The sequence below is a fragment of the Agelaius tricolor genome, unplaced genomic scaffold, assembly GCF_023055355.1.
Source record: "Agelaius tricolor isolate 1412-34295 unplaced genomic scaffold, bAgeTri1.0.p SCAF_2, whole genome shotgun sequence".
NCBI lineage: Eukaryota > Metazoa > Chordata > Aves > Passeriformes > Icteridae > Agelaius > Agelaius tricolor.
This window is the reverse complement of record NW_027269262.1, coordinates 44065506-44126453: the sequence shown is the minus strand read 5'-3', so window position 1 is coordinate 44126453 and position 60948 is coordinate 44065506. Positions and strand designations below refer to the sequence as shown.

Genomic DNA, 60948 nt, shown 5'->3' with positions numbered 1-60948 from the left:
CTATATCCATCAGAACTGTTCCTAGTGACAGATGTGTTCTGAAACAAAAAATGTGTATGTAGTAAAAAGTGAGCTTTTCTGTGCACAAGTTACTCAGCATTCAGGTTTTTGGCTGTTTCTTTCCAAGACACCAAACATTTCTTTTACATTTAGAGAGTCAACAGAACAGGAAACTAACATGTAGAGGAGGCAAAAAATCCTTAATTTTACAGTTAGACTTTTTTTTTATTTCAATCAATAGTTTAACAAGTGCTTAAACTTCCCCAGCAGTTTAATCTGGAACATAGTTGAGAAGAAAAATATCTTCTATAACTTTACAAAAATAAAAAGATTTTTTTTTTCTTTTAAAATCCTGCACTTTAGGCAAGCATGCTCCAACTCAAGCAAGACTGACATTATATCTTAAAATACAGACTTCTGTTCATAGAAATGACATTCTACCCCAGGACAGCAGGCACAAAAAGTAAATGGTATAGAAACAGAGCAAGAACACTTGTTTTGACTTTTCTGATCCCTTTTGTCCTATTTCTTGAATAGAGCCTCTTAAAACAATTTGCCTAAGAATTTCTTTAGGTTGCCATTTCTTCTGTCAGGTGGATCCTTGAGTAGGATATTACTGAGGGAAAAGCTTTCACCTGTCTTGGCAACATTGGCAACAGCTGAAGATACCAACATTATTGGATTAATTTTTTTTTTAAACCTTCTGCATTTCAGCAAGGGAGAAATCACCCAGCTTGCAGGTCCTCTACTGCTAAACCACTTGCAGCTTAACCTCTTCAGCAGCCAGGGCTGCCAGCACATGAGGTCAGGTTGGAGAAATAAAGTGAATGGAATATATTGTGTCACATATATATGTGGTGCTGTGCAGCAGTTAATTTAGTGAGTGATGAAACCAAAAGAGGGGGTAAGCTTAGCTCCTCGTTCTGTGCCTGCAAGCAAGGAGAAGCCTCACAGAAAATACAGACTAGCACATAAACTATGCACTCTGAACTTACATCTTTGTCCAACTTGACAAAGATGTTGGCTAAAAGAAAAATTAAAAATATACAGGCACGTGGAGGTAAGCTGGTGCAGCAAGTGCTAAGAACCCAGATCATAAAATTGTTTCTGTCAACGCTACAAATAAACTACAGAAGTCCGCAATCAGATTTCATGTAATGCATTGTGAAGACCTTTTAAAAATACTTCCTTTTTAAGTGTCTTTAAATAACAGGGGGAAAAAGAACATTTATTGTACAATTTGTACAGTGAGTTACATTTTCATGTAGTCTAACCATAAACCTTTTAAAACCTAGACCTTTGCAAGTCTGTGATTCAAAACAGTTGACACGTGAATGTGCTTTTGGAGGTTATAACCGGACAGATCTTTTTCTTGAAACTGTTGCAACATTTTTGACATTAGACAATTTACAGAGGAGCCACAAGGCACTAACAAACTGTAGATGACTGCTCTGATAAGTATAGAAAATCATGCTGTGGAACAGCTCCTTTGGTCTTTACTTTCATCCTGCATCACAAGCATGTGCAGATTTCAGCTGGGATCAAGTGTGTGTGGCACTTGCACAGGCAAGTGACATAGTCAGACAACTTCTAACCATGAGTATTTTTTCAGAGATAGGACCACATGGGAATGGTCAATGGTGGTAAAAGCAGCTTGTCTTGTGTGATCTAAGGAATGCCACACAGTACCCATCCTTTTAAATAAAAACTAGTGTGAATTCACTCCTGGTGCTAGATCTCAAATAGAAGTCAGAAATGCAGCAGGTACTTAGGGGACTTGTTTGTAACAGCTCAGAAGCCCAGTTAGAGATATGCTGGTGGCACTCTGCTGACTACAAAACTCAATCTAGAGAAAACCAAACTCCATGCTGGTTCATAACTACTCTGTCAGAGGTATCCTGTCCCCTTCTTGAACCTCTAGTTAAAACTGTGCCCCCCACCAGCAACTGATCCAGAGCTGGCTCTTCAAGTTTGACTGCATGGAGCAAAAAACACATCAAGAAATGCTGATCAGAACAGCTGTTCATCGGGCTCAATTCACCATGGTGAATTGAGCTGGCTTTCAGATCCTTCCAACAGGCTGAAGGAGGACCTGACATCAAATGGATGGATAAACACTTTGTCTGGTGATTACTGAGCCAACCAGAGCTCCATTCCTGACTCTTAAGTAACAGCTTCCTGTGAGTTTTCATTTGGGAAATGAGGGAAAAATATGAAAGATGTGGTCTGACTCAGCAGCGCATCTGTCCATGATACTGCTCCTTCCCTCTGTCTTCCTGCTGTCTCAAAACTAGGTGAACTGATTCTGTTCCAAGTCTGTGGAAATTCACATCCATGTTTTCAAGGAATGCTTTTGCTATAGTAGTCAGTATGAAGACTCACTATGTAAAGTTGAAAGACTTTCATTCAAAACATGCTTTCCCTAGGATACTGAAAATAATACATTAAAGGTTCTTTTTCTGACACAGTACTGGGCTGGGCAGCTACCAGCTGCTTATGCTGTGAAGAAACACTACAACTTTTTTCCTTATGTTTCCTACAGATGTTTCTGCTCTTCCTGTGAGCCAAAATGTGTACATCAGTAAGAGCCACGGACCAAACACAAGATTAAGCTACGTTCTCAGTTCATTCCCCATTAAAGCAGGGGAATGTGGTTCATCTATGAACTTCCAACCCCTTGCTGCCTTAAACATCTCCCCTACTGCTTCCAGAGTCTGCTCTGAGGTGCATCAGTGCACAAAAGGATATATTCACCACTGAGGGAAACCTGAGAGTTTCCAGGGCAGGCTCTAGTTGACAAGTGCTCTCTGAGGGCTGTGTCTATCCACCTTCCCAGCAGTGTCTCCCCATACCAATGCTGATTTGAGCTCTATGAAATCGTGGCATGTGTTGGGACACTTCAGCAAGGAGAAAAGGAAGGACGTGCTTGCATTAGTGCATCTCTTGCTCCTCCCTCTCTAAGACTGGCCCGGTGTTCCTCCATCTGAGGGTGTGTTTCCAGCTGCTTTCTTGTTTTACCAGGAACCACAGCGTGTTTGCTGCTGTAACCCTTTTCTCTGTTCTTACACAAGGTCAGATGACTAAAAAGATGCTGCTAAATAGGGCTGCAGAACACATTAGATCCCATTTGCTTTACTCTGCCCACCCAGCTGACCCAAGTACTGCACATGGAGTATGTAAGGCCTCAGGAATATGGGAAGAGAAGTCTTTCCTGCAGCCTTGTATTGGCAGCTTACCTGCACTCTGTGCATCTGACAGGAAAATTGCGGCTGCTGGCTGGCTTTGAGGGGGCTTTGTTGTAGCTACTCTCTAGATACAAAGGGAGGCCTCGAAGCAATTGCACAGCTAAGTTAATTGAATGAGAAAATACTAAACCACTGGTTATTTTTACAACTTAATGGTTGTAAAAATAGCTTAAATTACTTGGAGTATTTTTTTTAAATTAGGGGTATCAACCATTTAGCACTTTTTGAACAGAGGGCTGTTGATTTGCTGATTCTTTCTGTATTATGAGCTGTGAGATAATGGCAAGATAAATCTTTGTGGGTTTCCTCCTTATATACATATCTACATCAGAGCTGTGAAGTCAGAGGGAAGCTGCTATCACAGTACTGGCACAACACCGAGCCCTTCCCCAGAGCTAAATTCTGATGAGAAATCAGGCACTGGGGAGAAGAGTACCACAACAGTAAGATGGCAGAGATGACTGAAGCAGGATCATAGAGTTCATCCCAGCAGTTAAAAAAAAAAAAATAAAAGGAGACCCCTTCCCCCCCCCCAGAAGTCTGCAGTCCTAAAGTGCAATTACTTTTGTGCAGTCGTGTCAGGCCAGGGATCAGACTGGATGAAGTTCAAAGCACAAACATCAAACGAGTGCCATTCGGGATTCGAGGAGGAAGAGGGAAGTAAGGAAAAGAACAACAGTTCTCAGGCATTCAAGTGCATCAAGAAAATAAATGTCCTTTTCTGTCTGAAGAAAAACAACCCTCAGTCTGGTGGAATCCTGGCTCTGTAGTAATGAAAAATAAGTTTTCCTCGCTTCTAGCTGAGAATATCCCAGTATGACACAGTACAAATAAACAACAGAGCAAGAGCTGCGGTGCTGGGATATTTTTCCGGTGCCCTGCTGCTGTACAGCCTGATTTTACTTTCCTCGTGTGACTCTTCAGGTCTGGGTACTGATGAGACACACTGAATTAAAGGCATCTGGTAGGAAGTGGCTCTCTTCTCGGGTCGGTCGGGGCTGGAGCCATCGCTGGGTCTCTGGCCATTGTAGAGCAGGTACCTGCCCCAGGCATCCTGCTCCATCTTGAAGATTTCGTACTCGGTGTGAGGTAGGCGGATGCCGAGCGCAATGCAGCCGTTGGTGTGGGTGACGTCCTGCTGAACCCCAACCTGCCAGGATCCCTGTGCTCCACACTCGTTCCCGTTGAAGACATTGAGCAGCGAGGCTGTGGATATATCCATGGGAGTGACCTTCATGTGATTCACTGTGAGAGAGAAAGAGGGGAGCTGTTAGCAGGGGGACAAAAACAAAAGCAAAGCCAATGTGCAGATTGGGGCACACCTGTTAAATCAAAATTGTCTCCCCTTGTTCCTTCTTAAGTTAGTTTTTCACATTACAGGTGTGGCAGCAAATCTAGGAGCATCATTTTGTCTTTGTCTGTGCAAAAATTGCTTTTTGTAAAGAACAACCCCCCTCCAACTCAGTTGAAGAAAACCTGATGGCCACGTATCTCAGCCAGAGATTAAGCAGAGCTTTTCATAAATTCCAGACAATCCTTCACAGATAAAGCCTGGTTGGTTATACTAGGAGATAAGGAAAAGAGGAAACAATAAAACTTTTCTCATGTTTTATTACTGTCTGTATTAATTCGTAAGTGGCGCATTTATCACATATTTTTCATCATTTCTTAACATTTGCTAGCTACCCTGTAAACCTAATAAAATAATTAGTTCCCACTGGGAAATCTGTAAAACAATACAGTTGCACTATCATCCTACATTACCTGTCCTTTTTTGCATGATTTATAAAATATAGATGACCTACAGAAAGATGTTTTTTCTCATCTCTCAACATTGGCTGCAGCTTGCAGTATCAAATGTAGAACTGCTGCAGTTTCTTTAGTTCTAACCTGCTTGTATTTCAAAGGAGTTTAAGGCATATAAAGTTTCATTTTCTAGCCAAGTTAAAGAAGTTGAGAAAAGCCAAAATGAATGAGCCTGCAGAAGCTGAATAGAGATTTTTCCTGGTATGTGTTTGACATTGTATATCAAGAAAAAGGGATCTGAATGGATTGGTGCTGACCAAAACAGAAGCAAATAACCATCCCTCATGCCTCCCAACATACCAAAATCCCAAATTCTCTTGCAGATCATTTTATAGTAAGATTTGTTGTGAGCTTTTCCTGAGCTTTTATAAACAGCCATTTGACTCAATGGCTCTACAATTCACATTATTTACTCTAGCTGGAGTAAAAGGTAATTTATAGATATTGAACCTGAAAGTTTTACCTAAGCCAAATTAGTGACCTTGATCTGTAAGGTACATTGGCACAACATAAACCAGAAATGCAAACTGGATTTGATGCCAGGAGCTGAGCTGGGACATGCTGCACATGAAGCTCTAAAGAGCCAAAGTTCTGACAAGCAAGGGTATCTCCCACCTCCTACATAAAATCTCAGATAAATAAATTATTTCTTCTAGCTGGATGCCTTTCTAAATTAGACCCATGCACGATGCTTTACACTTCTAATGTGGTAACTGAAATAAGGAGAAGAGCCTACAGAGGACTTGAGACTACCAGAGGGTCCGCTGGGGATGGTGCCATGGTGGGATGTTGTGTTTTGGAGATGTTTGTGTGAGTGGCTCAGGCCCCTGAGCTCTTTTTAAGCAGGGTTCCATGGGGCTGTTTGCACAAGAAAGCTTCCCAGTGATGGGCGGCGTCACCACTGAGAGCTGCTTTCCAAAGTACCCGATGGGTTTCGGTTGGATACATTTTGTCTTTGCTCTGGCATCTTTAATCAGAGCTGTCTTTAGGGACACCCTTATTTGCTGGAGGGCCCCTTGGGAGCACATGAAAAGATGCATGCTGCTGCATTTGTCTTCCACAGAAAATTATTTATACCATTCCAGATCTGAAATGCCTTCTGAAGTTGCTTTTTTCTCTCTACAGAAGGAGCACTAGGACACAGATCTAACCACTTCTCTTAGAGGCTTGACATCTGGCCGCTGGCCTTCAAGATCACTAAGTAATGTGGACTCTTATTTTCTTGTCTGTATTTAAGGACCTCCTCCTCAAATGAGTATTGCTTTAGTGGTGTGAAATGCCATGCAGGTGTCTAGTTTGGCTGGGCATTGACACAATGTCTGCAAACTTCCCAAGAAATTATGAACTTCTAAATCCCAGAATGAAATCATCAGCAACCAAATCATTATGAGCAAACTGCTCTGGTCCATAACTACCTCCCTCCCCTCCCCATTGTATCAAGCTAGTCTACCTTTGAACACAAACTCCGTGCCACCCATGACTTTGGACGAGTGGACTCCGCGGCTGTAGCGTCCCTTGGCATAGATGGTGAAGGTGGGGTGCTTGCAGATGGGGTCAGAGTAGTGGTAGTAGTGGCCCTCCCAGGTGTTGTTGTTGTCGTGGAAGATGAAGTGCCGAGTGAGGAAGAGCACCTCCGGCCGCACCTCGCAGCGCTGGCTCACCCACTCTCCGTGCAGCCCGATGGTCAGGTCCGCCTTGGGGGGCAGGATGGGCGGGTGGTGCTCGTCCGAGCGGTAGATGATCCTGCAGGCGATGCACTTGTGGTCGTGGTTCTGAAACAAAGCAGAGAGGAACCCTCAGCAGGCATCACCTGGGATACAGGGCAATGCATCAGGCCAGCCACTTCATGCTGACGTGACACCAGCTCCACATTTTAAGGAATGCATTGATCTTGCTAGTGGTACTATTTGGTTTTGTATTTGTAAGACTGCACAGCAGAGGGACATGTAAAAAATGAATTCTCTTGTCTGCATTTATCTGAAATTAACATTTTAGTTCAGGATCTAGAAAAGGCTGACTTTATCCTTCAAATCATACAAGAAGCTGGCAGATGGTAATTTACTATGATAGGGATTTTGCAATGCTTGTGTCAGAAATCAATTCATTTGCTTAACTCTTATTTAACTGTCTTTAAGTTGTTAACTTTAAGTACTGTAGATAAACATGAGTGTTATAAGGACTTCTTTCTTTTTGGATGGCACCTTGGGAGAGTAGTAACCAGTGCTTTTTAAACTCTTTCAGCTTTGCTGAGCCCTAACACAAGTTTGGGAAGTGTGTGATGTGGCTGGTTGCTGCTGGACATGGTGAAATCTTTATGGCCCTCTCCAGCTGGAACAGGGTCCATTGGTACGTGCTAAGCTCCAGGGTGGCTCGCCACTGTGGGCCATGCAGCAGCCTCAAGCAGCCAAGTACCCCTGGCCCCAAATGTGAGTACCTGGGGTGTCCCAGGAGGGGCCTGCAGGCTCCAAGTCTGTGGCAGGACTGGAGAAATTTCAGGCTGAGGCTTCCACCTTCTGAGCAACACCATTTATAGTTACTTTGCATAGACCATTATTCTAGAACAGCAGCCATTTCATTGATTTCACCATTGCTGAAAAGACTTTGGATGACTATCTGGTCTGGGATGGGGCAAATATAAACCCTGTTTAATATGTGTAAAAGACATATATTGTGGGTGTTGTAAGTTGATTCTCTGAAGCTACCTACAGTCATTTTATTGGAGGAACTCAGGGCACTAATGAATATTGTGTGAATGTCACCTTTAAAGTGAGCCAGAGTTGAAGGCAGTGAATGGAGAGATGCTGACTTCATAGCAGCTTATGTGAACTTTAAAGTAAGAGCAGTGAATATGAGCATTTATGTTACAGAGGGTGCTCAGAGAGGCCTCAGAAAAGAGGACTGGAAAGGTGAACATAAAAGAAATATTTCTGTAAATCTTCCAGATGGCTGCATGTTGAGCTTTAGCTCTTAACACACCTCAGGAAAACACCTCACAGCTTGAATGTGGTGGATGTGAGTAACCTGCCAGTGCACCTCCCTCTCTCCAAGAAGGATCGAGGAGAGTCCTTGAGAGATGAAAGTACAGGACCTGTGTTGGTTGATCTGAACCACTGCTGGCCAACAGCCCTGCTCTGAGGAGGAAGGAGGTTGGACTTGGTGACCTCCTGAGGGTCTTTCCACCCCTAAACACATGGTCTTCTGGAGACCACATGTGCTGACATGCTCTTAAAGTGGATATAGTCCTTTCCCACTGTGGAGCTTGTTACCAAATTTTAAGATATGTTTTTTTCACCTAAATTCTGCAAGCAGGTTGAGGTCTGTCAGTACCTTAGTGAAATACAAAGAACATTTAATTGAGCAATTTAACTGCAACTGGTGAAGTTAGTGCAGATATATCCACAAAAAGTATCTTTCAATTGTAATAGGAATAATATTTTTTTTTTCTGGAGATGAAGATGCCAGTGCCTTTTAACCACACATTTCTGTCCTGCCATGGGGCAGACTGGCTGCACTGTTCCCTGACACATTAAGGGCCCTGATGACAGTAACTTTATGGCTGTGATCGTCCCACTCACATAAAGTGAAGCCAGAAAGCAGGAAAAAGACAGTGCTATAAAACTAAAAATAACTTATATAAGTTGAATCTATCAATAGTAGGAGAGAATTTCTGCTACAGTCCCTTCTCTTCTGAAGTGAATTTGAAAGCTTCTGTCATCTCCCAGAGGAGACCCTGGCAGAGCAGGATATTGGTTTGGTTTACATTCACATTTTCCTCCCAGGAGTTGATCCTCCAAAACCAGTTTGTGAGTCAAGGCAATTTAACCTGGGAACCAGTGATTCCTGTTGCCCTTGTTCAAAATCTGAAGAAAACCAAACAACAACTCAGCCTGTTTTCTTTTTTGGTCCCCACTGGCCACGATTACACTGTAAGCAGAGGTGACTCCTTTGGCAAACCCTAGGGAGGTCCCTGTTAACTCTCTGCTACTTGTCTGTAGTTCACCCAGCTCTTTGACCACTGTGGTCCTGAACTACTGCAGCTCTATGCAGCCCTTCTAATTGTGAATACTTTGCCCCAGCTGTGAGGGTCTGGCCAGCTGGGCTGCTAAGGAATGTCCCACCTGATGGCCTTGTAGTCACTGACTGTGCCCAAATGAAGGGGCTGAGGTAACCAGAAACTTTTTGCATCGGACCGTGATTGCAGTAGGGAGAGGTTGGGGTGGTGAGGGAGGAAGCAGAAACATCCCTTTCACAGATGTGAGACACCAGCTGGCTCCAGCCCCTTGCTGGATGTACTCTGAATCCATTGCTTTCTTGAGACCAGCATTTGAATCTAAGCCCACATAAGCCTTTTTTGCTGTCATACTATCTTTCACAATGTTATAAACTTCTTAGTGGAAGAATATGCCATCTATAAACTCCCTCAGTATAATTTTTTGCCCAAGTAATGGGCAAGGGAAAAAGCTAGTTCTGTTATGAGGCAATTTGGCTTAATTATGGAGTAATTTATGTTTAACAATTGACTGTATATTTTGCTCTTGCTTTTTTGGGTCAGCTGCTCTTGGCTCTTAATTACACTATCTGAGGCTTTGCAAATCACTCCCTTTCCATGTGTTTCAGGGAAAGATTATTTTCTAAAAACAGGCATTCAAAGAAAACAGGGAACAGAGACAAAGGACGTTTGAGTCCAAACAGGATTAAGAACTCTCTAGTAAAAAGCTCATTGGGGCATGACATAAACTAAAAAGCAATAAAACGAGCAGGGGACAGGATGAACATTGGTTCTATGTTTTGATTATCTTAGGTGCACCGTGCAGTATTTTTAATACTGGGGCCTTGCTAGAAGGACCGGGCCCTATAATAGCCGGGAGATTCCTTCCCATGATGGGTGACACCTTGCAGCTCTGCAGTGCCAAAGCCATAGTGACAACATTCCTCATCCTTCCAGGTGTTTCTTTAAAGCCAATTTCTGAACTAATCCACAAAGCCATGTGTGCCAAAACAAGTCTGAATCTCTGGCTGAAAACTCAGTTCTTGTAGCTGGGGAGAAAATAGCTTAGGATCTAAAAATTCCCACCAACATTTTTTCTTATCGCTCTCCTGCTGTCTCAGCTGAAGTGGTAATAAGGACAGAGAGCTCTGGAAGCCAAGCAAGGGGGATTCCAATTAAAAAAAGCAAACGAAGATGAGGTTCCTTCATCTTTTTCCCAATTGCTATGGATAGTCAGAAACATAAACACTCCCAGCACAATTTAATTTTCTCTTAAGTTCTGTGGAATTCTATGGCTGCCTAAGACTAATTATCTGACATTGGCTATGCCACATAGTGTGTGACTGGGTCTGTCATGTTGTACCCAGCATATCCTTTTTGCAGGGAGACATGAGATGAGAGATGAGGCACTGGATTTCCTCAGGCACGGGCTCAGGCTTGAACTGTGTGTACAGTACAGAGCTAACCAGAATCCTGGGATGTTGTAGGGCCAACAGCCACAAAAGCTGGGGTAAGAAACCCCTGCCACGCGAATGAACGTATTACCATGAGGGGAAGTGCTGAAAAACAGGGGAAAGAAAAGCCACACTCAGCTATGGCCTTGCACGCCTCCTGAATACCACGTGTCACAGGCAGGACTTGGTGGGTCTGGAATGAATCATGCCTGGTCAGGATGCTTTAAACCTCACCACCCAAGGAAACACAGTACCAGGTGTTAGTGTTAGTAACTAGTGCTCCCAGGATGAGTATAAATGGAAATTCTTGGGAGAACATCAACTCAAGGAAATGCTTCCAGCTCAACAAAAAAAGCTGGATGGCTTTGCTTCACACTGCCAAGGAGCCAAGTCCACAGGAAGGACACATTTATGAATTGCTCAGGATAGTATCAGGCTCTCTCCTCCACCACTGTAGATAACTGCAGACCAAGACAACACTTTAAAAAACGACCGCAAATTCTCTCCAGTACAAAAGTGATAATTTGCAGGCTTTGCATGACCTCATATGAAGCTGAGTTGACTAATGTGCATTAGCCTGGCTCTGGGGAGTTGACAAGCACGGCTGACACAGTTATAACTCAGCCTGCCAAATGGAATGAAGAAAAACGAAGATTTAAAACTTTAATTAAAAATCTTGAGGCAAGTAAAATGCTGGAGAGAGCGGTAACTCCTTTGCAGAGTTGTCAGATAGATATTTCTTTTGGTAGGGAACAGAGGTGCTGCAAGCAGGAAGGAGGGTGGAGATATGCTCAGATTTATCTGCAAATGCGTACCATGTATTCTAAGATATTGAGGAATGGTTTTTATTAACTGCTCTTATGAAGGGAAAGATAGTGAAGGAATCTCAAGGCACTACCATTACACAAGTGGCTGATCTATGATGTTGATTCTGTTGCACAACCCTGCATAAAACTGAAATAAACAACACCAATATGAAATGCAAAAGTCTTCTGGTTGTTCTTTTCTGGTATAAATGACTTTAGTGTGGGCAAAAGACAAGAACAAAGAAAAAACCAGACTTCTCAGATGAATGTGCTTGCATGTCATCTGTCCCATTAAAGTGATACTAAATTATGGTGACATGAATGTTTTATGAAGTATTAACAAAAAAAATTCCTGGAAAACCCGAAGGGACAGCTTGAATGTCCATTTTCAAGAATAAAGTATTCCCAAATAAAGCTGCCTTATGTGTTTATTATGCCCTTAAAAAGCATCCTATCTAGCCCTCTAAACCATGCAAACATTACCACTGAGTCTTCCCTGCCATTTTACAAAAGATGCAGCCACTGTGCTTAGATGCCAAATGAATGTGTCTGTAGTTTACATACATATGCTGAGTTGACCTGGAGGCCTGGGCTAGGCTAAATAGTAAATTTTGATCCCTGGTGCTGCATTTGATTGTGACAGGCTTTTACTGCAGCTGCAGAGCAGACAGTGCTCAGCGCAGATGTGGCACCTTCAAAGGCGCAGGGCCACAGCCGACAGCGGTGCCGAGCATGGCAAGGGCCACCCTCAGCTAAAAGCTGCTTGCTTCCTCATCTCTCAGCACCACACACGCTGTTGTTGTTCATAAACCTGGAATTAATCCACTTGAGCATTCTTCTGAATATTCCTACCTTGCTTCCCCTCATAATTTTCCTAACCAAGAGCCCTTTTCAAGTAAAAATGGACAAAAGGCACCCTTCAAGTGTTGCCTTAATCTAGAAGTCTAGTGGCACTACTCAGACAAACAAAGGAGTTTTGTCTGCCAAAATTGTACTTTTTGGTTGAGTTTTGCGTATTTCTCTGAGGCACTTCACATGCTTAACATCTATTTATTAACTTATGATTGCATTTCCCTGGGAGCTTCACAAGTACATAGCATTCCCCTAGAGATGAAGTCATTGTGTTTCAAAGAGATGAAGACTCCAATTTTTGAAAAGCATAGAAAACCTTGCACACTTTGCTTTTTCCTGGCTAAAGGAAAGCCCAAGTACCAGTCTTTCTCCATACATTGAATTTGTATCAGCTGCAAATTCCAGGTGCTGCTGGAAGTCAGGTCCCAGAGGTAAATAAAGTTGTAATAGGAATTGATTCATTAGTCACATTTTAAAGGGAAAACATCTTACAAAAAGAGAGTGCCCAGCAACTGATTGAGCATGACAAAGAGTGAAGGTTATCCTAGAGCGCTTTTTAGGTTTCTTGTGATGTTCCAGGCCATGTCAGCCTTATTCCTAAGTAATGATCTAATCAGAATGACCGGTCATCACAGCCCTGCTCTGATATTTCCAGTTACTCTGTCACATGATAAAATAGCACAAGGAGTTCTTTGTTTACAAAGCAATATTGCTGAGGCAATTACATGTGAAATAAGTCTCCCAGTACTGCTATTATACACATTTTCTGTAGTTTAGAGCAGACATTTCTGAAGATATTTTCTGTCCTGCACAGAGAATGAATACTGCATTCAAGCCTTCCTTCATGCTACAAGTCCCTGTATACTTTTGTGATATTACAACTAACCAGGCAGGTTGATGTTGGTCCTTGATGTTGTCCCAATTGTGTCACAGACATCTTTTATGAAAAATCTTTTCCTTAGGATTTTTCCTCCTGAGAAGCTGAGAAGCCTCAGGAACAAAATGTAAACAATGATTATCTGCTGCTGTGGAATGCAACAGGGGCATCTGGGATTGGCCCATGTTAGTTGTTTCTAATTAATGGCCAATCACAGTGAGCTGGCTCAGACAGAGAGTCCGAGACACAAGCCTTTGTTATCATTCTTTCTTTTTCTATTCTTAGCTAGCCTCCTGATGAAATCCTTTCTTCTATTCTTTCAGTATAGTTTTAATATAATATATATAATAAAATAATAAATCAAGCCTTCTGAAACATAGAGTCAAATCCTCGTCTCTTCCCTCATCCTAAGACCCCTGTGAACACAGTCACACAATTGGGAACATTTTGTGTAACACATGTGATGATGGCCAAGCAGTTCCCCCATCCTGCCCTTCCCAGCCATGTGCTCTCTCACACTGGCTGAAGAAGCTCCATGTGTGCTAGCCTGAATCACTCGATAAACTTGCAATGTCAAGAGACATCAAAGATCTTCATCTCCATTCATCAGCCAGTCCTAACTAGTATCCTGAGCCGGGTCAGAAAACAGCCAAGATAAATCTATATAGTGACCTATTCATCATCTGCACTCAAGAACTTCCACATATTTTATAGGAGGAATTTGTTTAAGGTATGTTCTTATCTAAGAGAATTCGTAAAGCCTTAAGAGATGACATATTATATGTTTTTATAAGCTCCCTGATTCTATAGAAACACTTGAGATACAGTAATCTGTGAATTTATTCAGATTTGCAGCTCAGCATAAAGCTGTCTGGCTTTTGGACAGCCCTTTTGATTTACCATCCCGTGGTGAAATCGCTGCAGGAATTTGGAAAAGGTCCAATTCTATTTGTTTAAAGTCCTGATCATGTGGCTTTGGCATTCCTAACATATCCAGCAATCATTTGTTTTTAATTACCGTTCATTTCAACCACATAAGTAATGAATGTGGCTACCACATCCAACTTACAGGCTGTGTAAACTCTTGGGCTGGGTGGAACTTTCTTCTATATAGAGGCTTAACTATAAATTTAACTCAAAATGTGAATCCTCTTAACTTATTTTAGGCAGGCCTTTATGAGTCTAAAATATAAATAAATAAAAAGGAAATGAAAAAAGCCTTAAATGAAAGATTCCACACAATACACCTATTTCACTTCAGAAGCAATTTCCTGGCCTCCCCAACCTCTTGGTATGACTGTAGAAACCTTAAAAAAACAAGTTGATTTAATGTTTCTATTTATTCATGGTGTCCAGTTTCCAGAGGAGTCTGTGACTTGTAGTTTTAAACTCAATTTAGCATTTAAACTCATTTTCAGCTGGGTCCCAGTGGAGCAACAATTAAAAAAGGAAACGAGTTCAAAAAGGAAGGGTTATAACCTTTCAATGGTATGTTTGCCTGGACTTCCAGAAAAAAAAGGGGAAAAAGCACTTCTGTTACTATTCTTCCTGCGTTTGGCAAACAGTAGGTCAGAGTGCCTGTTGAGAACCTGTTGGTATAGGGATCTTCATGCTTAGGTGCAAACCAACAAACCCACATCCTGGAATCTTTCATGGCAGCTGAAGCAAAGGTTCATTTTTTATGGTATTGCTATTTATATCCTGCTGAAAGCCTAGTACCAGCAGGCCCGGCTCCTCTTAGCTAACCTGTCTCAAGAAACACACCTTTCTTATGCAGAATTTGGTCCCTTAAATTTGAACATTGTATTTTAGAGACACTATATTTTAGAGTGAAAAAGGGATGCTACGATAGCAGAACACACAGGCAGGAAAATCATTACCTACAATTACAGCAGGCCTGGACAACAATCTTAATTTTCTAAAGCTTTCTGAAAGTACATCTGACTGCTCTGACTGTAATGAAATTACTACAAGGTGGAAGTGTAGGCATTTGCTGTCTTATATATCAACCCAGAATAAGACACTTAAATTAGACCAGAAAAAATACTCAGCTACAGTGATTTAAATAAAGATTTTGTCTCTGTTTCAAGAGGTTGGAAAAAGATCTACAATGTTTTCTAGAACAGATACAATATAGCTGGTGTCTGGTAATTTCTATCTACAAGTACCTGCCAGGAAGAGATCTAGCAAAGAACCCTCACACCCATATCAGTAAAGTGAAAGTTGATGTGGATAATTAAAGAAAACCAAAATTTTGCAGAAGATTGTGATGTGGTACATCTTCTGGTGCTGAAACTCTCTATTTTGGGAAGGTAAGTTTAAAAAGAAAACTCAAATTTGTCCTTGGTAACTTGAAGACAGCATAATGACGATAGAAATTACCACAGTTTTCATAAAGGTTTTCATAAAGCAAAACAGTTGACTGTGGATTAAAATGATCCCTAAGCCAGCTACAAAGCAATTAAAGGCAGATCACACAATGCTGTATTTCCTGCTATTGCTGATAAGCTGTAACTGATTTTTGAACCATTTGTGGTGAGATGATTAAAAATGGTGGCAACCCACTAGCTGGAAGTGATGCTGTGGCAATGCCCAGCTGGAGCACACCGGTGGCAGTAGCACCTGGCAATGTGGTTCCAATTGCTGCCTGCCTTTGAAATGTCACCAGGAAAGATCTATAACAGCCTTCCTGCTACAGGCCATCAGTGTCTGTGCTTCCTGTTTGAGTTTTATTTAGCGCACCATGGGTTGATAAATTCCTGATGAAGCTGAGGGCACTTTGGGGCCCCTTTGAAAACTGAATTATCAAATGGAATTAGAGCCCCATTCAAAATTCACCTGTTTTTCATTTCATTAATGTGTGCGCCTATGTCTGGATCCATGGCCTGTGCAGTCTTTCAGGTTTTTTTCCCTTCATGCTGCCCCTTCCATGTGTTTACCTTCCAATTTCCTTGTCTCCTCTTCAGGTTATGGATCACCCAACTTCCATATGCTGATATTCATATTTGATTTCCTCTCTCCCTGGTCCACCCCACAGCCATAGAAGTATCCACTGATGCCTGTTCCTCTTCTGCTGTCTCAGTTCTATATGAAACCTTCCTTTCAGCTGCTAACCTACAACCATGGCCCCAGCCAACCACTCCCACTTCTGGCTACAAGTCTCTGATTCCATCTTCAGAGTGGCCTTTACTGAGTTTACTTCATGAGATCACTTTTTTTGCATATTTGCAGTCACATAAACCACCGCAAAGTTACTGTTCTCACAAAGTAAGTTCTGTTATCTTCTGTTAATTATGGCTGTAATCAACCCCCTGTATTAGAAGCACATGTAGATTTTAGGTTACATCAGAAGAACTGAGCGATTTGGGCTTCATCAGCAATGCCTTAAAAAGAGGATATATGCAAACCCCCAGACACGTACCTTGGCATTTTGAAGAGGAGGCTGGTAACTAGAGGGCCGATAGAACCTCCTCTGAGTAGCATCAGTGTGAATGTCTCCGAGGAATAGCTCCTCCACAAGGTGGTCTACATTGAGGTGCAGGTACTGCTTCTCCACACGGATCAGCTGGAGCTCGTGCATGGCAAAATTCAGAGCTTTGGTGCATTCACAGCCATTCTCTTCTCTCAGCAAATCATAGCTCACATCCTGCTCCCAGGGACTATCTCCTGGGATAAATCCAGGACACGTCTGGTTCACCAACTCACTTAATTTTTTGGCTACTGCTTCGTTGTGGCATATGATCTGCACGCTGCGGAGCTGATAGTCGGCCTCGGTGCCGCCGCGGATGATCCAGGATGCCTGCCGGAGGCGAATTTTGCCTCGTATGACTAAGGTGTAGATGGGGTTGGTGCAGCGATTGCCTCCGTAGTAGAACTGATAGGCCTTGAAGGTGTTGTTGTGGTAGAACCTGTAAGACCTTGTGATGAACTCTGGGCCCGCTCTAACTTCGCAGCTGTGGGAGGAAAGAAAGTGTGGAAACAAAAATTTTAGCAAGGTGGCACATCATGGGCAACATGACCCACCTGGGCCCACAGAGACACCTGGGTGCTTAGATCCCTCCAGCAGGAATAGGAGTAAATAGGAACTAGGCATCTGTGGCCTGCCAATTATCCAACAATTGCCCCTGCTGCTATTAATACACTGCTTCATGGTGATCATATCGAAAGGCTTTATCTTGTAGGCTTAAATACTTTGAATTGTGTTTTGCTTTTGCCTTTTGTCTAGGGACCACCATGTGACTCAATTCTTTGTTGAAAATAGTAGCAGCTTATTAACATCTATTGCTCTCATTTGCACGGTAGATTTAGCAGAATGACAGATAACATCAGAAAGTGAAATGTCATATGTCCAGGGAACAGCAAAAAGAACTGGCTTATAAGCTGCTCTGGAAGTTTCTCTGTGTAACTCCACGATCTCTGGTCTGCTATGGATATGCAGGATCATATCCTGAGTTTTCCACTCAAAAATTCAACAGGGGTGGAAGTTAGTGCAAACTTCTGATTGTTAATGCAAAACTTCCCCCCCACCCCTTATTTTTTCTGGAAGTGTAAATGGCAGTTAAATTCCACTTCCTCTAGGAAGCCCTTCTGTGCCTTCAAACTTGTTCCCCTTGTCACCTCTACACTGCTTAATATAAACAGAACTGTAGAATTGTTAAGGTTGGAAAAGACCTTTGAGTCCAGCCATTGAGTCCAGCCATTAACTCAGCACCACAATGTTCACCACCAAGCCACACCCCAAGGGCCACATCCACACATCTTTTGAACACTTTTAAACACTTCCAGAAATGTTAACTTCCAGAGATGTTAACTCCACCACTTCCCTGGGCAATGCCTGACCACTCTTACAGTGAAGAAATTTTTCTTAATATCTAATCTAAACCTCCCCTGGTGTAACTTGGGACCATTTCCTCTCATCCTGAAATACACTCCTTTCTGTTAAAAAAACCCCCAGTCTTTCCTACTACAAGTCACTTCCAATGAGCTTGTGAATATTGCCTGCTGAGACACAGAAAGCAAAACAGCTCTCTGAAACACAAGTCACCAGGTATAAAGAGCAACAGAACTAGTGAAATACAGCTTCTTAATTTCTTTTGCTAATAAAAGTTGTGCTAGACCCATGCTCTGAAAACAAGGACCCATTCAATGGATCTAATGCATGGAGACAAATATAGTACAATGTTATGTTTGAATGAGCATCCATTTTGGCAGCTTGGTAGGCTCCTTCCTATTCAGAGAGATTTAAAGATCTTTCACAGCATGCTGTTTAAAATCCAGACAATAAATTGATTCATCAAGACAGCTTTATGGCATGCTATTTTAATGTTCATAATGCTGCTCCTTCTCCTTTTATGCATAAACATATAGAGAGCATCTGGAATTTAGAGCATCACCATATTAAAGAAAATATTTCTGTTGAAAGTGGGAATATTCATCCCTCCCTCTCTGCTTTTTTACCATCTTCTCTTCCCCATCCCAAGCATCTTGTTTTATTTTTCCTTACCCAGTAGAGACCCAGTGGCCCTCAATATTGGGAGGCATCTGTACGGTGATGCGGGCTCCATTGTGAAGGTGTTTCAGCATATGATGGCACTGTGACTCCTTGAAAGCCCTCCAGGCACTCTTCTCCAAGGACCGAGGGTAGGTCCTGCTGTCTGGGTGCAGAAGAGCAGAACCTTCTCCCAGCCCTGTGACAGAAAGTGTAAATTACATCATGAGACCCTGCTGAGTGGGGCTTCCATGTGATAAAGGACACTGTGACCATCTTGAGTTGAATGACACTTATTCATATTGTTATGTGTCTGGGCAAATACTGTTTACATTTATTTTCTCATATGAAAACAAACAAAAAAAATAATGGGAAGCTCTTCCTTTCTGTCACACTACTCATAATCCATTAAATAAATTTATGAAATAAACTGAGGAAAAGAGCTTGAACTGAAGTGCTGTGTTTCCACACCCAGGAGATGTGGCTCTGAAACTGATCTTTATAGACACCTCTGTAATCTCTGGTCAGGACAATCAAAAACCTAGACTTTCAAACTTTCAGAAAGTTGCATCCAGATCCGGACACAAACTTTGCGGTTTCAGCCCTCCTCTAATTTGAACGCTTCTATAATAAACTTGCAAATAAAGACTACTCTTTAAAGTCAAGGGAAAACAGATATTAAAAGCAAAGCCTCTGCACACAGGAAGCCTCTGTGATGACTGAGGTGGTCAATTAAAGGCAGATCCTTCTATTTTTATTTTAAAGGGGAAAAGGAATTTCAAAAGCTAACTTTATCTCCAGCACACAGTAATTTTGGTTTCTAGTAATGTATACATACAACATCTACCAGCATGCTCTCTACACAATATTAATTGAACAAAATGAATACATAGCTTCAAAAGGAATGTGCCTTTACTCTTTTAGACACAGCCTGCTCTTAGATATTTTGGAAAACATGGATCAAAAGAAAACCCCACATCTAGGGGTTAAAAGGTGACAAACATAAACCTTACATAACGTGTTGGAAACTGTATTACATTGCCAGAAGGAATTTGAGCACCAGAGGGCTACAAAATGGATAAGGGGTGGGTTGAAGGGGCTGTTTGAGTGCCTGGGAATTTGGGGCAGCTATCTCAGGAAAGGGATGTCTCACTGTAAGATGCTTCCAGGGCCAGGGTCTGGGATTCATCCCCATATTTTCTGCTGCCTTCTTCTGACCTGGATAAGAAATGGGGCTGTTGGGGATCACCAGTGGGAACCACCCAGTACAGGATCCTATGCTTTATGCCCCAGGCCCCATCTGATATTTGGGCATGTGTCTGGTGTTAGGTAGACACTTTCTTAAGTCTTTCCCATTTCCTATTAAAAAGAAAAAAAAAAAAAAAAGAAAAAAAGAAAAAAAAGGAAAAAAAAGGTGATTCATTATGTTGGCTAGGTCTTAGATCTTCTGGAAGAAACTTGGGTAGCACCTGGGAAAATGGCATTGCCAAAATAATAAATACATGTCAACCATTTAAAATTAGCCATTCCTCAACTAAACAGAAGCAAAGACTTGTCCAGGAGACAGGGTAAAAAATGATCAGAAAGAATACAATAAATACCTTAACCTAAACAGTGCTCACCATTGAACAAGGCCAGGATTTAATGAATACAACCTCACAAAATCTTTTCTGGAAAATCTGATAGCTTTGTTATGTTGCAGGTTACAAACAATTCTTCAATGTGAATGAGAATTTATGGCCTTGCTTTCTATAAGGTAATAAATACTAGGGATGCTTTGATATTTGAGCACACTGCATGAGATGCCCTTACAGAAACCCGATTTTCAGGGGATCAGTATTTCTCCCTTTCTGAAAGTCAGAGATTTCTCAGGTATTTCTACATTCTACATTCTGAGCAGAGTCACTCATGCTAGCACCAAACAACTCCCACTCTGCAGCCAGAAATGGTAGAGCCATGACAGGGTGATGCTCTGCTTGAAGTGACCACATCTTTGGACAGGCAGGATTGACTAGGTTGGGTCTGTGCTTCATGTCCATGCAAGGTACACGGCAGAGGTTGTAGCCACCAGTGCTATCTTGCAACATGGTGTCTCCTGCAGACAAATTATCTCACACTGAAAAAAGACTTTGAAAATTCACATTTCCTTTTGAAGTTGTTAAACATTTGAAATTTGCCATCAGAAGAAGGTTTTGAAATTTTTCAACTAGCTATTTTCAATGCATATTTATTGTACCACTTGCTTTTATGCAGCTGTATTTTGCCTAGTTCATGTCATATGATTCATGAATACAGATGCATTTAGAAATGATTTATTCATTTAGACATACTTGGGGATTTAATTTCTTCAAGCAAAAATCCTTCTTTGGGAGGACACCATCTTGCATGTGCACATATCAAAGAAAAAAACGCAATAACCACATCAGACATTTCCAATTATTCCCTGAAGGAAATGATGAAAAGAAGTTTTTGAAAAGGAGTCAAACTTTATGCGGTATTATACAGTGTCTTCTTTGATATAGCTCAGAAGCAACTGTATCTCAGCTCTCCATGTCACATGAGTGTAGTTCTGTCTGCAACTTGCAAGTGATAAACTGCAGCTAGGGAATGGAAGGGAGATTTGCATCGACAGGCCTAGAGGAAAGAGGGTATTTGTTTGGGACTCTATCCATCCAACTGACAAACGAAGGCAAGAACAAATTCAGGTAATCAAGAGAGGCATGAGAACATAACGAAGGCTGCAGAGACACAGGGAGAGATGTAGAAAACACACACATAGAATGGTTTGGGCTGGAAGAGACATTAAAAATTAACCAGTTCCACTTCCCCCTGACTATGGGCAGAGACATCTTCTACAGGACCAGACTGGTCAAGGCCACATCCAGCCTGGACTTGAACACTTCCAGGGATGAGGCATCCACAACTTTGCTAGGCAACTTGTTTCACTGCCTCATCACCCTCACAGTAAAGACTTTCTTCCTAAACAAAGAAAGGATTGGATTTAGATCTAATCTAAACCTGCCATCTTTCAGTTTAAAGCTGTTCCCCTTGTCCTATCACTACATGTCTCTGTAAAAAGTCCCTCTCCAGCTCTCTTGCAGGATCTCTTTAGGTTCTGGAAGGTGCTCTAAGGTTTCCCCAGAGCCTTCTCTTCTGCAGGCTGAACAACCCCAGCTCTATCAGCCTGTTGCCACAGGAGAGGTGCTCCGGCCCTCTGAGTATCTTTGTGGCCTCCTTTGGACTTGTTCCAGCATGCCCATGTACTTCTAATGCTGGGGACCCCAGAAATGGACACAGTACTTGAAGTGGGATCTCCCCAGAGCAGAGGGACGGAATCCCCTGCCTTGCCCTGCTGCCCACTCTGCTTTGGATGCAGCCTGGGATGTTTGGCTTTCTGGGCTCCGAGTGCACATATTGAGCTTCTCATCAACCAACACCTCCAAGTCTTTGTCCTTGGGGCTGCTCTCAGTAATGCTAAACACCATCACAGGACCAGAATATCAGAATATGAAATACAGAATGAAATTAAGAGACAGCAATGGGACTACCTAGGTTTGCCTTGCTGGAGCAAGTAACTACTCAATTTAGTGCAAACTTCTTCCTTACAAAGAGGTAATTTCAACACTTTTGTAGTTACTGACATATGCCTGTAGATACAACTGCCACACAAAGGAGATGTAACTTCCCCTTTGTACCATCTGCAGGTCAAACACTGAGACCAGTGATATGCTCCCCACACAGAGCAGTAAATCAAACACCATCTTCTGTGTTTTTCCTCACAGCAGGTGCTCAGAGGCAGTGCAGTGCCCCCCGCTCCACCCTTGGCAGTGCACACGAGGTGTTCTGCAAAACTGAGGAACTGCAAGGATGATTCACTTATTTTAAAAGATCCATTTGGCCATGTTAAATGAGACATTGCTGGAAAGGCTCAAGGTTAAAACATGCATTCACAAAACTGGGAAAAGAATTTCATGACTCTTTAGAAGCCCACTTTGGATAGTAGATGCAGTTGCAACATAGTTGGAGCCATTATTTCATTCAGAGAGATCCAAGTCTGCTATTCTCTATAGCACTGACAGATGGTAGGTTTCAGTATCTTCATGACTGAGTATCTCAGACTCAACTGAGAATATTTCAGACTCTCTCTGACTGTTTGAATTTTTGTGTGTTATGAAGGAATATTACCCACTTGTTAAAAAATATAAACCCAAAATCCACCCACTATGTTACTACTCAACAGTGTGACAGAATTCAAACAAACAAACAAATAAACAAAAAAATCTTTGCATGAGACCAATAACAATAATTTTGTGAGGTCTCTGGTTGGCTCTCACTTTAGCTACACCAAACCAGAGATTGGTATGATTGTATTCCCACCCCATAGCATTTGTTTTCACAAAGGAGCAAGTCCAAAAGGGAAAGGAAAATTCCAGAATCCGCCTGAAATACCAGGTGGCAAAACAAAAGCATGTTATGATGATCTGATATCCAGCTTCCCTTTCAAAATCAAGCCCTAGCAGTGACACAGCTTTAGCATGAAACTAACTGAATATAGCATGAGAGGTGCTACAGCTCACTGGGGATCCCTGCCCAGACCCTCAGAGATCACACAGTTCTTTGAGGGCCTGTGGTCTCAGATCACACTTTACAGGATCCAACATCCATCTGAGTGGGAAAGTGAAGCCCTGTACCACTGCCACGCCAGTAAGACGTGGATAGGAGCATGTACCACACCAGACAGAGGGCTTCAGGCTCTCATGTTGACCTATAAACCTGTATCTGATGTGGGAACAACCATTCAAGATAAAAATAATTGTTAAGGGAAGATAGGTTACTTTCAAGTTCTTCAAAGATTTCTGCACATAGCTGCGAGTAAAATACAGATCTTAAAAGGGCAATCTGTTGGCAGCCCATTACCCAAACGTGATTCAAAAATGGTTATGACAAAGCTCTCTGCCAACATTTCTGAAAAAACTGCAAGCTGCTAGAATGAATGTTTTGGTTTTCTGAAAAATAGCATGCAAATACTGTACAACTGCAACAAAGATAATACGTAGAGTTGTGCTTGAACACAGATAGTTTAAATTTAATTTGTGCCTCAACACCCTGGCCAAATTCTGTTCGGAGCTATGCCAGACTGCTAAAGCACAAGGCAAATAATCTTAAACTGTTTAGATTTTATCACTTTAATGAACGTCTCTACCAGAATCTAAACCACGGCTTTGAGCATGTCCAAGTGTAAACCAGTCTGAAAGCTACCAGGTGTTCTGCAGGTTCATCCTTTGCTAGATCGCTGGAGACATGTTACCTCAAAGTAGGATTCAAACCTGGCTTTAGACTGGGATTGCTCAGCAGGAACCACTTAGCTTTTTTTTTTTCCTAATTTCTAGTGATGTAAATACAGAAGAAAAAAATTTTATTATGAAGTAAAACAACCTCAAGTGATAGCATAAGTTCAAAAGAAACAATGGCTTAATCTCTGACAGAAATATTTTAACATTCATGCTTTACTCCTGCAGCAACCTTTTTTCAAGTTAGAACTTGTCTGAAACTGGAAAAACCTTACAACAGATAAAGAATAATTGGCTGGATTAACTTTATAGCTCTCCTTATCTGGGCAGTTGCCCTGCACAATTAAATAAATAGACATTTGGATCATGCTTTTTCTTGATGTGGGATAGTGTCAGATAATGCCTATGACAGGCTTTTACCTCCAGTGCAAGCTTACATAATTGCCATGGAGAATATAATGTCCTGTTACCAAGCCACGAGCTGTGTTTACCAGTGTTTTCCCTGCACTTGAAACTTCAAAGAGTCCTCGCAAGACTGGGGCCCAAATTAGCTACTACAAACAAAAGGGTTGGGAAAGGAAAGCCGGGTTTTATGGCCAGGGAAGCAGACAGGACAATGACTTCCTTTCACATGTATCTGTTGCCTCTCTTGTGCACACAGAGTTTCCAAGTGCAGCTTTTGAAGAGAGGAAAAATGAACGCTTCAGAACATGGAAGATCCTGAGGAGGGATCCAAAGTATGTCTACATGGGACAGCTAAAAAGAAACCCCCTCAGAGCTGACAGGCCCAGCATGGAGGTCCCCTGTTACCCTATAGCTTGGTCCTCATTCAATGCCCTCTCTTGGAAGAGGTCAGAGACCAGCAGTTACACAGCCCATAACCTCTGCTTAGCTGAAGTTCTTAATTGGGATGGGTGCTGCTATGTGAGCAAGGTGAAATGGCACTGCCCAGAGTGAGGGTTTCTTTATGAAACCATGAAGGGTTAAAGCCCATCTTCCTTCAGGGCAGTGGGAACTCTGCCCCTGACAGGAATGGGTGCAGTGCTGGGATGTCTATGCAGTTCAGTATCAATGGTAGTTTGGTCTTGCCCTCTTTGCAAGAACCATCTGCCCTCTGTCAGAGCATCTGCTCCGTCCTGTACCCACACCTTGGCACTGGGGTTTATTCATGCAGAACTGCCCCCGCTTCCCTGGCACTTGTGTCCAAGTGAAGACAGTGCTAAACAAACTCACTACAGATAGTCCTGACCTCTATCAGCCCTAAATAGTCACCTCACTAATGAAATCCTACCCTTGCCTTGGATAGCTGAAGGTATTTGCCTCCAGTGTGGTTGAGGCACTTTTGGGCCCCACTGTGTGCCAGCCTACTTTCTACAGACACCCTACAGAGCACAAAAAAGTTGTCCTCTCTGTTGATGACATCAACATCTTACCACTGTGTTAGCCCACAGTCAAGCTACAAAAATGAGTGCAATGGAATTTACTCTGACAAACGTGTGAATAAAATTTAGTCCATCTTCTAACTCTTCCTGCAAATTCTCCAACTCTTACACTAAGCACTGTGTCTTCCCATCTTTTTATTGTCTTCCAGATTTTGAAATGCATTATTTAACTGAGGAAACAGATCACATATGTCTCCAGCACAGAGCACAATATATGTTCATTCTATGGCTATGGAATCTCCTGATGCATTTACTTATTATTTTTGTGAAAAAGTTTTGAAATAAAACACTACTATATAACTAATTTAAGCAACACTGCCAGAGAACTTTTAAAAGCATAAGAAGTTTTGCTCTAAAAAGCCTATCAGTCTTGTTTTCATCGTCTTTATTAGTACCATTTCCATGATGTTATTGACTAATTGTTTTAAAGTTTCTAACTCATTCTCTAACAGTAGCATAATCAGAAATATACTAAAGCTTTTTTTTAAAGCATCTGTATTTATAAAAAGAAAAGGTTATGTTTACAAAATAAATTAGCCAAATTTGTTTTAAATCCACTTGAATGTAGCTCTTATTATTCAGGTTTTTTGGACTTGAATGATCTTAGTGTTTGACATCTGAAACTTCTGTGGCTTTTTGTCTAAGCAAAGAAAACAGTGATAATGGACAACTTCCAGCTGCAAACCTGTTTTTTTTGTTTTTTTTTTTTTTTTTTTTTTTTTTTTTTTTTTTTTGTGACACTGTACATGTACAGGTTTTATTTTGATTAATGAAAACTAGTTTTTCCGAATTTCAACTCAGTGACGTTAAAGCAGGCATTTCTTAATGTAATGAAAGCAGAAGCTCTAGCCTTACAGGACATTTTAACTTCTGTCACAAAGCTTTAAGCCTTAAAAAGCCTCAACCACCCACCCACACTCACTCACTTTTAACCCTCAAATTGCCATATGCAATAGAAATCTAGAAAGGAAATGCTGCACGCTGCAAAGAGGCTTAGCAGTGCAATCCCCTGGGATTCCCGGTTATTCTTACACATTAGCAATTTGGGATAGCTGTGGATCAAAGGATGCTTCTACTGACTTTATGGCATGGATGGAAAAGCTCTAGACCAAGTTAAAGCCAACAGGGTAAAGACATTTCCATGGGCTATATTTCAGTGCCACTGATATAATTTTCAAGTTTGTAAGAGGGCAGTAGTTTCCAAACTCTGATCCAAACTGTGGACTGCTACATTACCAAGGTACTTGTCTTCATATACAAGGCAGTGAGTTGTATCTTTCTACAAGAACTTTGGTTTATGTTATTTGGTGAAATATAACTGCAGATGGAAGAAATGGATGACTTTTCTTCATCATCCTCTTTTGGCAGCTGCTGTTTTGATCTGATCACTGGCCCTGATTTGTTTCCTGCTCCAGCCAGCATTCAGCTCTGCTCTGTAATTCCAAGCAGATGAGCCAGGGAGTCCAACCCTGCAATTACACCTCCTCTCTTTACCCTCTAACTTCAAGTCTTCCATTTCAACTTTTACATCTCAGATCACAGAGTTTAAAGAACACCTCTGGCGTCCTGTCAGGTCTGGCTCAGCTAAACATGTTTCTACACTCTCTGGATCTCATAGCTGAGCTGTGAGAAGAGTATAAACCCCCTCCTGGGGATCAGAGCCTCCTACTCTTTCTTTCTCTAAACAAAATATACCATCAGAAGCCCATGCTCTTTATTATTTATTAAATACCATAGTGTGTGCTTAGCACTTGTACAAACACAGAGAGAGACAATCCCTGCTTCACAAAATCAACCCCAGGAATAGCTTTGAAATCCTTAACCCCAGCTCACAGATCTCCCACTGAATCCATGTAGGTCACCTGCATTTTAACAGTTAAAAAAATTCCTCTTTTTACGACTAAGCTTGGGGTCCTAAGAAATTTAACTGATGGAGGCTGGATGCTACAAAGGACTTCAGAATTAGGAACACTCTCCAAAATGATGCTGTAACCGAGTAGCTTGAGTCGCACTTTCAGAAGGATATCATACCCAGATTTTTCAAATCTGGCTGCCAAATGTTAGACATACCTAAGCAGCTCATTAAACTGCCTTCTTTTCAGAAGTTTCTCTTGAAGAACACTGGCTTTCTGAAAAGATCGGTTATCTGTTTAAAGGCCTAAAAATCAATTTACAAGATAAACTTGCAAGTTTAAATACTCTGAGTTTTCTCACTAAAATTTTGCATGCTGTGTAGTTTCAGAGAGATGTCAGTCCAGGGTTAAACTGAGAGGCTGTCAAAGCAGGACTGTGTGTGATAACACCGAGAATTTTTGTGCTCTGCAGCAAAACAATTTTAGCTGCTCAAAAGATCCGGTGCTGGCACACTTTGCTACCGAAGCCTTCCCAGGTAACTTCTCCACGCCAAAAAACGCTTCCCGATAAGAGGAAGAACGCGGGCCCCGCAGGGCGTCTCGGCCAAACGCGCCGGAGTTCGGCAGCGCCAGCTCTTGCCGGAGATGAGTAAAGAAACTTTGTGTGAGGTGCCCGGACCAACTGCTCCATCCAAGGAGCCCCAGGCTGCAACGCAATCCGCCGGGGCACTTTCGGCGGTGCCGCTCCCCATCCTCCGCCCCGGGCAGGCGGGACCCGGCGCCCGCGGGCACCACGGGAGAGCGCACCCACCCGCGCCCCTCTGCGCCCCCAGAGCGGCTCTGGGCCCCCCGCACCCCAGCCGCTTTGGGGGCACCCGCGGGCCGAGCCCCGCCGGCAGCGCACTCACCGTGCAGCAGCAGGGCTGGGAACAGGTACCGCATCAGGCTGCCGTACGGGGCGGACATCTCCGCGGCTCGCAGCGCTCCTCGCCCGCTCCTGCGCTCCGGCCGCCGCCACTCCCGCCGCGCCGCCCGCGCCTCAGCGCCGCCGCGGGCAGCCCACGGCCCGGCGCTGGGGGGCAGGCGGCTGGCGGGCCGGGGGACACGGGCACCCTCCGGGACCGCCGCCGCCGCTGCCGCTCCTCAGGGCTCCCGCCCCGCACGCCGCCGACCCGGCAGGGCTCCGGCTCGGCCGCCGCCGCTCGGTGCCCGAGGATGCCCGCGCCGCAGCTGCCGCGTCCCCGCTCGTCTCCGCGCAGCGCGGCGACGGCTCCGCTTCATATTTCCCCTTCCAGCAGGAGGAGGAGGCGTGGTCGGGAGGTGGGGACTCCTCCCGGGGCGGCCCCGCCGCTGGGCTGGCGGCAGCGCCGGACAGCGCTCCCACGGCGGGGGAAGGGGCGCTCGGGACCCGCCGGGCGGATCCGCAGGGGCGGAGCGGACGCCGCGCTGTGATGGCACCGGGCACCTCGGGGCTTTGCCATCGGCTGGGATGTGCACGTGGCGGGCACGGGGATCCCGAGGGAGAGAGCGCAGCGGCTGCGGGCGCGGAGGTGTCGGCTGGGCTGCGGCTCCCCGGGCCGGCCGGAATCTCTCTTCCCTGGGGGTGCGAAGCGCGACTTAGCCTTCGCGACCGTAAGCTGGAGAGAAAGAAAGTTGGTGTGCGTCCTCTCTTCAAAAGGAAACCTCTGTGTAGTTACTGCCTTCCGTGTAAATCCGGCGTTTTATAAGCTAAAAATGCTTGTCAGGGATGCCTTTGGTGATGCACTCTCCTGCATGCATTCCCCCATGTCTCTTGTTGACTAGTTTTGCTTTTTTCTCTCGTCTTGGGCCCTGGTCATGCAAACATGCATGGACTTAATGTACCTGTGGGTGACTCGTGCCTGAGTTTAATCACGGGACTTGCATTTGTGATGTCCTCTGGATAGGGATGTCATATTTTCCAGTTTGTGTTTGGTCTCGTGGACTCCACAGTAAGGCCTCATGGCAAAGAATGTGCAACAAATTGGAGGAAATGTTGAGAAAATCAACATAACTACGTTTTGAACAGCTTAACTTCAGCTAAAGTGTTTACACGCTGCATGCTTTAAAAGAAATACAAACAATGTTGATTCCTTCCAAGTCCCTTGAGAGGGAAGAATAAACTTAATCTTCCTCACTTATATAGGGAGGAAACTGAGACAGAAGCAAGTAAGTGGTGAGTCAGTCAGTGCTCCAGTGCCTTAGATTCCCAGGGTTACACTTGTGCCTTCACACAAATGTCTTTCCATCCCGAAGGGCTGGTTTCCAGAGCACTTGGTGGTGGTCTGTACAAGCCTGTAGTGATCAGATATCCTCTCAATGACCTGGATAGACATGGACAGAGAAAGGCAACATCCTCCAAGAAACAAGTGTCCATGAACACAATCAAGTAACACAGGGTAAGGCTGTAAAAATGCCATTACCCCACATTGGTTGCTCATTGTCTTCTCTTGTAGTTGCGACAGAGGTGTTTGTCAGGCGAGGTGTGAAGGGAGGTGATTCATGCTGTAGACACAGTTCATTGGGAAAAAGTGTTGTGTATCCAGGTCAAAATTCTGATTTTGCCACTTGTAACAATCGTACAATAGCAGAGACACCCAAGTAATTTTTCTTTATCTGCAAGGTCAGTAAATGAGTCAGGTACAATGAGCAAGGAAAACAGCAACATCCACTCAAAATACAGTACAAACATCTGCATTTCTGAATCTTGAGGACCTGTGATGTACTTAGATCTGTGTCTGCTGGTTGCTTCCTCTAAGAGAATTCACTGTCAGGGTTATCAGTAATATAATGCTGGGTGTGCAAATGGGTGTTAGAAGGAGAAGGGAAAGGTGATGTGTGTGGGAAAGTGGATTGTTGGCTTAGCAGGTTATTACTAAGGGATCCTGCCTGGTGGAAGAAGCCAATCTGAAGAGTCTCATGTGTTTGGCACACACATGGGTAATATGAAATACAGGAAGTCTCCCAATGTAACTTCTGCTATTTACCTGAATATAAAAGGCAGGCCAGTGTCACTGTAAGCAGTAATGAAAGATTAGGGGTTTTGAATGTAATTGCATAAAAGCAGCAACATCCAAAAGGAGAGGCTTCTTATAGGAACAGTCTGCTATACCATCCCCAGATTGAGCAACATTATAATTTGCAAAAAGATGAGGCTAAGAATAGCCTGCAAAAAATTATTTCTTACAAAAGGCAGTTATCCCAGAAGGTCATGGTTTCTCCCCTGAGAAGTGACAGCCCCCCATGGCAGCAAACAGCTTTTCATAAGAGGAAAGGGCAATGCCTTCACTGCTCCACTGGACAACTTTGTAAATTGGGCTCTGCTTGTGATTTACTATCAGTGCAGCTTCAGATGTGGTAATGAAACAAAATTAAATCAATACCCAGTGAGTTCAGATATGGGAGAACTTGAAAAAGACAGCACAAACTATACTTTGTTTTTTCTTGTCTTCTTTTTTCCCTTAATTTTTTGTCATTTTAAGGCTATGTATTTTATCAGCCCAATGCATGTTATTTTTCTTTAAATATACCCAGTCCTACTTGTTTCATTGCTGTGTCCCTCTTCAAAATGTGCTGTAATGGGAAGCAGTGACAAATAACAGCTCTCTGCACTTTGATCTAGGTAGCATGTCACATCAGTTCTCATTAAAAATGGCATTAACCAATCCAACCGTGACTTTCTGAACTGGAGTTCCTGGGGTGTATACCCAATTTAGGTATAATGTAATATCATTCACAAAGGCATTTCTCATGCATATTCTCAAAAATACCATAGAGGTCAAAGCATTTCAAAAAGGAAGTTGTCAGCAGAAGTTTGCACTGAAAGGAGCTGTTTTGAAAGAAAAAAGCCAAACCCCAAACCTGATGGGAAATGTACTTTGTGGCTGAGGCCCTGCAAAAAATATTAAAATATGAGGAAAACTAACTTGTTGGACTTGTTGTGTGACACTTCAAAGATCTAGGCATATCAGCATAGCACTTGTCTAGGTAAAGTGCCGACTGGTTGGCTGGCAGCCAATGCCAAGCTGGTGGTGAAAGATACTTAAAAGAGGGAGAGGATGGGAAAGAATGGAGGCAGCGAGTGTGTGGGACACTTTATGCTATGGAGAAGAATAGGATGGGGCAGCACAGCTAGGATTTACTAATGGCTATATTATGTTTTTAAAAAGAAGGGACGTAAAGATTTATTGAAAAGGAGTGGAGAGACTAATTCGCAAAGAATCAAGCGTCTATCAGATTTCTGTGAATTGCCCATGGCAAAACAATCAAAATAAATAGAGAGAAGTCTTTTTACACATCCAGCTTGAATTAGAAGCCACAAGATGAGCCTGGAGACTGTTAGATAGAGAGGAATATTCACTGCGTGGCTTCTTATTTTAGCTTCAGCTGCTTGAGGGAGAAGTTAATCTGTTTAATGATTTAAAAGAAATGGTAATTGGTTTGTTTCTTCTTTCAATCTGAACTGAAAATGCCATACTATATGGGGTATAGCAGAAATGAGATTTATCCATTACTTCCTCTATTGGTTTTGAATATTTAGAATAAGGTGTTTAAGCTGCTGATTATTTTTTTTTTTTCTTATTCTTTGTTAAAAAAGTAATTGAAAGAACCTCTGGCAGTATTTCCTAAATGTTTGGCTCCCAAATTGTGCAGACTACTTGACCTTCCCCTACCAGAGATTTTTTTTTCTTCATTGCAGCTACTGAAGAAAGTGGAATTTTATAGTTGTTTTAAGGGATGCTGAATCTGGGTTTAGTTTTGTCAAACATGTACCTGTGGTAAGGCTGTCCTGGAAACTAAGGCTCTGAGGTGGAGCAGATTACCTCAGAGGTCTATCCTTTATTGCTTTTCCTTGTATAGGTAGATAACTAGTCTGATAATTGTGTTTTGGAAATGAATTTATTTTAGTCATCCAAGACACAATGCACATGTTAAAGTCCTGTTGCCTGGAAACAAACATAGGAAGTATAGACTAAGCATAGTAAAATGAAGTTATTGTGGCCATTGTCTATAGGCTGTTTTCTCTTTTTTTTCAGATACACAAAGAGATGTGCATGCACATGAAGCCATTTACTAGAATAGACTTGATGGTTTCACAAAAATGAGGTTGGTTATCCAAATAAGGTTTTTTTTTAGTTTTTCTAGAATGGTTTAAGAAGTAGATGGAAATAAAGGTATGAAATGATGTAAGAGTAGACCCTGCAAAGCTTGGGCCATCCCAGGCAGAAAAAATCAAAGAAAGATGTAAAGAGCTCAAACTTAGCCAATGGCTTTTCAGAAAATAAGCTCTCTCCTTCTTGTTTCCCTGCTCGCTTCTGGCATTTAAAATGTGATTTTGATTTGACGATTCAGAGGCAAAGAGGAACTTCTCTGTGTATAATTACTTTACTACAACCACAAATTTCATGGTGCTGTTGCTGTAAGCAGAGCTTGAGAGCCATATCCACCTCCCAGTGAGCTTGGCTGGGGTCTTGCCATTGACCAGAGTGAGGGGTGGATCAGTCCTTGGGTGAAGCTGTTGGAAACACCAACTGGAACAGCCAGTGCTCATATTGGTGACATTAATCTGGAAGCACAGCAAACAAGGGCCAAAGGCATTTTCTTCACCCAGCACACAGGCAGCCATCCTAACCCTCTGCAGCACTGCCATCCATTCATGGCACTCAAATACCATGAAAATGGGTGTGGTAAAAATGTCTTCATAAATGTTGTTTGAACCTCCTGTTGTTTGCACAGTGGCTTAGTGATATTGTGACTTAAGGAAAAGAAAACCACCTCAAAGAGCTAAACCAGCAGATTGAAAATCTGTTGCAATCTGGGCAAAAAATGTCCTTCTTATATCTTGTTGCTGTGAAGAGCCATGCAATGGGTCAGAGAAATAATGATTCTGATTGCTGAAGACAAAGGAAAACTTCTGGAAAAATTTAAATGCATGTACAGTGTTGTTCATTACTGCTTATATTTTGTCAGACTGAAATTGAATTTTGATTTTGATTAATTTCTTTGAGAAAATGGAAATTTTGGCAATTATGTATAAACTATCTAAAGAAGCAGATTTCATTTCCAAACTGAAAAATGGAGCAATGTGATCCGACAAGCTTGTGTTTAAAAGTCTCAAGTAGCATCTAATGCACCTGAGAGCTACTTTCCTCATTTTTATTCTTCTTGTAGCTCTTTTGGGGCCAATGCTTCTCCAGGTTAACAACATCCTTTGGGAAATAGGATTTTCATCCCTTACAGAGCACTGCCCGTGGTCTACATTTCACTTGGCAAACTTTTGCAGCAGGGGATGGACAAAGAGTAGGAAACTGAATCTGTTCCAGGCAGCCCTGTTAAAAATAGAGCTGTTCCCTAGCGAGGGGAGGAGGAAGCCCTCCTGCCCTTCTGACCACATCTGAGCCAAGTGGCCAGCTGGACTGGGTAGAACTTTGAGTGTTGCCTTGAGGGAGCAGGTGGAAAATTTTCTTTCATGGTTTTGTTCAGTGTTTGTATTCGGTGATGGGTCGCTTGCAATGTGCCTTAGATACACAAATGGCCAAACAGAAATTGAAAGTATTTCAATTGAAAGTACATGTTTTACAGTGCCCCTGGGTTTTTGCAGCAGACCTTTGGTTGACTTGTATCCAGTCTCATTCTTGTGCTAAGTTTGGTTATTTCTCAGTGTGATGTTGCAGCAGCCACTTTCAATCTTGATCTTGAATCACAGGTCTGACAGTCCTGGTGTTCTGCAGACATCTCAAACATACCCATGCTGCAGGCAATTTTTCTTTGTTCATTACAAAGTTGAATTCTGTTCAAAGCATTCACTGAATTTTAGACTCGGGCTCTCAAAACCACTCCTATGTTCAAGCACAAGTGCATTTTATCAAAGCTCCTTCCCAAAGGGGGCTAACCAACACTTTCAGCAATGGCATACTGAAGGTGTCAGCATGGCCACCAAGGGCACAGTTGACTCCAAAGAAATGTAAAAGCATTTGTTTTCCCAAGTAGTTTGCAAGTAAGGAGGAGGGAAAGAAGGAAGCAACAAGAAGTCTTGGAGAGATGATTTCTAGTCTTGGCAGCTGATGTGGAACAGAAGCCTGGGGCAAGCCTCTGCTCTGGTTTGATGTGCAAAGCCGGTGCAAGCCTCTCGGTTTCTCAGGGCCTCAGTTTCCCTAACAGTGGGAAAAAGTAACTAATCTGTGAATAATGTCACCAACTAATAGGAATGTTTGTACAGTAAGAACTGTAACTTAGGGTGAGTTAATGTCATTATTATTATATTATTATATAATATTATTATATTAATGTCATTCTATCTCACACGCAGATAGAATGACATTAATATGGCTTTCAATAAGAAATATCACAGAATGGTTGAGGTTGGAAAGGACCTCTACTGTTCATCTGGTCCAGCTTCTCTGCTCAAGCAGGGACACCCAGAACCAGTTGCCTAAGACCATGTCCAGATGGCTTTTGAATATCTCCAAGGTGGGAGACTCCAGAAGTTATACAGGACAGCCTGTATATACATTGTCTCAGGGTATTCCAAATCATCTGCAGTAAGTTCTGAATTCCTTCCATCATTTCCATCCACTTACCAATGTAAAATGTGTGTTATATACATATATTTGTATGGGTGATGTATGTACATATACAGTATGTATATATGTATAAAATATGTCTATTTTCTATATGCATAAAGTCTTTGAAACATCTGGATAATGCATTATCCATGCATATGTGCTTCAAGTCCATATGCAGCCAGCCAGATTGCTGACTGCCTGAATTAAACTGCAGCCTTCCCAGACAATTCTGTCTGCAGCTGTAAGGTGTTCTATAGGTTACCTAAAAGCTGCCAGGTTCTGTAGAAAAGCTCTTTATCTACTAAGAAAATGTTACCATCATCTTCTTGGAGAGAAGCTCCAAGTTTCTCAGACCAGTGGCTAAATTACAGGTATTTTAGGTAACAAAAGGAGTAAAGAAGGAGGAAAGGAAGGCACCAACCAGATGAATTCTAGCTGAATTCTTTCCTCTCCTATGTCTGTGCTTGGTACAAGAAGCAGGAATATAACAGGCAGGATTTTGTAAGACAGGTCTGTGTTTTTTGTGGCTGATGCTATTTATGGTCTAGAAAAGAGTGCCTGAGTAACTGCTCAGAGTAGCAGAGGGCTGCTCTGTCCCCTTTTGGGTCTTTGCCTCTCACAGGCAACTGTGCCAAGCAGTTGCATGGCCTCTGTGTCCAGAGGATCACAGACTCACAGAATCTATTAGGTTGGAAAAGACCTCTGAGATCATTGAGTCCAACTTTTGACCCATCACTGCCTTGTCAATCAGCCCATGCCACTGAACGCCACGTCCAGTTGTTCCTTAAGTACTTCCAAGGACGATGACCCCACCACGCCCCATTCCAATGCTTAACAACCTTCTCCATGAGGAAAGTCTTCCTGATGTCCGACCTGAAGCTTCCCTGGTGCAGGATGAGGCTGTGTATGTCCTCTGACCCTGTTGCTGGTGGTCTGGGAGAAGAGGCTGATCCCCACCTGGCTATGTCCTCCTTTCAGAGAACTGTAGAGAGAGATGTGGTCTTCCCTGAGCCTTGTCTTCTCCTGGTCAAGAACCCCAGCTCTCTCAGCTTGTTGTGGGACTTGCTCTCCAGACCCTTCACCATCTTCTCTGGATGTGCACCAGCACCTCAATGTCTTTCCTGTATTGAAGGGCCTGGAACCAGACACAGGACTTGAGATGTGGCCTCACTAGTGCCGAGTACAGGGGCACAATCACTGTCCTGGTCATACCTCCTGCCTCCTCTCCTGGCTTTTATGTTTGGACAAAGCTGTAATTATCTTGTGGCAAACAGCACACAGAGGTACATTTTCTTCCTGCAATGGAAGGAATAACAGCAGGACAGAAGCCCTTTATCCCATCCACTGTTTGTGGTCCTGGGAGCGCCAGCACCCCTTTCCCAGCCCTCCTTTCAGTCCCTTCCCTTTGCACTGCTTCCTGGCCTTGCACCAGCAGGGATCACGGATATGTGGAGAGTTATAAAACACACCTGGCAAAAGGGACATACTCATGCCTGCATTGCCTTGTGTGGTATGGGGCTGCATGTGTGGGATGCTCCAGGAGGGAAACAGAGAGCAAACATGTGGACCATGGAGCAGGTAGCCAAGGTGTGCTGACCCTTGCACTGCTGTTTCTCTGCTGGACACATGTGTGCACAAATAAACACCCCATGTGCAGGTGACCTGTGGAACTGTTTTTCCCATTGGAGTAATCTCAGCTACTCCAATTATAACCACACGTGTGTGCGACTTACTCCTGGCAGATAATTCAGCGATTGCAAAGCTATCAGGTTACTAAAAATATCCCCTTCAGCCTGCTCTTTAATTACTGAAACTGTTTCCCATCACATTACAGGAAGAAAAAGTACATTTGGTAGTAATTGTCTGACTTGAAGGCGTCTACACAAAGAGTTCTCTGGTCATCATACAAGTGTGGTAGACTCCCTGAGATATTTTTAAAGGAGACTTTTACAGAGGTTGCCTCCATTGTGAATCAAGGGGCAGACAGCTGCTGCTGCTGCTTTCATTTTGGTCTCTCCCAAATCTGGAGGAAGCTGATGTGGTCAAAGTGAGCAGCCAGTCGATGATTCTGCATTGATGCATGTCCTGGGAGCAGAGTTTTCTTCTGAGCATTGTTGTGTGTGACATGTGAGCAAGCTGCCTGTGATGAATGACACTGTTTAGAAGGAAGAGGAAGGGGTGAAGTTCATATCCATACATGTCTTGTGGATTTTCATTCTTCCATAGGGGGCACAGAGAGACATATACAGTGAATGGGAGCTGACATTTCACTTGAAAAATGTAAAACTGCTTTCTCTAGCTACTGCCTATTTTTATAATTGTATATTATGAATGTAGACAGTAACATGGCTAATGGTTTCTGGCAATGCCACAGGGTCCACATTCCTATGGGCTAACACCTCCAAGGAATATGGGAGGAGGGGAAAAGGAGTACAGATGGTTGGATGTAAAGGGCCCTCTGCAATGTGTTCTGCTACTCTCAGACTCTCTCTGTCACTTGAACATTAAGATTGGGAAACCAAGAACTCGGAAGAAGTGAATTTGATTGCTTACATGATTTGATTGCTTTCATGGTCAGCCATTACCAAACTGTTGTTACTCATTTTGTTACTGTCTGACATAAGTCTGTAGCTATTTGTGAACATCCTAAACCTTATTTGACGTGCTTGTGCTTGGGTTTTGGGCATGTTAACAGTATAGAAGCTTGCTCTGAAGAGCTGTGCATTCCTTATTCACTGGTGCAATGCCCTAGATGTAAGCACTGGGAATGGTTCCTAGTGTGATATCCCAGGAACAAAGAGATGCATGGCAGTCCTTAAACAAAGGATGGCAATTAGCCTACATTTTGCCAACACAGATGACCCACTGTGCTCCCTTCCAGCCATACCCATTCTGTGACTGATTCTGTGATTCTTGATGATGACAATATTTATCCTTTTACTTGTTATTTTTTTAATTTCTCAGCAAAACACTATCATCAAGTACCAGGTTGTTCCAGGTTTTGTCCAAGTTTATACAGTTCAGAAGTTTTCTACTGCAGTCAGTGGGAGTTTCGCCTCTGATTTCAACAGAAGTGGGGTAGGTTGTAGGGCTAGTGACAAACCCTTTATAGTTCAGTCTGAGAGCAAGTGCAAACAACTAGAAGAAATCTCTTAATAATTTGCATGTTGAAACTTACATTGCATAAATGTGCCATTAATATCATTAATATCTTCCTGGAGATAAGATGCAATGAACTTCTTTGAAGACGAATTGCTCAACTCACCCTTGGCATGACTTCAGTGGAATCTCACCCACTTCTGACAGTGATTGATTTCGTCTGGAGCACTTTTCTCTGGGAGTCCAAGATGTCTATCTTTTCAAATGCACACAACCCAACATCAGAGAACTCAGAAGCAGGACTCTCAAGTTCCAGTACTAGCTCAGCCATGAACTAGCATTATGCTGGTTATCTCATTTAATTTCTGTGGGCCTTGCCTTAATCATAAATCTCATAGGCATACTTATTTCTTGCAAAACTTATCAGAATCTGACTTTGAAAGGTGTACTCATGAAAAATTTAAATATCCACAAATTAAATGTTTCTAAAATAATTTGCAAGCAGAGAAGGAGATTCATTCCCACAAAAAGGAAAGGAGGAGATGTTCCCTGAGGCTGTTGTATAAATTTTTGGTCGTGTCTAATATGGTAGAATAGCAAAAAATATTCTTGCTGTGTTTGTTTGCAACAGAAAGGAGGCTCTGTCCTCAGCTTTCTCTGTTGTTGTATTGGTGTTTGTCAGTGTATATGAAAGTTAAAAGCATTTCTTCTGTAGTAGGAAAAGTGGCAACAGTCCAGGCTTGAGCATGAGTTGTGATGGGCTGCATTTAAAATTTGTCACATTTGACATGGAACGAAAAGTTCTCAATGCAAATGTTAGTTTTAGAAAACAATGCCAATGTTGTAATCCTTTATGCTAAATGAACAACTGGGTTTCTTTAACCCACTTTTATGCTTCCTTGATGCTGGCTCAGATCTGTTTTGGGTCTGAAGTGGCTTTAAGTGTTCATTTCCAAAGTCTGAAGTTTTAATATTTTGGAGGCTTTGCATCTTGCCTCCAAGAAGGTATGAATGAGGGTGGGAATGGGCACATTTCCATGGTCTACATGTCAAGCAAATTTGCCTTCATTGCAGTAGTGCAACATGGACTTTAGGAGTGGAGTCCTTTGCTTCTGTACTTTCCCTCCTCTCTGTTCATACCTTAAATTTATGTTGTAGTTACTCAGGCTCCTTTTTCTCTCTGTGATGGTAACACCAAGGGATCCGTGGTCTAACCTGACCTCTTGCTAAACAGAAGGGCTTTATTTAATAGTGCAGCCACTTGCTGCTGAAGTTGAAAGAACCATTACTTGTCTAAACAGTCTCAGACACTTGGACACAAAAAGACAATTCAAAACATCCACAGGCAAAAAAATATTTTATAATAATGATAGAGGGAGTGGCACCTCAGAGATATGGTGGCATTTAACACTTAGGGAGATCTGTTAACAAGAGAAGTTTTATAAGCTGTTTGTAAAGAAATATTTATCTGCTGGTGAAGGACACTTAATAAATCGCTGCAGCTGAAGAAATGCTATGTAGAATGGGGTACAGTTTATCATGCAAACTACACTACTCTGTTACTATTTCTCTGTTGCATCTGAATATTAGTGTAAAAATACTTAAGGTGTATCTTAAGGTCTGCTCATATATATATACACACATACAAACACACACACATATATATATATATGTATCCATGCCAAATCCTTTTATGTCTGAACTGTAGATTGTGTCACAAGATTAAACAGCTTGATTTTGTAAAACTAAAATAAAACATCTGTTTGGAAAGGCCCTGGCATTGTAAGAAATTTTTTGCAGGCTGGATCTGCATTCAATGAACATTAACCCACATAAGTTTTTATAATTATTTCAACTCAAATAATCTTATCACATACATTCAGAAACTGAAGCTAAAGGAACTGTTGAACTTAAGCAAAGGCTTCTTCTGAATTTGAGTTGTTAAGTTTGTGTAGCTTTCTCTATGGTAATCTGTTGTTTTCACTGGCTTCTAATTTTCTGAGCTGCTTTAGTCAGCTCCCTACTTTAAGGTGAAATATGTTTTTCAATGATTTAAGCAAGAAATTACTAGTTTTTCACCACATCTGTGAAATACGAGAGAAAAATTTTGCCTTACTTACCACAAAATCCTGTCTGTGAACCTAGTGAAGAGGCCTGGGGATCAAACAGGGGACCTGGGGATCATAGCCCTTCTTATACAACCAAGCATCTTTAAGAAATATTTAGTAAGCATACAGGAAAATGTTACTCCATCTTGAGGAATTAAAATTAATGAGCATTTTAAAAATAGTCCACATTCTTTATCTCAGGTCTCACAATCAGGTCTTGGTACCCAGCTTTCTGGAGATGCTCAGCAGTGCTTTGTCTACAAGGCATCCTTGCTTCTCAGACTGAAGTGATTCCAGATTCTGTTCAGTTCTGTTTCCTGGTGAGCACAGGATATATTTACTCATCTGGGACAATCCCTTTATGATCTACCAGGGAAAAACACGTTGTAATTGCCATGCTTTCTTACTGGCTGCCTGATGTACTGCTCAGCAGCAATGGAACAGCACAGCGGGTGGAGGCCTGCCTCTCCTCTGGAAATCAGATCACTTCATGTTGCACCATAATTTCTTAGTCCTTTCTGTATTCCCCTCAGATAAGATAACTCAGTTTTGAATGCTTGCTCTGGGAGCAGGGCAAGGACAAAGAAAACTGTTGTCTTTTCATCAACATACCACAATCTGTGTCAGAGCAAAGAAATGTGGGCTCTGGAATTTTTTTTTACTTTATCTCCCTGAGTAGAAATGAGAGCAGAAAAATAGCAAATTGCAGTTGTGAAAAATGCCATCGTTTTTCAGCTATAATTGTCCCTCAGTAAAATGCACAAACTGGGAAGCATGAGTGATCCAGTTGTGTGAGTGTTTCAGCATGGAGCAGGCTGGGTGTCAGTGCTGTGTGCATTTCCCTTTTGCAAATAGGCTCAGTGAAGTGGAGGGGCTCTTGCAGCCATTCCCACTTTGTACAACTCCTTTTGCATGGCTTGTAGCACCCTACCTCAGGGCCTTGGAAAGATCATAATTTATAAGCACCTCAGAGCTCTTAATGGTCTCCTGTGATTCTGGGAGTAAGGCTGTTCAGTCTTCCACACAAGGCTGTGGATGCAATTATGTTGCACCAGGTCCTGGAACTTTTAGATGTACAGATATAGAGGAAACAAACACAAATAGAACTTTTAGAGGAGCAGGGGTCTAAATGCATACCACATTGGTCTACACATGCAGGTGGGGGTCCTTTAACATCATTATGCATCCAAATAGTTGCACTAGGCTTCCAATGCTTGCCCTCCTATCCCTATTCTCATGTTCCCTCAACCACACAGACTAAACAATCCAAGCACAGAATTGCTGTTTTTCGCTTTTAGGCCCCCTTCTTTCCCATATGCTTTGTGTTTTGGTGAAGCGACTGGCTAAGACTTTAGAGGCTGCTTATTAGTACCCATGTAGGCGTAATTTAACTGTCTTTGAATCCAGTCATGCTTTTATTTGAAATTTTAAAGTATAATGGTGCAATACTAAAAAGAAACAAAGAAAAGGAATTTAACGTGTGATCCCTTTCAGAAAAGACAAATTATTCTATGAAATGGTGGACCACTGTGCAAAATAAATCAGGCTATTAAAGAAACAGAACTAAAAAATAAAACCAATGAATAATAAGTATCAGTGTCGAATAAATACTAATCTACAGACTAGGCACCACAGACAAAGTTTAGGCTCCATTCTTGCATGTTCTTATATTCCTGAATAATCTAATATTGATGGGAATTGTCTATACCTGTGTCTGTAGGATGTGGTTCTGTGTGAGCAATTCTGCTACTTGGAATAAAATGATGTATCCGTTTCACTGTTAGAGCTGTAGATAAGTGGCACTAAAGCACTGAATTAAATTCAATCAGATTAAAATGTTGTCATAATAACCTTAAGGAGTAGGTAAGCCTTATCATGTACATTCAGGAAAAGATGAGGCACACCATAAATTTTCATGCACGTACTCGGTAGGTGAGGCAGCTAAATTAATTTTTAGTGAGGTCTGTTGCCTGTAAGTGTATTGGATCCAACAGTGGGGCACACATGCTTTTAATGTGGAATGAAGCAAGATCCCATATCCACATAGTTTTTTTCTGATGAAATCTCATCTTATGCATTTGTAAACATTGCTATTTCTCTCCTGGAAGCTCCTAACATTGTGCATAATTTCATCAATTTCTCTCATAACCATTTCTGACACAGCACGTACTTGGGCATGTAGCATATGCACACGTAGCGTTTCACGAGGCCAGCAGCAGCTGTGCTCTCACGAAAAGATGGATTTGCTTTTGCTAATAGGGATGTCCTGGTTTAGGGCAAATTTAGGAAAACTTCCAAAGGGGCCCCCTCCAGAAAGCAAACCCACATGGCCCTTCCCCCCAGCCGGTTCGGGAAGGATTCCTCAGAGAGAAGTGGAAAGAACCTGCTTATTTAACAGTCACAGCACCCCCAGCACACAAAATGAACAGTACCGGGTGACACCACTCTTTCACTGCTCTGAAAAAAGATGACAAATTCAGGAAGTCTCTCTTGGGGGTGGTTGCTCTGTTATCAGTCCCTCCCACACTGGGGCAGCTGCTGCAGGCCACAAGGTGCAAACTCTCGGTGTTCCCAGGTCACAGTCTGGAGCAGGCTTGAGTGGTTCCAAAAAAGGGAAAGGAGAAACAGTGAAGGGAAAATTTTGGACTGCTTAGCTAAACTAACTAATGAGCAGAAGCAAAAAGCAAGAGCAAAGCAGGACCAAAGCAGAAGTAAGAGCAAGAGCAAAGCAAAAGCCAAGCAAAAAGCAAAAGCAGCACTATGTACTGCCCCGTCTGTGTGTCCTGCCAGCTGTGGGGGAGCAGGCTGATAAAACAAAACAAAACAAAACAAAACAAAACAAAACAAAACAAAACAAAACAAAACAAAACAAAACAAAACATTCACTCTTTAGAGCCAGTCTTGAAGGCACAGAACGTAATATCCATCACAAACAGAACACACGAATGGGGATACAAGCATCATAACAACACCCTAGGACAAGGGATTTTGGGTTATGGAGTGGCCAGCACATGTGGAAGGGGCAGAGTTGTGCCTCTTGGCAGGACACAGGCTGTCCCCTCAGGACACCGTCCTGGGGCTGCCTGTTCCTCCTCTGTGGCTGCTGGCACCTCCGGGACTAGGACTACCCTGCCCTCCTGGTGGGAGCTGGGAAGATCAGTCCAGCCTTCCTGGAGATGGGGTCTGAAATTTAACAAACAGAGAGAACTGAGCTGGATTTTCCAGTTTTGGATGCTTATTTCCATCTGGGAGAGCAGTCACTTCTTCTGACCAGCACAAGCTGCTCTCTGGTTACCTGGTGATCCTCACCAGGGAATGATCTGCCCAAAAAACAAGTGGTCCTCAGCCCAGCCACTTTTTAGCATGAGGAGATCATGCCCACACCAGAGCAGTGGTAGGAAGGACTGGCCAAGGGGTAGGAAGGACTGGTATCCCAAGGGACATCCTCCTTGGGAAGAAAGAAGAGGGATGCCAAGCAGCATGAGTCCTGGGGTGCAGGGAGTTCCGGCTGAGATGGACTTACAGTGCATCGTGTCAGTTACATTTTAAACTGTTTTTGTTTGACACCTTTGTTGTCTTGTCAGTTTTCCAGAGTTGAGTACAGAAAGGTAAAAATATTGATGGTATTTTTAATCTTTTTTTTTAATGACCTTTTTGTTTTCAATCTGAAGAAAAACATAAATAAAGATAACATAGAGAAGATCAGGACTTTTCTTGTGCTTTTGAAGTAGCAAATGTCAAATCTTTTAAAAAGCAATAAAAAAGGAATCAGTTGGGATTGTTTAAAGGACACAAACATCAAAACTCTGTGTTTACAAAAATCACATTTTTTTGATAGAAGAAAAGCCTATTTAATTGAAAAAATGCCTGCCATCATGTTGACTGAATTATACAATGCTTTGGTGACAGTTGCAGAAATGAAACACATAAAATTTAGTTCTTCATGTCAAGCAGGTCACGTTGTCCCATACTTTTCCAAGAAGAGCTAATTTTTAGTGCAGGATGTCTCACTAGCATGAAAAGCCTACTTTGAGAGCCTTCTGAAAAGTTGACATTTGGAATGAGTCCAGGATAAGTGTTACTGACCCTTTTAAGGCTGAATATTTATTAAGTAAGCCCAGAGGATTTTTAGCTTGATCCTGTCAAATTTAGCAACAAGATTTTTGTTGGATGTTCTGTTGTTGCTGTGTTGGTGTTTTTGCTTTCAGTGTGTATAAATAAATTTAAAAGTATCTTTTTTGAACAAATGGTGGAATGTTTGCCTGTAAGGAGGCAAGACAAAATGTTCACAAGCCAGCCCTGAATTTTTAATCACAGCTGGACAAGCTTGAAAACACCATACTTCATCTTGACAATCAAGTATATTTACTTGTTTCCTCCATAATATCTCAATATTCATTTCTCTGAAATGATTTTTTTAGTGGCTTTTCTTTACCTTGGGGACAAGATAATCCAATGTAGCTATTGAAATATCATATAGGCATTTATAATGTTTATCAGTAAAGCAGGATTATTTTATGGGTTGTTTTGTTTGTTTGTTCGCTTGTTTCAGTTTTCTGTGTTTATATGGATATTTGTTTGTTTTTTTGTTTTTAAAGTTTAAACATTTTGCTTTGGCTTTAAATTTACAGATTGGGTTTAGACCAGCCTATCCCTTGGTCATTCTTCTCTGATAAGTCATGCTGATTAAGTGCCCAAAGCATGGGGCATCAGGTGCTCTGTGGATTAATTTATCCATTTTCTTTACACCTTCTATACTTTGCAATGTAAACACCAAACTCTGTTTGTCATGCAATTTGTGCAGTTCTCTTTGACATCAGTACAGTTGTGTTTCCTTATCAGCTGGTGGGATGTCCCTCAGGTGACTCCAGAGAAGATTTATCTCCAGAAAGGTCCTCTTCTGTGGCAAAAAGGAAGGACTGAAATGTTGCAAGCAGGGTGCTGAAAGCAAGTTGTTGTTCTCATGAGAAGAGGGCTGGCAGGTAATTTGGATATGAGATGGTTTAGATGCTAACAAAAACCTGTCACTAGAAGTGGTTTGCAGTATCAGATATAGAAAACAGGAGTGTAGGAATGGCAGTGCTGGTCAGACCAGACACACATCTAACCTAGGGTCCCCTCTCTGGTGTTGGTGAGCCATGGATGGCCAGGAAAAATAAGAACAGGGCTCAGTGAGCAGTACTTGCCTGATGTACTCTCCTGCCAGCCAGCAATCTGGGGCTCAATCCCCCGAGCTGGAAGTTGCATCTGTAAAATGCAGCAAAAACCTTTGTTCTGCGAGTTTGTCTGGCTGTTTGCTGAAACTACTGGTATCCACAGCATCCTGAGGCAAAGTGCTGCAGAGTTTAATAACAGCTTGTGTGAAGAGCCTCTGCCTTTCCTTTGTTTTCCACCTGGTGCCTCCTCTCTGCAGCGTGCCCAGCTCCTGCCCTTAGGGTACAGAGCTCCCATTGTGCCCAGTCTGCTCCCCGCGACTCACGTGTGTGATTTATGGACCTCTGTCCTACCCCCACTCCTCATTTCATTTCCAGTCTATTCTCTTTAGTGATTCCTGGTGGGGAAGCTGATCCACACCTTTGATCATCCTTGTGACCTTTTCCTGAACCTTCCTCAGTTCAAATATATCCTTTTTGGCTTCAGAGGAACAAAACTGCACACGGCATTCAAGGTGCAGTCACATGAGAAATAACACAGTGGCATAATAACAACTTGCAGTCTTTTCTTTAAAAACCCCACTGTTTTATTTTCCTTACTGATGGCTTCTTGCTACAAAACCTGTATTTATGTGACAATATTCACATAAAGGATTTACTCTAGTGGGATAATTGTCTCAGAGATCATAATTTTTTATCAGTCTAGATAGCTAGACTAGGCCAGCCAAGCTGAAGCATAGCTATAAAAAAATAATAAAACAGGGTTTCTTTCAAGATGGACAGGATGATTTTTTTAAAATCCAGAATGAAAATAAACTCTTCTAGGGAAATTCACAAAAATTTTCCTTTCACTTTTTTTTTTCAAAAGGTTTTATTTGAAAGTTCTCTTTATTTGTCTTTATTTTATAAAGAAATATTGTAGTAGTTTAGAGATGATTCAGAAAGTTTCAGGCCAGGAACCTTTCATTCAAGCCTTGCAAAAGGCTTTGAACTACTGAAATAAAATTAATCTAGAAGATTACAATGAGTGTTTGCAGTGGATATTGTGCTGAGCAGATCCTTGGACTTCTTTGACTGTGTCAATGAAGTGGTCAGTGGACAAATTAAAATGATTTAATAAAATTTATTTAGACTTTGAAAGACCTTTAACAGCAACTATTAAAAAATTAAGTAGTCACTGCTCTTGTTATTGCTGAAAAAACAGGAAGGAATAAATTTCTATCGGTGATCAGTTTTCATTATTACAAAATCCTAAGAGCAGGGTCTGACAAGTTTCTGTATTACAGCCAATGTTTCATGTATACAGTAATAACTTGGAAAGGATGGTGAGCCCAGAGGCAGAAAGTCAGCAGATGGCCCCCAAATAATTTAGACGAGTCAAGATGAAAGATGTAGATAGGAGGACAAAAACTGGGAAAAATTTGGTGAAGCTTAAGAAATCTAGATAAATGAACTACTCATAGCAAATGAAGTTCAGTATGGCTAAATGCAATTTATAAATACAGTATTAGTCATAAAAACAATGGAAAATACAGTGCAAATGTATGGAAGTGCTCTGTATGCTGTAGACAGTCCTATGTTACAGCAGCTCAAGAAAACATTGAAAAATATCTGCTCAGCATGTAGCTACTAAGCTGCTACAAGTAGCATATGCAGTAGGGAAAGTCCTACCCAAAGAAGAAATAGAAACTATTCATGTAGTCAAATAGCTCCTTTTAAATTTAAGAAGTCCCTGAACCACATGGGTTTGGAAGACAAAACATTCATAAAGAACATAATTTTGAAGATGTTGCTTCCCTTTGCATAATTATAGTCTTGGTAACTAGCTAGAAAAGTGTTCTGACTGGTGAAACCTCTGACTTTGACTAAATTAGGTTAATTATCATTATACGTTGTTTGAAGATTATAAAGATAACTATCTTTTGGTCTATCAATGCTACCAGTAAGTTTGAGAAAGTTCTCACATCACTGCCTTAATTTACTTAAGACTTGTGGAATTGTTTCTCTTTTGTGACTGACCTGTGTAGTAACATAATCCTGGTGATTGCCAAGTTAGGGGATAAAGCCCATTTAAAATTTGTTTTTCCTCCATATGCAACTTTGTGCTTTTCTGCCTTGTACAAGGATTTGAGCTAGTAAAACCCAATATCATGAATATCCAGAAAAAGCAAACATAAAGGAGGAAAAAACAGCTGGGAAACATTTGTTTAGGAGGTTGATCAAATATTTGCACACTTTTTATCCTTCTGCCCAGTATTCACTTTCCTGTGCAGGCACAGAAGTAGTTTTCTTTATGTAGGCCGTGCTTTTCCTGTAGACAATTTGACCTGTTTTGCAGACAACAAGCAACACTTGTTATTTATTGTTATTATTATTAAATAAACTTCAATTACATTGGTGTGAGCTGAACTGCACTAGCCTGTGGTGTGAGGCAGAGCATACCAATTAGAAGCCATCTCCCCTAGTCTTGACACTGTGCCAATATAGAATCAAAGAGGAAATAAATGGCAAAAGTGGAATTTGACCAGCAGACTTGAACCAACATTTTCATTGCAATGAAGAATGTCCTAGATCTTTCTGTGGCTGCAAATGGCCAGGTGCTTCAGCCAGACCCTCTGAGCGATTCACTGATCAGGGAGGGATTGCAGCACTCAGATCAGAAGTTCTGTGGTATCTTACAGACTCCTTCCAGCTTTTTCTAATGTCAAAGGAGATATGTAAGGCATCAGAGCAGTCACTGTGGACTGCACATGGGGCACTCAGTGAATTGCTGCCCGTCTCTTCTTTCTGTTTCTTTCTTCTGCTCAGGTAGATTTGCTGCAGCTTGAATCAAATGGATTCCATTTGTCAATTTTCAGGGTTGATGCCATATCTTGCCTTACATCTTGATTGACTTCTCACTCTGTGCTTTTTGCTCTGCAGCTGCTCACAATTCTTTAGTGTAAGTTGTCACAGATGCAAACTTTGACTCACATGCTTGCATGGTGAATCAGTGGCAACATCTGTTCCCCCAGAGGCATGGGTGCACCGGCCTGGAGCCACCCACGGCGGCAGTGCCTATGGAAGCTGGTATTTCCTGGCTTGCATTCTGGCAGGCATCTTCATTAAGGGGGAAAAGAAAATCAATCCATGCTTCTGTGCTTTTGTGCAAAGGTGTGAGGATCTCCCCTGTGCTCAGAAAAACAGGGTCAGGGAGAGGGAGTCATGTGGCATTACTACTAACAGGCATCTGAAGTTTTCAGTTGAATCCAAGATTCCCTTTATGGTTACTGCAATCAGAGATGGCTTTTTTAATGTGTGGCAGATGTACCAACATACTGTAAGAAAATATTTGTTATTAAAAGAAAAATGTTTTGTTGGATACATTTTCCCCCGTGTTGCTTTAGTGGACCTGGATGTGTGTACCTTAAGCTGGCCTGCGTGGATCTTCCATGGATCTTCCATGTGGATCCTTGTGGGATTCTACCAATCTACAGTGACATCTGCAGTCTGACAAATGAAACATTGTGGGATTCTGGGCAGTTCAGAAGAGGAGATACCAAGAAGAGGAAAGTGTGAGGCTGACAAGGCATCAGTTTCAGTCCTAAATCATGACCTGGGTCAGTAGTTCTTCTGTGATTAGATGCACATTCTCCTTTAAAGACCACCTCAGAAAAAGTTCATGCTATTAAAAACACTCAGACTTCAATGGTAAAATGGGAGAAAGCCAGAGATGAAGGGACAGAGAGTCAGGAGCTGAGGCATTGTTTGATGAGAAAGGATTAAAATGAAGGGAGGTTTACCAGAATGGCTTAGTTTCCCCTTCCCTCTGTTAGTAACACAAGCAACACTGCAAATTGTGGGTGAAGTGACTGTGAAAGAGTCATGGCAAAGTGTGGCTTCACATTATCTTTGTGGCTGCACTCTTCCATAGAAGTCTGGGTGGTCAGTGGAAATGTGCCTTTGATCCTGAGAGATCACAGGCTGGGCACCCAGGCTGGCCAGGGTGAGACAACTTGGCCTTCTTGTATTTTGAGGCTTTAAACTTCTTATTTCTATAGTTTAAAGGACAGGAGTGCATAATAGCAAGATAAGTGTTCTCCCAGACAAAATCTTGAGTGCAAATGCCTCCAATCCTGGTGTGAGGAAATACAGAGCAGGCAGGCTGAGATCTCTGTGGTTTGCTGGCAGCATCTGTGCTGAGGGAATCACAAGGGAGTTGCCTCTTTACCAGCCTCTCAGAACACCGGGTTACAAACAAGAGGTCATGGTACTTAAAAGGTGGCTTGATGGGAAGTTGATTGCAGGAGTAGGGCTGGCAATCAGAAGTGGGGTCATGAGCCTGGAAGTGCACTGGGAAGTGAGGTCACGAGAGGGAGAAGTTGAGAAGCTGCCCAAAGATCTGTGTTTAAGTGCACTGCCGCCCTTGGCCTCTCTTGCATGTTCCCATCTCTGTGTCCATAACGCTTCTAGCGAGGATTAACAACCCTCTTCCTGATGCATGAGGATGTTCACTTGGATCCCATTTCTTTGGTATCCTTCAAAATACTTGCCAGCAGGCTGACAACAATCTCCTTTGTCAGTGTGAGGAAAAACCTGGGAACTCTGTGATCAAGGACTATTTCTCATTTTCATGAAAGCAACAGGAAAGGTTTGAGCCACAGGGGAGACATTTAGAGTCAAAGAATAGAACTTGCCTCAGCAAAGATATGATGCAGATACACACAACATCTAGTAGGGCTTAGAAGTCACAGTCTGGTAGCACCAGACCAGATTCTCTGAGAATGATCTTGCATAAGTAATGAGACTTAATAGCCATTTGTAATTAAAAAAAGGCTATTTGTTTATATGTGCTGTTCTCATGAACCCTGTTTTTTCTCAGTCTGAATAAAGAGAAAGTAAAATAATCTCTCATATTTTCCTTTGTTTTCCTATATATTAATAGAGAAACTAAAATTAAGCACGTAAAAAGGCTAGTGACATGCTTAATTAGTATTAAAGCATCAGAAAGGGAGATGGCAAATTGTTCTATGCAAGCAATAGAATAATTTTTGTGCTATCCTGCCCAATATTTATGGGACTGTAATTTATGTTTTATTGGGAACATTTTCCTGAATGTGCAATAAGATCCTTACGTGTATATATTAACAATGTCCTCTTACAAGGAGGCCTTAGAGGGGGGTTTTGTGATCTTTAGGAGAAGCAAGCAAGATGCAGGATTTCCTTAGAACCGCATTGATCCATAAACAAAATTTCTCTCCATAAAAAGTTTAAATGTCACCTCTTAAGCATAAAACAAAAGAAGTATCTCAGGGTTTGCTCATTTTGAATAATTATTTTAATTGAAATGCTGGATTGTGTTCTAATTCCTACACCAAAATGTCTTGCAGGCACAGAGAAGAGGAATTATTTGTGGAATGCATCATCAGCCAAGTCTCAACACACATGCTGGAAAGAATTGGTGTAGGCTCACCTGGTTTTGCATGCAGAGGAGTCTTGAAGTGTAGGAGTTTGGACTGGTTTTGCTTTTTAATTCTTTTCATTAATGCTACAAAATAACAGATGCAAATTTCCCATTGCCTGCTTGCTTTTCACATTTCTCAGTCAGAATAACTAGCTGTCAGTGGGACTTGTTGCAAATGGTATCAGACAATTCTCCTCTCCTCTCCTCTCCTCTCCTCTCCTCTCCTCTCCTCTCCTCTCCTCTCCTCTCCTCTCCTCTCCTCTCCTCTCCTCTCCTCTCCTCTCCTCTCCTCTCCTCTCCTCTCCTCTCCTCTCCTCTCCTCTCCTCTCCTCTCCTCTCCTCTCCTCTCCTCTCCTCTCCTCTCCTCTCCTCTCCTCTCCTCTCCTCTCCTCTCCTCTCCTCTCCATCTTCTCCTTTTTCACCTATCTTACAATAATCATATTGTCTTCTCCTTAAACCTGCTTAGTACACCTTTTCCAGTTGCAGCAATTTCTTTTGTAGTCTGGAACTGCTGAGGAAATGAGACTTAACAGTTGGAATTGATTGAATGTATCGTTAAGGCTATGTGAAGAATTGATTTTGTTTCCCTCTAATGATGAGGTAAAAAAACCAAACCAAACCAAACCAAACCAAACCAAACCAAACCAAACACGCCAAACAAACAAACAAACAAACAAACAAACAGGAAAAAACCAAACAAAAATTATAAACCAAATTAAAATTATCAAGATTTTGGTTTGTATTAAAATAAATCTAGACTTTTAAACATTTTTTTTCTCCCCAAAGAAGAATGAAAACTCCCCACATTATATTTTATGTCGAATGAAACTTTCTGTTCAATCCCTAATGAAACATTTGTTTTCCCAAGCCTTTACAAGAAAAGCAAAGGAAATGAAGGGATAAACACAAAAGTCAGTCACAAAACTGGAAAATGAAATGGAGAGTTGGACAGTTTTAGCTTATTGCCAGAGAAATGTTCTGTCACTTTTCAACTTTGTATAAATATTTATTAGAAAACAGAAATGAGCCCAGAGGACTGTTCCAACTTGCAGGCTACCTAGACCTCCTCTTGTGTCTATTTCCCTTGAAGATTTAAAAAATATTCAACAAAAAGTAGGCCAGAAGGCAGCATCTTCACTCCCATCCATTCCTGAAGCACAGCAGTGGTAAAGACGAAGGGTGAGTTCACACACACCTTCTTTGCATGGCATAGCATTTAACCACTCCTGACATGTACAGCTCACTTTTCCTGTGCTACCAAGCCCCTGGAGCCCAAAGCAGTGAATTTTAACTCAGATCTCTGTAGCAAACATCCAAACCACCAGGTTTTACTGGTGGTCCCTCAGTCTGTTCTGCTGAAGCTCTTCTACCCTGTTTTTTTAGATTTTTAGGAGGTAAGACAGCTAGAGGAAGTGAATGTGGCTCCTTACCCCAAGGATGCTCAGACAGAAGGTGAGAAACCTGAAGTTCAGGGGTTTTTTAAAGTTACTGATTGCTAGTGAAACAAGATAGCCTGGCAGACTGAGGTAGATGCCCTGCCCTGAACATGAGAGGAGTTGATATCATGGGTGAACTTCTGGGAAGTGAGGGCCATTGGTTACATCTCCTCTGGCAGAGGAGGAAAACCGGTGTTTTCTCACATCCAGCTGGGTTTCCCACTGATATAATACTAGCTAAAAGTATACCACAACTAATACTCTCCAGAGTCTGCCTTTTTAAACTTTTCTTCAAACCGAAATGATTTAGGGAATCTGACCAGCCTGCCCTTTGCTACATATATTACATGGCAGGTATCCCGCCAAATAAAAAATGTCCTTGAACATGTGTGAATTTACAGTACAAGTCCAGAATAAACAGTGGGCTGAATTAAGCCTTTAAGGTGAAATTCACCTTTCCTTTCAGAAAGCCCTAGAAATCAGGACCACACATGGTATTTCTCTCAACACAAATAGAGCTATAGCAGAGTAGTCTATAGGCAGCAAAGAAATTTGAATTGTAGATTTTATAGAGTAGATACCACTGTATCTTCTAGGTATAGTTTTATACTTGGACTAAGCCCTTGACTGAATAATCTTTACTGAAGTTGTCTGCAGCATTTGGATGTCTGTAGAGAGAATATTAAAGAATAAGAGGAAAAAAAAAACTTTACATGTGAAGATTGGCTGAGAGAGGCCAGGTTTAGCCTTGAATAGGTTTTCCAGAATTGTACATTTCTGTGGTAGCATATTCATGAACAAGGAACCTTCTTGTGTTTTCCTGATACAGACAAGGAAAAAGTCAGAGACCAAGACAATTGCTCTGCGTGCAATCAAGTTACTCATCCCTTAGATTGTGGAAACTTGCAATCTACTTCCGGTTCAGCTTTAATTTTCCAATTTACTGGATTTTTGTAGAAAATGGTACCTGTGTATGTGACTTTGTTTATGCAGATGAAGAACTTTTTTTGGCAACCTCAGTTTATGCTCACAAAGTCTATTTAAATTGAGCAAGCTGCATTAATAGCAGTCAAGCATTAGTGTTCAGAGCTTAAGGAAAGCAAAGAGAGGCGGTGAAAAATGAGATTTTTTTCTTCCCAATTCTTTATTAGAGCTAAAAAATGAAAAATAATTTTGGAAAAGTGAGAAAGTTTCATTTTGTCTATAAAATATCAGGAAAACCAGACAAAAATGAAAAGGGAGAAGCAAGCTCTGATCCAAGTGTTCCATACAAGGTCTCTACTGAATTTTCACTTGGGTAGCTGAATTGAGGATGCTGAAACAAACTCTTTCTATACTGGTGACACCTAAGCGACCAATACTTGTTTATATTTGTACTTGTCCTGTTTTGCCAGGACTCAACATCAGGCATTAAAATACAAAATACAAAATTTCAGTTTATTTCAGAACAGATAAAGAAGAAACTTATCTTCTCCACATTTTACCACTGTGGCTGAATAAGTAGATACACATAATTTACTTTATGTTTTATATAGCACATGTATGTACAAAATATGAAAATTTATGTTAAAAGTCACATAAAAAGTAATTTCTAATTACACTGTAAAACTGAAAATAATTTAGGATTGATCAAAAACTTTCATTTGATGGAAAGTAAAATATTCAGTTTCCTTTGTACGGTTTTAAATGCTTTTTTAAACCCCTTTGAATAATTGGACAACTTTAAAGTAAAAATGTGATTTTAAAACAAAAAAGGGAAAGAATGCTGAAAATATAAAATGAAACACTTTGGCCTGTCATTCATGTTTCTAAGATCTCACTGTCAAAACTTAATTAAATTTCATCTACCCTTCCGCTGCCCCCTTGCAAAAAGTGTTTTTCAGCATGTAAAATACTCACTGAGGATAAATAACCCAATCTACCCTAGAGACCTCATGCTGCACTCCTTTCTCTGGTTTGCATGTTTTATTTGCCATTATTTGCATGTTGAAATAACTCCCTGATGTTCACTTACCCATTGAGCTGTGCACAGAGGTGTGCAGGACACACTCCTCAGAAGTTCATACAGAAAGATCTGTGATAACAATATGCTATGATTGCTGCAGAATTTGAACAGCTGCCCTAATAAATTTCCAGAAGGGCAGTGAGCAGCACTGACTGAAGCTCCAGTAGTGCCATGCTATCCTGCCTTCAGTGACCTGCCTCCCATGGGCCTTTCCTTTCTGCCTCCTCATGGTCAGCCACGCTGGTGCTGCTGCATCTGCTCAGCTTCAAGATGAGGTCTGTGTGCTTGCAGAGGAAATTGGATTACTTTTTGCACATTTGCATGCTTGTTTTTATTTCTTCTGTCAAAAACATTTTTGACCTGAGAAAGAAGGAGTTAATAAAAATAGGCTTTTTGCTCTTGAAATGTCAGCCACAGCTTCTCATCACCCCATGAAAAGCCCTCTTGTTTCCTTGCTCAGCTCCTCCTGAACTTCAAACAGTCCTATAATCCCTTTGACCTTAGAAGGTCAAAGATATATAAAATGTATCATTCTTTGTGCAAAAGCACATTAATCATTTTTACCTAGCTTTTTATTCTCTTTGGAGGGCCCTGTGATATTTTAATTCATGAACTACCTTCTAGCATTAACATATATAATTTCAACTCTTTTCTTAAGCAGGTAAAAGAGGAGAAATCCTTTCTGTCCCTGCTTTTGCTGACTCCCTGAATAGAGGCATATAATTTATTTTCATGATTAATTTAATTGTATAATTTAAAGCATTAATATTCACTCAAAATGCATATACATATGTCCAATTGTACTATAAATATTGTTTAATTAAAGAGTGGAAGCAGATATTTAACTATGCTGCTCTCAATTTCTATGAATTTGGCAGGACTTGAAAGTTCTGGGAGTAAATTCTGATGTCAATGCAAATCTGGAGTTTAATTTAGGTCAATGAAAAAACCTCTCTGGACTTTCAGCTGAAGACAGAATCTGTTTTCCTTGAGGAGCTGTATCCTGCAGTGTGGCGGGAAAGGGAACAGTCAAAATGAAAACCCCTCTAAAAATGAAGCAACTTCAGACGAACTTAATTAACTGTGTGGAGCCTGTCAAAGGTCAGGGCGAGCTCGCTGCAGGAAATGCAAGTGCAAGACTGAAACACTGGCAGGGGGAGAGCGAGGGCAAAGGCAGGGATGAGCCTGTCAGGGAGGCGCGGCTCCATGCCCGAGAGCCCAGCCACCCGTGTGTGAGGCCAGTGTGCCTGCCAGGGAAGAGCTCCTGCCTCCTTAGCTCCTGCCTCTGGCTGACAGGCAGCTCCATGTGTATTGATGCCAGCAGGCAGCAATTGTCACAGAACCAAATCACCCATCACTCCTGTCATTGTGCACACGTGCACTCCTGCATCAGGTCCTCGTTCAGAACAGGCAGAGGAATGGGCTGGATGGAGGAGGGTGGGGAGAACTGGGCTGGCACTGGAGCTGTTCTGGGCCTAATTTGTGCTTTCTCAGCTACCCATGCTTGATGCTCTTGGAGGAGTAGCTTTCTTGAACTGAGATACCTGCTCACTAGTACTTTAGTTTTCTTTCCTTTTTTTTGTCTTTCTTTTTCCTAAGTAAGATTGTTTGTCAATGGATTGGCAGAACAGTTTTTGACTCTAGTTCCTTGAGCAATGTTGCAACCGTCACATATTTGGAGCAACTCTGCACAAGGTGCTTGGAAAGGGAGGGCACAGAAGCATTTTGAAATGGTGAGGCTGGAAGGAAAACCATGGACTGCAGAGCTGCATCAAAGTGTCACAGTTGGGGAAAGCCCCTCAAGTTGATATATACTACCTTTGTACTGATTTTTTTCCTGGGTAAACAGCATTTTGTTTACCTAGTGTTTAGTGCCTTGCACTAAAAGAATATAAGTAGCAACTGATTGTTGTGTCAATAAGCCAGAGAGGTTATGTTGATGGGTCCAGACCTGTCCACCTTTTTCTTGACCCTGCTCTTTTAGGACTGGAAAACAGTCTTGGGGACATACAGGGGCACAGCAATGTCCTGAAATTTGGGTATCTGACACAGCTGTTCTCAGCTTCCTTCAGCCTTCCTGGCATTATTCCAGACTCAGCATAAAGCAGTCACTAATCCCCTTAAACCTTTGGAATAGAACAACAAAATGATGAGAGAAGGACAGCTCAAAGTAGATGAGCAATCCAGGGAAAAATGTGCATTTTAAATGTGCTGTGCTTCCCTACAGGGAGTGGCAAAATGCCTCTCTCTGATGGTTGTCTCCCTCTGGCTACAGAAAGGCTGCTTCTGACAGTTGTACAATTCCCTGGCTTTTTTATCTTTCCTTCTCTCCTCCCTTTGCCAGGAAGCAAGGGGAGCTGCAGCAGCTCTGACTTTATACCAGTAAATTCTGTAAGCTGAAAATTAAATAAAATTATGGATTGATGCTGGGAAGGCAAGGGTACACTACAGACAAAATGTTCTCTCTGTTGATAGCATGAACTGATGAGCCATTGGGCTGCTCATGCCAGGGAAAAGCATGTTGTAAACCGAGAACTGAAGTACTCTTGTACCTGTGAGAGACTGTAAAACTCTCCTGCTTCTTAACACGTGATCATGCCATCAAGTCAATCTCAGACCATCAGCCCTCGACCCTGCAATAAATGTTCTTCCCAGCCCTTTGGCAATCACCACCCTTGCAGCAAGGCAGCTTTCTGGAGCTGTGATGGTGCCCTAAGCTCAGATTGAGAGCTCCCTTTCCCCCTGAGTTTCCCTATTAGCCCTTTCTTCCCCACAGTGTGGTGAGGCCCAGCTTCCTTCCTACTGCAGCTGCCTCCTCCTCTCTGTTCCCAGTATCAAAACTCAAAAATCCCACCACTGCCACCCACCAGGACTTAAATAACTTTAACAGGTTCTTTCCCTGGGTCCTTTCACTGTGCCCTTGGGCTGTTTTTCTGTTTTTATTTTAATCTCCTATTATCTTTTAATTTTATTTTATTTTAGGAAGCTTTAGCTACTTTTGTCCTGAAAGAGCTCAGGCCTCCCAGGGATGCGATCCGTTTTAACCTCCTACCTTCTGCACTGGTCCTGGCTTTCATCTACCCCCCTGCAATGCACTACTCTGGCCACTGTGCCAACTGACTGTACAGGAGGGGCTTTTCCCAGACAACTTCCCACATATAAAGACTCAGAATCACATCATGGGAGATACGTATTTACTGTTCTTTGTCAACATCTATTTCTTTGCCCAAGCCACGAGGGCTTGCTCTCCTAATCCTGCTAAAGGTAATGGCCCAGCCATTACGAATCCCCACCTGGCTCAGACATTTGATATTGTGCATGAATTTCACTAATTTACCTCCCAGAATTTGAGAGAGGTGGGTCCATAGTTTAAGCCTGATTTGTGATTCCAGCCCAGCTTGGAAAACCATTGAAATCCAACCCTCCCTTAAGGTAGAGGGGACAGAACTCTCCTCCAGACACTTGCAGAGGAAAGTACGTAGTTGCCTGCAGGTTTATGGTGTGTGTGTGTGTGTGTGTGTGTGTATGTGTGTGTGAGAGAGAAAAAGCATAACACTGAACCTAGGAACCATCAGGCCAGGTGTTTTACTCAGTGTTATGGGTTTCAGGGTATTGGCAAGCTGTGATGCTCTTAATGGACGTCCCAGGTTTCCTGCTGGGACAGAGAAATGCGGCATTTAGATATTAGCAAAGAGCATTTCCAGATACACGTGTGAAGGAAAGAATTGAAATTGTAAGGGCTTGGGTGAAAGCTGAAGAATCTCTTGTTTATATACTTGGGAACAATGAACAGTTTATTCTGGGTACTTCATTGTGCAGGAGGGGTCCTGCTTAAGCCCTCTCCTTTCAGTGGAAGCCCTGACACACTGCTTGCCTTGTCCTTGCTCAGATCCTTCCCAAAACAGAGAGGAGTGAACATAGCCTGAGATGTGCACCACATACTGAGCTCCTACCTGCTTCTGGTGAATATGAGGAGGAGTTCAGGAGAAGGATTTGAGGATTTGATTTGCTTTCTCTTCCTTTTATAGTGGAGCAAGGCTAGAAAGCCTGCCTATGAGAAAGACTTTTTATGTGTTACAAAGAAGCTGGCTGCATGAAGCTGACAGTTCATTGGTATCCAGGAAGAGGTCGATTTCCTTCTTTATAAACATATCAGAATAAGGCTATAGATGTAATAAAATAGTAAACCTCCACCTATCTAGTTCCCTGGACACTCCACCAGAAGAAAAGTAAGGGAAAAAGTAAAAAATCATCAGTATGCTTGTGCATACATATTGGATTATTTCTCCAGAAAGGAAAGAAAATGTCAGTCTGTGAGTATCTTTTGCAGCTGAGGAGGAAAATCATAACTTCTAGCTGTTGGATTTACAAACATCCACCCAGCCCACCTTCCTTTACTAGAGAAGCCAACAACTTTCTGGATCACACTGCTTCACAAATCTTAGGAGATGATTAAAGAAAGGAGCTAGTATGCGATCTAGAATTTATTAAAATTGGCTGTCACTTTGAGAAAATCTGCCTTTGTGCTGCCTGGAGAAGAATCTGTGCATAATATCTGCCTTGTTCTTATTTGGTTTCCTATTATTAGTCAGATTGATTTTTCACCTGTTTTTGAGTATCCTGTTATGGGAAAATTACTCTGAAAAGTCATGACTTAAGTAACAGCAACTATAGCCAATTTTGCTTTAGTAGCTTTGAGCTGATTCAGACTGTGCTGGCACAGAAGAGGACAATACTTTTCCACCAGTCCCATACCCAGATTGCAGAGCTCTAATTTAAGCTCTTTGGGAGTGTTGTAGCACCCAAATCTTGGGTGCTTCCAAAGAGCTTGGGACTGCAGGCAGGAAGCATCTTGTCTTCTTCACCCCATGCCACTGGAAAGAGCCAGCAGACCAAGCCAGGGTGTGGAAAGGGAAGCTACATTTGTCAGTGGGGCTGGGTTTCTCTTGCTCAAGGAGAAGTGGTTCACCCTGAGAAAAAGGACTTTGAGTTCAGGAGATGCAGACAAAAGGAAAGGCAATGTCCTCATGACTCCTCGGTGTACAGTCACTCTGTGATACTGCTGAATATTCAGATGTGTGACAAGTGACAATATGCTGTGAAAAATGGGATCACTGAGAGGATGGGACCTGTAGGAATCCTCTCTTGGTCAACACACTCATTGGACTATGAAGATCAGGATGAAGTTGGGAAGGAGAAGCAAGGTAGCACAGGAAAGTACCACAGAAGATATGACAAGAGTGGAAGGGTAATGTGAGGTTTGAATGGCTAGCACTGCCTTGGGCTGATGCTGTCTGCTGCTAGAGGATGTTCTCTGTCGCCTTCTGTAACAAAACAGAAAAAGATATCTTTTACTTGGAGTGTGCAAGGTGGATCCAGGAGATCTACTGATGGTTCAGGGCCTCCACTGCATTCACATGCTTAAGTACAGGTATGTAACAAGAAATGCAAGAAATGCAAAAAATGCCCAAAAACCTGCCCAAATGGGAGAGAATTTCAGATGTAGAAGAGGTGGGGTGGCTTAGCAGAGAAGGTAGGCTGGATATCGGTAGCCCTCATGGATGACTCCAGAGCTAATCTGCCAGGCTGCTCTGCCCTGGCAGATAAAGCACATACAGAAGGGATAATTAGGAATGGATAATTAGGCTCCCCAATGAGAGTCAAATTGGAGTGAGGTTTAGAGGTGGGATGAAGGTACTGCACTCAGAATCTGGGAATTATACTGCATTTCGCCAGAATGTCTGGTCAAGATGGTCCTTAGAGGCTTAACCACAAAATTAGGGACTATAAACTGCAGAGCAGATTCTGGGATAGCACATGAGATAAGATTTAAGCAATGTAAGACAAGCAGGTCAGGATTAGAGAATAAAATTAGCAAAGGTCAAAGCAGAAGTCTGTGAAGAAGGGTCAAGAGCTAAGTAGGGAATTACAAGTGAGGTTCAAAGGCCAAAGCAAAGATTGAGCAGACAAGGAACACTGCATGCTGAATGGTTATACATTGGATATACATATACCCCATAGCAGAGTCTACCCGTACTGGATTAACTAGGACCAGAAATTCTGATTTTGTGCTGTGTCTCAGATACTTATAGGGACCCAGCTTGGAGGCTGCACTTGTCTTCCTTCAGAGAAAGGAGTTTTATTTATCACAGACAGAATCCTCTGAGATTCTCCCTTTTCTAGACTCTATGAAGATAACTACCTTTTGAAAGAAAAAGAGCTGAGGCACGTGATGGTCATTCTTTCTTCTTGTTTGAGGCAAAACCCCAAAATAATTGCCAGTGTCCAAACATTTCTGATCTAGACCTTTCAAGACACTCAAGTCTGACTGCAGGAATTTCCAAATGACTTCTGTGGTCTGTGTGCCATAGGCTGTGATCACCACAGTCCCTCTTGTCAATAAGTTGCTTTAGAGGATGTCACACCTTGTGGCACCTACAAGGGCTCCTAAATTGTTACTGTGGATTATTCTACTTAATATTCTCTTTCCTCTGAGTCAAAACCTGGCAAGCTGAGAGAAGAGACTAAAGTCATTACCATTTTTCTTTTTTCTTTCAACAGGCTACAGACCCATATTATCAACTCCGATGAAACAATGCTGGAAAGAAATTGAATATTTTGGTGCAGAGTACTTGTATGAGCTTCAAAATCTTGTGTGTTCCAGCTGAAAGATCAACATAATTTTGGTTTTAAAACGCTGACTCTGCTCTGGACGGCTGCTGCTGTTATGACTTCATTAGTGTGGCACAGATCCTTGTCTCCCTCACCCTGGCTTTACTCTGAAGTAGCTCTGTCAGCTCACTGGAGATATATCTGACTTAACTCAATTTGAGAAGAGAATCAGGCCACAAATGTCATCTGCCTAACTCTTTTGGACAGGAAGGAACTTCTGGTTTGGATCCCTTTGGGTTAAGAGGGAAAAAAAAAGAAAAAAAAAGAGAGAGAAAAAAAAAAAAAGCTTTAAAACCTCAAAACCAAACATAACCTTTCCTTCCCCTCAGCAGCAGGTTTTGCTTATA

At 42.1% G+C, this 60948-nt stretch overlaps 1 protein-coding gene across 1 annotated transcript; it reads right to left on the bottom strand.

Moving 5' to 3' along the window:
- Positions 1-200: 200 nt before the first annotated feature.
- Positions 201-28427, bottom strand: APCDD1 (APC down-regulated 1). The gene is made up of 5 exons (XM_071417020.1): positions 28011-28427; positions 18532-18715; positions 16450-16981; positions 6502-6823; positions 201-4490 (listed from the first exon to the last, which is right to left on the bottom strand). Exons 1-5 carry the CDS (start codon positions 28066-28068, stop codon positions 4042-4044), a joined length of 1545 nt encoding a protein of 514 aa, XP_071273121.1. The 5' UTR covers positions 28069-28427; the 3' UTR covers positions 201-4041.
- Positions 28428-60948: the final 32521 nt, after the last annotated feature.

Excerpts from the sequence above, each read along its gene's own strand:
- APCDD1 (XM_071417020.1), bottom strand. The coding sequence starts at position 28,068 with ATGTCCGCCCCGTACGGCAGCCTGATGCGGTACCTGTTCCCAGCCCTG. Across the intron at positions 6,824-16,449 it reads CTCCTCTTCAAAATGCCAAG|AACCACGACCACAAGTGCAT; the intron begins GTACGTGTCTGG and ends GCTTTGTTTCAG. Across the intron at positions 4,491-6,501 it reads CACGGAGTTTGTGTTCAAAG|TGAATCACATGAAGGTCACT; the intron begins GTAGACTAGCTT and ends TCTCTCTCACAG.